Genomic DNA, 72089 nt, shown 5'->3' with positions numbered 1-72089 from the left:
TGGGGTCAGTGATAATATCCCATTTGTCATTTCTAGTTGTGTTTATTTGGACCTTCTCTCTTTTCTTCTTTATTAGTCCAGTTAATGGTCTATCTAGTTTTATTACTTTTTTCAATTAACCAACTCCTAGGTTCATTAATCTTTTGGCTAGTTTTTCGTGTCTCAACCTCCTTCAGTTCAGCTCTGATCTGGGTTATTTCTTGTCTTCTGCTAGCTTTGATGTTGGTTTTCCCTTGGTTCTCTAGCTCTTTTAGTTGTGATGTTAGATTGTTAAATTGAGATCCTTCTAACTTTTTGGTGTGGGCATTTAATGCTATAAATTTCCCTCTTAACACTGCCTTAGCTGTGTCCCAGAGATTCTAGTTCATTTTATCTTTGTTCTCATTAGTTTCAAATAATTTCTTGATTTCCGCCTTAATTTCATTATTTACCCAAAAGTCATTCAGGAGCAGGTTATTCAATTTTCATATTATTGTATGGTTTTCAACAATTTTCTTAGTCTTGATCTCTAAGTTTATTGAACTGCGGTCTGTGAGAGTGATTGTTATGACTTCAGTTCTTTTGTATTTACTGAGGAGTGTATTGTGTGTGATTGTGTGGTTAATTTTAGAATATATGCCATGTGGTGATGAGAAGAATGTATATTCTGTTGTTTTGGAGTGCAGAGTTTTATAGATGTCTTTCAGGTCCATTTGATTCAGTGCTGAGTTCAGGTTCTGAATATCTTTGTTCATTTTCTGCCTCGATGATTTGTCTAATACTGTCAGCGGGGTGTTGAAGTCTCCCACTATTATTGTGTAAAAGTCTAAGTCTCTTTGAAGGTGTCTAAGAACATACTTTATGAATCTGGGTGCTCCTGTGTTAGGTGCATATATATTTAGGATAGTTAGGTCTTCTTATTAAATTGAAACCTTTACAATTATGTAATGCCCTTCTTTGTCTTTTTTGATCTTTGTTGGTTTAAAGTCTGTTTTGTCTAAAATTAGGATTGCAACCCCTGTTTTTTCCTGTGTTCCATTTGCTTGGTAGACTTTTCTCCATCCCTTTATTGTGAGCCTATGGCTGTCATCCAATGTGAGATGGGACTCTAAGACAGCATACTAATGGGTCTCAGTTCTTTATCCAGCTTGCCACTCTGTGCCTTTTAATTGGGGCATTTAGTCTGTTTACATTCAAGGTTAGTATTGATATGTGTGGATTTGATCCTGTCATCATGATGTTAGCTGGTTATTATGTAGACTTGTTTGTGTGGTTGCATTATAGTGTCACTGGTCTGTATACTTAAATGTGTTTTTCTAGAAGTTAGTAACAGTCTTTCCATATTTAGTGCTTCCTTGAGGAGTTCTTGTAAAGCAAGTCTGGTGGTAATGAATTTTCTCAGCATTTGCTTGCCTGAAAAGAATCTTATTTCTCCTTTCCTTATTAGGTTAATTTGGCCAGACATGAAGTTTTGAGTTGGACTTTCTGTTCTTTAAGAATGTTGAGGCTGGGCATGGTGGCTCACACCTCTAATCCCAGCACCTTGGGAGGTCGAGGTGGGCAGATCACTTGAGCTCAGGAGTTCAAGACCAGCCTGGGCAACATGGCAAAACCCTATCTCTACAAAAAGTACAAAAAATTAACTGGGCATGATGGTGTGTGCCTGTAATTCCAGCTACTCAGAAGCCTGAGATGGGAGGATGGCTTGAGCCCAGGAGTTTGAGGCTACAGTGATCCACTGAGACTCTGTTGAAATGAGGAGAAAGAAAGAAAGAAAGAGAGAGAGAGAGAGAGGAAGGAAGGAAGGAAGGAAGGAAGGAAGGAAGGAAGGAAGGAAAAGAGGGAAAGAGAGGAAAAGAAAGAGGGAGAAAGAAGGAACTTCAAAGAAAAGCTGCGGTTGTTTTGGACTGTGCTCTCAGACTCCCCCACTACAGTGACTACCTTTGGGGTATTCATATTCACCCCCATGTGGGGGAAGGGTTCCTAAGAAGGAAAATTTGAAGGTGATTTCCCAGATTCAAGAGCTCAGCTGTTGGAAACTGCTGGGCCTCCTGGACATCTCCTCAGCTGCAGAGGCTCTTGAGTGCCCTGAGGTAGGTGGAGCTGGCTGGGGACTGCACAGAGGACGAGCTCATCTGCCCTCCCGGCCCTGAGCCCCAGGCCCGCAGACCCACTAGCCTTCTGCATCTGGTCTTCTGATTTGTGTCGAAGGGGCCACAGGTCCCAGTCATATTTGGCCTGGGGAGGGCCCAAGTGCAAGCAGGACACTCTCCTTCAAATGTCACCAGGACTCCTTCCCAGGTGTAGTGGGAGAAAAAAGCTTTCCCTTCACTTTTGGAAGGTTCACTAAAAGATCAGCTCACAAAAGGCAGATTAACTGGAGAAAAGACATACAACTTTATTTGATCGTAGTTTTATGTGACACAAGAGCCTTCAGAATGAAGACCCACCCCCACGATGGGGTGCAGAAGCTTATCTACTGCCTTGAGGATGAGGGAAGGCTGGGCTGCATCAATGCAGATTCTCTGCAGATGCAGAGAATCTCCCACCAAAAGACAGCTTTGCAGGGCCACTTCTGTTTCCTGGCCCTCTGACACCCAACTCAAAATATGTCTAAGAAAAAATATCTTGATTTCGTTTCCAGGAGAGGGAGTGGGAAATTAGGGGAGGGCCTGGGCCAAGCTAGAAGGGGAGCTGTTCTTTCCTAGGATGAGGGATAGGGAGAGGAACTTCCCCCAAGGTCCCCTAAATTAGGGGAAGCAAGGGAAGCCTCGTCCCCAACATGGGTGTCCCCAAGTTTCTGCCAGGGGCATATTGCCTCAGCCTTTGCTAGCTCTGAGCCCCATCCTGGCCTGCCCCAGGGCTCAGGGCAAGACCCATGGCAGGTCCAGCGGTGACGGCCACAGGTCTCCCTCCTTGAGGGCCCACTCCAGCTGCTCCTCCCACCAGGCCTGTGTTGCAGGGAGGCCGCTCTGAAATGGTGCTGGGTTCTGAAGTTAATAAATGTTGACATTTAGCAAGTGGGAGCTGTAGGGGTGTTTTATTGGTGTTAATGTGATGTTCGCAGGATTAGCGACTCCCCAAATTGTTATCTGGAATAGAGCAAGTGAAGGAAGAATAGATCTCCTCTCCCCCACCTCTTGACTTAGGATTTGATTAAAAGCTTCTTCCCACTGATAGAGACAGGATTGAATTAGTGGGCTGTTGTCCTATGCCTGAGGTCTAGAGAAGGGAGGCTTCAGGAAGCGGGGTGCTTGTCCTCTCTACCTTGCCTCCTTGGCATCCCTTCCTGGAAGCCAGGGGTGCCCCAGCATGATACTCCAAACTTCTCTCTGCAACCCTCCTCTCCCTCAGACCTGAGTTCCAGAAGCTTCTTCAGAGAGGAAGGGTCTCAGGAGGCCTGGCCAGCTTACATTTATCTGGCCTGACCACAGAAAAAGAACCTGTGGAGACATGCGGGGGCTGCAGGAGCAGCAAGGGGCCTGTGAGGGTTGTCCAGCTCTTGGCAGCTCAAGGTGAGCAACTTGAGGGCTCTAAGCAGGCCCCAGGAAACGCAGCCACTCTCATGGGGCTTGCAGTTGTGGTGATGCTCTCCCTCACATTTAAAGACTTTCCAGCCAGGCCCTTCCCATGCCCCAGCCTATACCTTTCTGGTCAGGACAGCACCTCCTCAGTCCCTGGCTTACCCCTTGGTGCTGCCCTTGTGTCTAGCTGTGTTCTCCCATTTGGGCTCACCAGGTGCCCAGGCTTATCCTTAGGCCCCTAGCCGAGTCTCCTCTGAGCATCACCCTCCTTCGCCTCCATGCTGGGTCCTCTAGGGAGGAACATCCACAGCCTTTCCTGGAGGCCAAGCTCCAGGCCTGCTCGGGTCTGCCATGGGGGCCCCACCCCCACCTCAGAGGGATGTCTGTGTGTGTGCATGTGCATGAATGCAGCCACAGGTGTGTGCACACGCATGATGCATGTACTTCAACACATGTATTAGCTCTCAGTTTTCTAGATACTGGAGACCAGTCCCAAGAGGGTCCAGAACCCAGTCCTGCTGTGCCTCAGTGCAGCCTGTGTCATGCCTGTGATGGCTACCAGGAAGGGAACAGTGACCCTCACCTGGCATTGAGCTCTGGGCTTTACATGCACCATTCTATTTAATGCTTGTAACAAGCTGATATGGTTTGGCTCTGTGTCCCCACCCAAATATCACCCTGAATTGTAGTAATCTCCACCTGTCAAGGGTGGGGCCAGCTGGAGATAATTGAATCATGGGGGTGGTTTCCCCCATACTGTTCTTGTGATAATGGATAAGTGTCATGAGAGCTGATGGTTTTATAAATGGGAGTTCCTCTGCACAAGCTCTGTTGCCTGCCACCATGTAAGATGTGCCTTTGCTTCTTCTTTGCCTTCCGCCATGATTGAGAGGCCTCCCCAGGCCATGCGGAGCCATGTAAACCTCTTTTCTTAATAAATCACCCAGTCTTGGGTATGTCATTATTAGCAGCATGAGAACAGACTAATATACAACCCAATGAGAAAGCTACTGCAAGTACTCCCATTTCACAGCTAAGAAACAGAGGATCCACCCAAGGTAGCAGAAAGCAACTGGCCAGCTTGGGGGTTGCCCTGGGTCTGTCTGACCCTACTGCTCACAGTCAGTCTCCTCCATTGCCTCTGACTGGGTGCAGGCTGGGCTCATGCCTGGGGGCAGTGAACAGTGTCCGTAGATGGCTCCCTATCACTTCCTCCCCCATCAGTTCACAAAGTGTCCCCACGCATGTCATCTTCCAGACCACAGTCCTCACTTCATCCTTAGAGAGACTCCCACTCTCTGGGACTGGTGCCAGGGTGCTGCACATGCTGGGCACCACATACCCCACCACAGAAAACTAGAGAACTTACTTTTGTTTTTTTTTTTAATGGAAAATTTCAGAAACTAGTATAGTAAACTCCCATGTACTCATCACCCAGCTTCAAAAATTATCAACATTTACTAATCTTATTTCATCTATTCTCCCTCATGCACTTTTTTTCTGAAGATTTTAAGCAAATCTCAGACATTCTTTCATTTCACCTGTAAATACTTCAGTGTGCCTAAGGACTTCTTTTCCCTTAACCTAATTACACCATTAACTCACCTAACAAAATGAGCAATGGCTTTTTAATATTATGTAATACTCTACGTTCAAATTTCTCCAGTTGCCTGCTAAATAGCTTTTCACAGTTAATTTGTTCAAATTGGGATCCAGGCCAGGTGTGGTGGTTCATGCCTGTAATCCCAGCACTTTGGGAGTGTGAGGCGAGCAGATCACTTGAGGTCAGGAATTTGATAACCAGCATGGCCAACATGATGAAACCCCATCTCTACTAAAAATACAAAAATTAGTATGGCGTTGTGGTGGGTGCCTGTAGTCCCAGCTACTCAGGAAGCTGAGGCAGGAGAATTGCTTAAACCTGGGTGGCAGAGGTTGCAGTGAGCTGAGATTGCACCACTGCACTCTGGCCTGGGAGACAGAGCGAGATTCTGTCTCAAAAACAAAACAAAACAAGTCAAGATCCAAACGAGGCCTGTCCATTGCTGGGGTTGATGTCTCCTGAATCTTTAACTGCCCCGGCCTCTTCACCCCACTCCCTCCTGCCCCCACCACCTTAAATAGGTCATTGTCCTGTGGAATGTCCCACATTCTCAGTGACTTATTGCATTCTCATGATGTTATTTAACATCCCCTTCAGTCTCCCTAAAGATCTTTACAGAAATATAAAATGGTTACATCGTTCCCCTGCTTGAAACCCTTCTACAACTTCCTGTTGCCCTGAAAAGAAAATCCATACCCTTTTCTTGGCCTTTGCAAAGACCTGCCCTTATGATCGGTCAAACCTCACCTCCCACCTCTCCACCCGCTGTCCTCTTCCCTCAGTTTTGCTCCAGTCCCCTCTGTCTCCTTTTCCTACTTTGGAACTGTAACTGGTGGAGGGTTTTGACTATGAGTTGTCCAGGTACTTGGCATTTTGAATAAAGAATTGTAAAAAATGCTGTAACAAAGCAATGGAAGAATAAAGCAATGAAAGCACAGATTTATTGAAACCAAAGTACACTCTGTCACAGAGTGGGAGTAGGCTTGAGCAGGGGGCTCAAAAGCACTGTTACAGAATTTTCTGGGGTTTAAATATCCTCTAGAGGTTTCCCATTGTTTTCTTGGTTTACAGCCTATGTAAATGAAGTAGTGGCCTGCAACCAGTCTGATTGGCTGTGGAAGGTGACCAGTCAGAGGCTGAACTGAAGTTACAAAGTTACACCCCTACGCAAACATCCAACTGGTTGTGGGAGGGGACCAATGAGAGCCTGAAGTGAAATTACAAAATTATACCCCTATGCAAATGAAGACTAGGTCCGTGACCAGTCTGATTGGTTGCAGGAGGCACCAGTCAGAGATACTTTCCATTTCTCACCTGGGACACAAAAGGATGGGGGGTTGCAAAGGGAGTAGTAGCCTTTTGTTACTTTTGTTCTTTTGTTACTTGGGTGTGGAGTGTTGGGGTTTTCCTTTTGACTTAGTTTTAGGAAGTCAGTATAATTGACCTTAGGTTCCCTGCCTCCAGACCCTATTCTGCCTCAAAACCACAGGCTGCTTGCTGCCTCTAGCCTTACAGAGTCTTTCTTCTGCCAGGAACGCCACTCTTTCCCACCTCTGCCAGCAGCCACCAGCCATCCCTTCCTAATAGCCAGCTCTCCATTAAAGTGCCCTCCCCAGGCAGTGGCCTGACCTGGTCACCCTGCTTCAGTAGATCCCCTCCCCGAGTTGCTTCCCAGCTTAATCTCTTTTTTTGTATCCATTATGCTTCTCAAAATTTGTAGTTGTTTTTATCTCTTTGTTTCTTTTTAAAGTGTTTAACTGCCTTCTCCCTGCTCTGCCACCAAGAATGTAAGCTTCATGAGGACAGGGCTGTGTCTGTCTGGTATCTCTGAGACCTACAGCAAGGTTTGGAACATAATATTAATAGATGTCCAAGTATTTGTTGATTGATAGGATAAATGGAAGGGAGGGAGGAAGAAGAAGAGGTTTGTCTTTCCAAGAATTCACAATCTGGTTGGGGGAGCAGGAAAACAAAGAGAATAGAAGACCTTTCAATCAATCGATTAATATCTATTAAACACTAACTAATAACCACCACACTTTTCCAGGCATACAAGGGATATCTTAGGTGTTAATAGCACTATGTTAAAGTATAAACTAGTGCACTCTAAGTGCTCCAGAGCCTGGGCGAGGGGTTTGGTTAGGACAATATTGAAGAGGCCTGAGGGCTCTTTCCTTCCAGGAGGGCTTCAAGGGGGAGGCCATCCTGAACTGAGCCTCTATTCACAAAAAAGCCCTCCCATTTCCATAGTGCCCTAGGATTCCAAAGGATGCCTGTGATGATTTTCACCTTTATAGAGAGAAGGAAGTTGAGACTTGGCCATTTTCCCAGGTCCCACAGCTAGTAGGTGACAGAAGTGGGAGTCAAGCCCAAACTTTGTGGCCCCTGCACCCTCCATGATGGGCAGACAGGCACAGGGAGGAGGAAGGCAGATGGTAGGCAGGCACAGAACAAGCAGGGGCCCAGGAGGGTGCCTCGGGAGGTGAGAACTGTATTTCCAGCCCAAAACTATAGATCCAACCTCTGCCTCCTGGGTTCAAGTGATTCTCCTGCCTCAGCCTCCTGAGTAGCTGGGATTACAGGTGCCCACCACCACACCTGGCTAATGTTTGTATTTTTAGTACAGATGGGGTTTCAACATGTCAGCTAAGCTGGTCTCAAACTCCTGACCTCAGGTGATTCTCCTGCCTCGGCCTCCCAAAATGCTGGGATTACAGGCATGAGCCACCGCGCCCAGACAATCTCTACTGTTTTATTAAGTCACCCTTTAGCTTAAAAAATGTTTTTGGTCTTATTTACTTTTCTGCTTGTTTATCTTTTGCTTTTACATGCAAGTAGGAAGACAGCAGAATCACAGAGGAGGTTCCCGGGCTAATGAGGCTGGATCTTGAGGCCAGGGACCCCAGGGCATGAGCTTTGGCCCCAGAATGGTCCTCCAGGAAAGGCTACCATTCCCACTTTAAAATGACTCATTTCAGCCACGCAGAGATTCACAGGGCAAATGACTCTCACAGAGAAGATAAGATTAGCCCCTCCACAGCCCAGAGGGCTTACTGGAACAGGGCTTTTAACTTATTTCTGGGAGAGTAAGTGACATCTTGATGAAACCATTTTGACATGAAGACACTTGATGTGGCCTCTAAAGCAGCCATTAAACTTAGAGTTTGCTCTTACTGCCAAGTTACAGCAAAGTAGACTCCTCATCCCATCCCCAAAACCCACGCTAGGGGCACAGGAAGAGGCAAGCATCTCTATAGCAAACATTTCTGGATAATAAGCCACCATCGAAATGTCTCCTGTGTTAAACTTGAGCGGTCAAAACATTCTTTTATTCTAATGTTTGGGGTTTTGGTTATTTAGACATATGGCTGCCCTTTAAAAGCACCGTGCTGTTTGTGTTTCTGAAATTTAAGCAAATGAATTCATGCTATCAATTCCATTCTGTGCCTTACATTTCTTCCTTCTGGTTTGCCTGGGAGATCTTCCCAGTTGCTCAATGAAGACCCAGTTCATTACTTCTGACGGCTGCGTGGTATTCCACCCTGCACAAACATGTTTTATTTACCCATCCCCTAGTGAAGGACACCAGGCTGACACAGATCCAGACCAGCATGACTGTCTCATCCTTGTACACGTCTCTCGTGGGCCTCTGTGCCCCTCTCTGAAGCTGTATGCCAAGGGTAAGTACCAGTGATGGGGAAGGTTCACGCTTAACTTTTTTTTTTTTTTTTGAGACCAGGTCTTGCTCTGTCACCCAGGCTGGAGTGCAGTGGCATGATCTCCGCTCACTGCAATCTCCACCTCCCAATGCAAAGCTATTAATAATACAGGTTTCTCTGCAACCTGGCTGTCCTGGTTCACATTTCCTAACAAGAGGGACTGAAAGGTTTTCCCTTTCCCACTTCCTCACTAGTACTCAATATGATTACAATTTTCTATTTTTTGCCAGTCTGAGGGGTTAAAATGGTACCTTCTTATTTTAATTTGAATTAAAGAGATTAGGCAACTCTTTTTACAGTTATTAGTTATTCAAATGTCCACTTCAGTGAATGGCCGATTTAAATACTCTTCCTTTTTTCCCGCCGTTGGAGTCATGTGTTTTTCTTATGGATTTTGCTCTTATTTATAGAAGCTGGAGAGTAAACCTTTGCCAGTTTTAGACTTTTAAAAATATCCACTTTCAACGGGGTGCGGTGGCTCATGCCTGTAATCTCAGCACTTTGGGAGGCCGAGGTGGGTGGATCACTTGAGGTCAGGAGTTCGAGACCAGCCTGGCCAATATGGTGAAACTCCTTCTCTACTAAAAAATACGAAAAAAAATCAGCCAGGTGTGGTGGCAAGCGCCTGTAGTCCCAGCTACTTGGGAGGCTGAGGCACGAGACTCGCTTGAACCCAGGAGGCGGAGGTTGCAGTGAGCTGAGATCACACTACTGCACTCTAGCCTGGGTGACAGAGCAAGACTGTCTTAAAAAAAAAAAAAATCTGCTTTCACTCTGTCATCCCACTGTTAACTTTGTTTATACTGGTTGTCGTTTGTCTTTTTTTTTTTTTTTTTTAACAGAAATCTCTAATGTTGATGTAATCAAATCCATTTAATTTTGTGTCTAATGGTTTATGTAATTTTTTATTTTTAATCTTTTCAAATAAAGACTAACTTGAATCTTGACTGATAAAGAAAAAAAGAATAAAAAAATATTAACTCTGAGGTTCAGAGTTATTTTTATTTTTAGTTATTTATCTATTTATTTTTTGAGACAGGGTCTTGCTCTGTTGCCCTGTCTGGACTCCAGTAGCGCAGTCTCGGCTCACTGCAGCCTTGACCTCCTAAGTTCAACCAATCCTCCTACCTCAGCCTCCCAAGTAGCTGGGACTGCAGGTGTGCCACCACACCTGGCTAATTTCTTTTATTTTTGGTTGAGATGGCATGTCATCATGTTGTCCAGGCTGGTCCTGAACTCTGGGCTCAAGAGATCCACCTGCCTTAGCCTCCCAAAGTACTGGGATTACAAGCCTGAGCCACCGTACCTGGCCAGTTTTTTTTTAATACATTTTCTTTTATTAATATTATTGTTTATAATTTTACTTTTCACATTTAGGTCTTTCTCCAGTTGGATTTTTTTTTTTTTAATGTTGTATCAAGTAGGAGCCCAACTTAACTTCTTTCCAAAGCAGTGAACCACTCTTCCTGATACTCTGTACTAAGCAACTCATCCTTCCCTCACTGATTTGTGATGTGTCCTCTATCATATGCTGCATTCCCTTGTAGTTTTTAAATTTAGACTTGTTTTTATTTAGTAAATGTATGTAGGTATGTCTACATCTGTCCCTAGTCTCTTACTCTGTGTCTTCAGCCTGTCTGTCCTTATGCCAATAACACACTGCTTTTACTATTATGACCTTGTCATCATAGTTTGATTATCAGCAGAACAAATGTTGCCTGTTTTTCTTTTAAAATTGGATTTGCTATTCTTCTCTACAAATTTTATAATCAAGTTGTTTTATTCTCCAAAAATCCTCCTGGAATTTAATTAAATGTAGAAATTCATTTGGGGCTAGTAGGCATCTTTCCAAGATTAAATTATCTCAAACATGGATATAGTACTTCTATTTATTTAGGTCTTTTATGTAATGGCCTTTAGTAAAGTTCACTTTTTTTTTTTTTTTTTTTTTCCTTTATGCTCTTGGGCCTTCTTTGTTATCTTAATTCTTAGGAACTTTGTGATCTTCATCGCCATTATCAGAGGCAAGTTTACTTTCCAGGATCCTGGGAGGGGGCCAGAAAAGTGCCTCTATCATTGTAAACATTTAAAAGTAGAGTATTTTAACCACAATTGGTTAAGGCTGCTGTCTCTTTCCATCCCAAGTTTCCCTCCATCACATCTCCCCTAACATTGGCACTGGAGTGATCACAAGTGCTTTGGAGCTCCAGCTGAGAGGAATTTGAGATGGGGATACACTAACTTGAGGTTGATGGGATGTATTTATGTGTCTCAGGATCACATCCAGGTCTAGTTAAGTCATGGCTAGATGTCTTGGTGTCAGAGTGACTTTCAGAAATTCCTGGAATTCATTCCAGCCACTCTCCTGACTCACTGGATATCTGAACATAAAAGTGCAAAGACAGCAGTTAATTTTTTTAATGTTGTTTTTCTGTTGTCATGCTCATTACATTTTTCAGTTTTTAAAAATTGTAATTAGTTGTGATTTCTATCTCTAAATAAACATTTATTTTATACCTAATTTTGAATCTGTAGTTTTATTTTATTTTTCTGAAAGAGAGTTACCCAAATTGCACAAACTTCCACTCCTTAAAACTCGGATTTGAGCCAGGCCCGGTGGCTCACACCCATAATTCCAACACTTTGGGAGGCTGAGGCAGGCAGATCTTTTGAGGTGAAGAGTTTGAGGCCACCCTGGACAACATAGTGAGATCCTGTCTCTATTAAAAAAAAAAAAAAAAGACACCTGGATTTGTCCATGGATATTATCAATGGTATTGATGTTTTGTGTATTCAAATTTCTATTTTGATCTAGAATCCAGCAACCTTACTAAACTCTCTTACTAGTCCTAAAAGTTCGTCTGTTGACTCGTTTGGGTTTTCTCATCAAATTATCATATCATCTGCAAAGAGTGACTATTTTATCTCTTTCTTTCTAATAATATATATATATAAATATGGGGTTTTGCTCTGCCACCCAGGCTGGAGTACAGTGGCACCACCTCGGCTCACTGCAACCTCCACCTTCCAGGCTCAAGTGATCTTCCCACCTCAACCTCCCAAGTAGCTGGGATTACAGACTACAGGCACATACCACCATGCCCAGCTAATTTTGGCTTTTTTTTTTTTTTTTTTGCAGAGATGGGGTTTTGCCATATTGCCCAGACTGGTCTCCAACTCCTGGGCTCAAGCAATTTGCCCACCTCAGCCTCCCAAAATGCTGGTATTACAGGCATGAGCTACCACACCTGGCCCCAATATTATATTTTTCATTTCTTTTTCTTGATGTATTGCATGGGTCATGACCTTCATTATTCTGTTGAACAGCATAGCAGTGACAGGGGATGTTATTTTCTTGTTCCCACCTTAATAAGAATTCATAAAAAGTGTCTTCTTTAAGCATGAGTTTGCTGCAGGGTTTTGTTAGCTAATTTTTATGAAGTTAAGAAAGCTCCTAGTTTCCTTAGAGTTTTTTTAAAAACTCAACTTTTGGTGTTGAATTTTATCAGAAGTTTTTTGCATCCACCCAGAAGACCCTATAATTTTTCTCTTTTATTCCTTTAAATCGGGGTTGACAAAATGTAGGCTGTAGACCAAGTTGGGTTGCTGCCTGTTTTTCACAACGCTTAATTGGAACAGAGCCACACCCATTATTTACATATTGTTTATGACTGCTTTCACACTACAATGGAAGAGTTGCATAAGGAGATAGACACCAGCTAGCCCACAAAGCCTAAATGATTTATTACCTGGTCTTCAACAAGAAAAAGTTGTCTAACTTCTGCTTTAAAGTGATGGATTACATTGATATACTGTACTTTCTAATACTGAACTACTTTCGCATTACTGAAATAAATCCTTTCCATTCAGTCTGTTTTTTTTCATTGTAGCATAACCTACTTCAGGAAATTACACAAATCTTAGATATACACTGAACCACAATGCAAACTATGGATTTTTGATGATAGTTGTGTGTTGTAAAAACTATACCACTCTAGTGCTGGGATGCTGATAGTGGCACCAAGTGAGGAGGGCAGGGGGTATATGGGAACTCTGCTCATTTTTGCCATGAACCTAAAATTGCTCCAAAAAAAAAAAATCTATTAACAATTTTTGAGAAGTTCACTCTAATGTGTCTATATATAAGGTTTTTTCCTTTTCTATCTGGTTCAGTACTCCTTTAACCCCTTCTGTCTGAGCGCTCATGTGTTTCTTTAGTTCTGAAAAATGTGAAGTCACTTTCTTAAAATACTTTCTCCTTTTTGTGTACTCTTTCTTCTGCTTCAGAAACTCATTGTAGAAACATGTAAGTATTTATTAGCCCTCTCCTTCCTAGCCTCCGCATCTCTTAATTTTTCAATATTCTTTCTCTCTATCCCTGGGATCTTTTATTTTATTTTATTTTATTTCATTTTAGAGATGAGGCCTCACTCTGTCACCTAGGCTGGAGTGCAGTGGCACAACCACAGCTTACTGCAGCCTCGACCTCCCAGGCTCAAGTGATCCTTCTGTCTCAGCCTCCAGAGTAGCTGGGATCACAGGTGATCGCCTCCACGTTTTTTTTTTTTTTTTTTTTTTTTTTTTTTTTTTTTTTTTTTGAGACAGAGTTTTGCTCTGTCATCCACACTAAAGTGCAGTGGTGCAATCTCAGCTCACTGCAGCCTCCGCCTCCTGGGTTCAAGCGATTCTCCTGCCTCAGCCTCCTGAGTAGTTGGGATTACACTGTGTGCCACCACACCTGGCTAATTTTTGTATTTTTAGTAGAAACGGGGTTCCACCATGTTCGCCAGGGTGGTCTCAAACTCCTCAACTTAAGTGATCTGCCAGCCTTGGCCTCCCAGTGTGCTAGGATTATAAGCCTGAGCCACTGGGCTCAGCCTCTGCAAGTTTTTAAATTGTTTTGTAGAGATGGGGTCTCACTATGTTGCCCAGGTTGGCCTCAAACTCTTGGGCTGAAATGAGTCTTGGCCTCCCAAAGTGCTAGGATGATAGGCATGAGCCACCACACCTGGCCAGGAGAGCTTCTTGACTCTAATTTAACCTCTTATATCCACATAATTAGATTTAGTTGAAATGAACATTCCCCAGATCTGAGTCCCCAACCCCGCTGGTCTCTGTGCCACAACTGACAAAGTCAAGAGGGCTAGGAAAAGGTTATTTCCAGGACCTGAGCTCCAGGTACCATTCCCCCATTCCCTCATTCCCTCATTGCCTCATTCAAGAACATTGATTCCTTTTCTTCCCTGTGCCAGGCCCTGTCCTGGGTCCTGGAGGCACTTGGTCCCTGAATAAGTCTCTGGCACTCTCATCACTCTCCTCATCTGTGATACCCCAGCCATGCTGGCCCTCTCCCAGCACCTTGAAGATGCTGAGCTTCCTCCCCTCACAGGGCTCTTCCACTTGCTGTTCCTGGCGCCTGAAGTGACCTCCTACCACTCCACCCTTCCAATCTCTGCCAATTTTTGTATTGCCGACAAAAATCGAGGCTCAGTTCAAATGTTACCTCCTCACAGGGCCCATCCCTGACCACTTTGTCTACAGCAGTCAACCCTCTGCTCACTCAGCATTACCATCTTTGCCTTCTTTACACATAGCATTTACCACTGTGGGAAACTAGTGAGGGGAGGCCGCCCTAAGCTGTAGTTACAGACAGGAGGGAATGCAAGGTAATGGGAGAGCCACCATTCATGTCCATTCGGAGTCATCACAAGCTGGGACCTCTGTGAGCATCTTACAAGCACCACCTTATTTCATTTACACAACTCTGTATAATGTAGACATTATGGTTATACTCATGTCACAGATGAGATGAGCAGCTTGAGACTTAGGGAGCTGAAGTGGCAGGGCTAGAGCGTACTGGAGTCCAGATTGGACCTGAGTCGGTGTGACTCCAGAGTCTATGTTTGTAACAAATACGAAGTGACAGGAAGGAAGAGGTACCCATCTCTCTGCTTCTCTTGCACGTGGTACATCTGGACATTTGTCTCTGGAGCTGGGAGGGCTCCATGACATCACCTCAGAGTGCCAGCGCCCGGCATACCCACTGAAAGGGCAGAGACACTAAGTCTTCCTCTCCATCCTTCCCCATTTCTCTCCTTCTTACAGCACTGAGTGGTCAGGATGGGACTCCAAAAGGCCTCCTTTCATTAGGAAGCTGGAGACAAAGCTTCAGCCCACCCCTACTCACGGACCCCCCTTTGCCACAATGAGGGTTCATCCCACCCCTCGCCCCAATTCCACATGCTCAAGACACACAAAGGCAAATCAGCTCCTGAGCCCACCAGCTCCATGGCCAAAAGCCCCATATCCAGAGGGATACCTGGTTCCCGGGCCCTCTGCAGTGGAGAGGCTGTGATCAGAGCAGATCACAGCCCTCATAGTCTGTCCTAGTCTCTGGGTGGGGAGCTTCTGGGTCCTCTGGTCTTTCCTGCTCTTGTCCCTCATGTCCTTTCAGACAGAGAAGGCCAGCACTGCACCCCTGAACAGCCATGGCTGTGTGGGCTGGGGTGCTGGACTCTGTAGGTTAGGGTTGCTGGGCTGTGTGGGTTGTGGGTGCTGGGCTGTGTGGGTTTTGAATGATAGGCTTTGTGGGTTACTGGGGCTGAGCTGGAGAAGCACAGTGGCTACCTCAGAGCCCCTTTCCCATCCCCCATGGCTCTGACAAGGGCAAGGGAGGAGACAGCAAGGATTCCCAGGCCTCTTCCTCCTCCCCACCTGGTGGAGGTTGTTGGAGGCGGCACAGGGAGCTGCCACCAGTGCCCTGGCCCCTGGTCAGGATAGGCCTGGGGAGAACCACAATAGAGCCCTCAGTGGGCCTTAGGGCTGCAGCAGATCTACTGTCTGCAGAAAGCCTTCCCATCTTTCTTCTGTTTCATTTTCCTGGCAGCTCTTTGAAGTAAGCAAGGAAGGGAGTGTGAACCCCCTGAGGAGAAGGAGACACCGAGGCTCAGCAAGTTGAACTATGCAGAAGGCTACACTGCAGCCTTGAATGAGTGCTCCAGCCAGGACTCCCTCTGCTCGCTCACATTAATGCATGTGTGCTTACATGGGGGCCTTGGTCTGCTAGGGCTGTCATAGCACAATATCATAGCTTACACAATATCATTGGCTTACCCAACAGAAATGGACTTTCTTACTCTCTGGAGACTGGAAGTCTAGATCAGAGTGCCAGCATGGCTGTGTTCTGGTGAGGGCCCTCTTCCTGGCTTGCAGACACCACCTTCCTGTTATGTGCTCAAATGGCCTTTCCTCAGTGCATGTGCAGGATGAGAAAGAAAGAGAGGGAGCTCTCTGTGTCTCTTCTTATAAGGGCCCTAATCCCATTGTTGCTGAATGCCAGGGGTTTGACCTAGGTTCAGTTGCTCGCTGCACAGAAAGCCAATCACTGACACAACAAGTATTGCTGAGGAAGAACACTTTAATGCAGGTGACATCAGCAGGGAGATGGGAGACCGGTCTCAAATCTGTCTTCCTAACTGACTAAAGTTAGGGGCTAAGATAACGGAGACTTAGGGAGTGGTAAGGAAGAGGAGTTGGTCAACAGGCAGCAGGTGTGTCTAATTGGATGTGGTGATCTGGGAAGTTTGTTCGGGTTTTTTTTGTTTGTTTGTTTTGTTTTGTTTTTGTTTTTGTTTTTGTTTTTTTGAGACAGGGTCTTGCTCTTTCACCCAAGCTGGAGTACAGTGGTGCAATCATAGCTCACTGCAGCCTCAACCTCCCAGGCCCAGGTAGGTGATCCTCCCACATCAGCCTCCTGCGTATCTGGGACTGCAGGTATATGCCACCACACCCAGCTAATTTTCTTTTTTTGAGACAAGGTCTCACTATTGTTGCCCAGGCTGGTCTTGAACTCTGAGCTAAAGCAATCCTCCTGCCTCAGCCCCTGAAAGTGCTGAGATTATAGGTGTCAGCCACTATGCCAAGCCTATTCTATTTTCTTGATAGTATCTTAGAGGACTAACAGTTTCCTGAGAAAGGAACTCAAATAAAACAAATGTAAGTTTCTCAAGCTTTAGTTTTATGGGGAAATTGGACTGGTTTCACCATCATGAGTACCCTACACTCATCTAACCCTAGTCACCTCCCAAAAGCCCTATCTCCAAATGCCATCACATTTTGGGTGAGAGCTTCAACACAGGAATTTGTGGGGCGGGGGGGATTAACATTCAGTCATAACACCAGGTCTATGTTTTAAACCATTTGCATTGCTATAAAGGAATACCTGAGACTGGGTAACTTATAAGGAAAAGACATTTCTTTGGTTCGTGGTTCTGCAGGCTGTACAAGAAGCATGGCACCAAAGCATCTGCTTCTGGTAAGGGATTTGGGAAGTTTCCACTCATGGCAGAAGACAAACAGAGACACATGTGTAGGTCACATGGTAAGAGAGAGAGGGGAGAGGGTGCCAGGCTCTTTCCAACAATCCTGTGGGAACTAAGAGTGGAAACTCATTCACTCCCATGAGAATGGTGCTGAAGGTTCCAACCCTACAACCCAAACACCTCTCACAAGGCCCTACCTCCAATATTGGGGATTAGATTTCAACATAAGATTTAGAGAGCTCATATAATCAAACCATGGCTGGGTGCAGTGGGTCATGCCTATAATCCCAACACTTTGACAGGTCAAGGTGAGAGGATCACTTGAGTCCAGGAGTTTGAGAGCAGCCTGAGCAATGTAGCAAGACCCTGTCTCTACAAAATAAAAATAAAACAATTATCTGGGCATAGTGGTGCATGCCCATAGTTCCAGCTACTCAGGAGGCTGAAGTAGGAGGATTCCTTGAGCCCAGGAGAGAGAGGCTGCAGTGAGCCATGGTTGCACTACTGCACTCCAGCCTGGTCAACACAGTGAGACCCTACCTCAAAAATAAACAAACAAATATAGCACCATAGCAGTGTGCATGCACAGATGTTTGTGCACGTATGGGCGTGCATAAGTGTGTAAATAGGCATTGTGCATGCCTTCCTGTGCACAAGAAGTGAGTGTGAGAGCCACATGCAAGAGGATCTGTTTCCCTAGCCTGGCCTCTGTGGCTCTGCTCTGTTGCCGCCCCCATCTCTTGCCCAACCTCCCACTTCAGTAGAGATTCCTCCTCGACTGAGATCTCTTACAAGCTTTGTTTGTGCTGCCAGGGAGGTCTGTGGGCACAGTCTGGCTGTGCAGGCTCACTGTGACCAGCTCACTCACCACTCCTATGTGCTGAGTCTCTGCCTTATGCTCCACCCTTTCTCACTTCCCTCAGCACAAATAGTAGAAAGTCCACCTTGGACCTGCTCTGCATCTCTACCAAGAAAGCAAGTTCCCTTCTCCATCAAAAGTCAGCTAGAACCGTCCTCTGAGCTCTTATCTCCTGCTAGCCCAGGGTGGGCTTTCCCTCCCTCCTTACGGAGAACAAGGTTCATTCCCCCTGCACCTACAGATCGTGTTTTGGGGAAGCTGCGCATGCCTCTCACCTCCCTCTATTTGAACAGAGCCATAATCCACAGGCCACAGCAGTGGAGAGGCTGGGGCCTCCTTCATTGCTGTCAATTTTCCAGCAGAGCTTATCTGTGCCTTCACACAGGGCTCTCTTGTCAAAGAAGCCAGGGGCGGTGTGTGACAACCAGGTTAAATAAACGCTGCCTCCCTTCCCTGTCCTGTTACTGAGGACAGCCAAGTGTCTCCTTGGCTTCCACAGATGTTGGTGTATTGTCACCTGTCCTTATTTGATTAGTGTCTTACTCAGAGTGCCTGGAGCCACCTCTTCACAGAAAGAGAGCAAGAAAAAGGACATGTCTTCGCTGTTTCCTCTTTGCTGCCTGGGCTGCTGGCCCCAGAACGGCGGGGGAGGTGGGACTACAGGGATCAGGGTTGGGGAATGAAGCTGCTCTCAAGGGCAGGGGGGCCAGGGGTTTTAAGGACTGCAAGCCTGGGATCAAGGTCCGTGCATTGTTGATTCAGAAACCCTTTCCGGACGTCTTCACATCCACCCTCCACCGGCTGTCCTGACCCATGGTGGCCTCTCCAAGCTCCTGCAGTACAAGATGAGAGGGGCTTCGTGTTTTCCCTCATTCGGGAGAACACATGCATCCCGGTGAGCCCTAGTGGTGAACGCTGGTGCTACTGCAATGACGTCCTGGATTCTGACCCTCTGTGCCCATGAACACGGATGGAACACACCAGGACCAACAGCCACCAAATAGAGGACCCGGAAGGGAGGGTGGCCCTTTCCACGTGAGCCCCTCTCCATGGCTGAAAGAACAGCTCAGAATTCACAGCCTTCTCACATGGGGTCAGTGGCTCCATCCTCATGTCTTATTTAATTGTCTCAGCAGTTCTGTGAGATAGTCAGTAATATTTTCATCTTCCAGATAAGAAGCTAAGGCTCAGGAGGCCAAATGACCTCCTTAAGGTAACGTAATCAGCAAGTGGTAGAGCCAAGACTCAAAATTATGACAACTCCATAATTCAAGCTAATCCTGACATTAGCCTGAAGGGCTGGCCAACGCCAGGTGTGCGCAGCCTAATTTGCAAGGTCCATTAAGGATAAAACAGGTCAGGCACAGTGGCTCTCACCTGTAATCTCAGCACTTTGGGAGGCCAAAGCAGGAGGATTGCTTGAAGCCAAGAGTTCAAAACCAGCCTGGCAACGTAATGAGACCCAGTCTCTGGAAAAAAAAAATTAACCAGGTGCAATGGTGTGCTCCTGTAGTCCCAGTTATGCAGGAGGCTGAGGTGAGAGGACTGCTTGGGCCTGCGAGTCCAAGGCTGTAATGAGCTATGATCACACCGTTGCACAGAGCAAGACTGTCCACCAGGATATGGTTTGAATTTGTGTCTTTGCCCGAATCCCATGTCAAATTGTAATCCCGTGTTCAAAGAGGAGCCTGTGGGAGGGGATTGGATCACGGACGTGGATTTCCCCCTTGCCATTCTTGTAATAGTGAGTTTCCACGAGATCTGATTGTTTGAAAATGTGTGGCACCTCCCCCTTCTCTCTCTTCTCCTGCTCTGGCCATGTAAGACGTGCCTGCTTCCACTTCCACCATGATTGAAAGTTTCCAGAGGCTTCCCCACCCAGGCTCCTGTACAGCCTGCAGAACCGTGAGCCAATTAAACCTCTTTTTTTAAAAAAAAAATTACTCAATATCAAGTCGTTCTTCATAACAGTGTGAGGAACAGACTAATACAGAGACTCTGTCTCTAAAATAAGAAAAAAAATTAAAGAACAAAACAATTGGGGATGAGAAGATCAATGCAGCCCTCTCCAACAGGTGTTTTCTGGTTCACGTGTTTTCACCATTGGGTAGTCATGAACTGGGCTGGCTAATGTTAGACATAAGTCCCTAGTGAACAATAACTATAGCAGACACATTCTCACGTACGCTCACCGAAGTGTGACACACACATCCCTATGCCCAGGCATGCAGGCATCACCTTCTCATCCCTGCCCACCTGTATCCCCTGGGAATCCACTTACATCCACTCAACAGAGCGGGGAGGAGAAGGAGATAAACCTATATCAACACTGTATTTCTATTCCTCTCTCTCCTTGTGAAAACAAAAGAGGAACAAGGCAAAGCCTCATCCAACATTCATTGGGAATCATCTCGACATGATCCCAGGAAAACAGGTCCTTTTCAAGTCCATGGTTCAGATGCAGCCTTTCCCATGACTGGGAGTGGGGACAACAGGCTGCTCGCAGGGCTCCATGGCTGAGACAGGAACTTTGGGGTAAGGCTTAATTATGATGCGCAGAGCTGCATTGTGGAGAGGGTTTAGAGCCACTTAATTAGTGTAGGAATATCCAGTCATAATTATCCTGAAATATGGCCTAATTAACCTACGGAAAAGCCAGGACCACTGCTCGGGGATGCCAGAGACATTAGTAGTCTATTAGTATACTCAGTCTGGACGGGATGCGGTGGCTCACGCCTGTAATCCCAACACTTTGGGAGGCCGAGGTGGGCAGATCACTAGGTTAGGATTTCAAGACCAGCCTGGCCAACATAGTGAAACCCTGTCTCTACTAAAAATACAAAAATCAGCCGGGTGTGGTGGCACATGCCTGTAGTCTCAGCTACTCGGGGGGCTGAGGCAGGAGAATTGTTTGAACCCAGGAAGCAGAGGTTGCAGTGACCCAAAACCACGCCGTTGTGCTCCAGGCTGGGTGACAGAACAAGACTCCAACCCCCCCCCCCAAAATGTGTATATATATATATACACATACACACACACACACATAGCTATCCAGTCTGCTATCTGGCACAGCCTTCGGGGGGACTCGGGGCTGGGGCAGACAGAAGAGAATAGGGTTTGCCTGGGAATATTAAATGTTTAAGAGGAAAGTGTGACATGGGCAGGGAAAGGAGAAGGGAGTGATATTTATTGAGGACCCATAAGGTCCAAGCAATGTTCTAGTCCATTTCTTACTTAATCCTCAAAACAGTCCTTTAAGATTGATATTAAAGTTCAGGGAGGTTCATTCATTAACCCAAGGTTACACGGCCAGGAAGCATTCAAACTGGAATTCCCCTCTAGTCTACGGCTGCAAAGGCCATGCTTTTCTCTCTCTTCCACACTGCCTTGGGCAGGCACAACAGGCGAAGGAAACGGACTAAACAGAGGAGAGCCCCTTTCAACTCCAAAGAGGTGGCTCTTCTGCCATTTTAGAAAAGTGGAGTCATTCAAGCAGTTCAACCTGTCAGTTGTGTTGTGCAGGCTGGACACTGCACATCCCTAGGAGTCCCATTCCCACAAGCTACAGGGAGAATAATGTCCCTAGAGGGCACGGTGTATGACCTGCACAGCCATTCACCGAAACCCTGGGAGACTGCCCTACATGACCCTTTAATTTTCCTTCCTACCCAAGAGAACACCTCCAACTCTGGCTCTGAACCCAGATATTGGCCCAAAGCTAGAGAAGCTACATCTGGGATAATTCTTCATGAAGCAGAATTTGAACCCAGTCCTCTCCTGGGGAGACTCCAGCACCCAGGGACACTCAGATGCCAGGACACAAGTTCAAAGCCCCCTAGGGGGAGCCCGAGAGCCGGGCGTGTGCCGCAGAGCCTGTCTGGCCAGCAGGTTGAGGAATATTCCAACAACGTCCTCATTCTTCCCTGATCAAAGGAGCCGGGATTGAACCTGCTGTAATCATCCGTCGGGGAGTTTGCTTAAAATTCCCCTAATTATGGGAGAGCAGAAAATTGCTACGCCTCAGACTGAATAGAGAAATCGAAGGCGCCCTGCTCCCAGCTGCCTGGGGGGGAGACACGCCAGCATGGGAAGGGAAGGCGGGGGTGGGGAGGCGAGGGGCGACTGAGGATGGGCGATGGGAGGAGAATGGTGTTCCAGTCCATGCCAGGGAGCGGGAGAGGAAGGGAAGGAGCCAGCTGCACTGGAGCTGTGGTGACTGGCTCAGGTGAGGCATACCGCCTCCCCTGCAGACAGAAGGGTGAGGGATGAGGAAAGCAGGCCTGTGGGGAAGAAACAGCCAACAATGCCCCCTCCCATGGCTGGAGCTGGCTTTCTGGAGAGGCTGGGGATCCCCAACTCTGGCTTAGTTTGGAATGCAGGCTCTGGAGCATCCTCCCTGCCAGGAGAGGGGATGGGAAAGGTCAGGAGGAAAGGTCAGGGCGCAGGCAGGCAGGGCAGGGCTCATCCAGGCACCGCGCTCTGGGCTCAGCCCTGTTCCAGGCACACTGAGTGGTCTAGAAGGAAAAGAGGACCAGATTTCTGCCCTCAGAGGGTCTCCTTCTGAAAGAGGAGACTGGGTGAGCATCTTCACTGAAAGTAAGATTCAAAGGCACCGTACACACCAGTGCCTGTCCCTCAGTTTCCTGAGCTGTAGGAAGCGGGTGGGAGTGCACTGAACTGCATGGATCAGAAGGGGAGGCTTGCTGGGCAGGCAAGTGCCAAGCAGAAGGAAGGGGCAAAGGAGGAAGGGAGCGGAGAAGGGAGGGCAGAATTCAAAGGAACCTTGCATAATAGAAGGGGATTGTGGGGGCCATGTTTTGGATGAGGGGGCCAAGGCCCAGGGAGGTGGGGTTACTTGCCCAAACTCACACAGTCCATCAGTGGCTTAACTGGGGCTCAAACTCGGATTTCAGACTCCTAGTCTGGTGCGTTACATGGCCACGGAGGCAGAGGTTGGGAGTGGGGGTCTGGCCAGAAGGTGGGATGCTGGAAAGAGTGTGGGGACTCGGGCTTAAAGATCCTGCTGTATCAGCAGTCTGTTTACTGACAAGTTGATATTGATCCTACGGGACAAGCAGTGCTCTAAAATGTCTCTCCTTTGCTAGACCTGCCCCATTCATGAGCTCCCCGGGGTCCCCACCCCAACAGCTGCCCTACAGAGAAGAGATACACCTGGTGCCCCTCCATTCTCTCACCCGTTTCCAAGGGCCTTCTCAGTTCCTCCTGTAAGTCCCCAGCAAGTGCCCAGCTTTGGTCCTCTTGGGGCCCCAGCTACACTATGTTTTTATCACAGTGTGGCGAGGGGTTGAAATTCTGGGGTTGCAAGTTACAGAAACCCACTCAAACTAGCATTTAAGTTCAAAGAGGCAATTTACTGAAAGAACTTAGGAGTGTCTTGTAGAACCTAAAGGCAGGAGTGTGGTGGAGCCTCAGCAAAGAAGGGTCTCAAGGCCAGCAAAGCCAGTGAATTCCAGGTCACCGTCTCTCCCGCACACCTGCCTCATTTTCTTTCTGTGGGCAGACCTCACGACCCAAAGTGGCCACCCACAGCTCCCAAATATATGTGGAATAGACAGAGAACTCTCTGAAGAGACTGTCCCCGCGCCCTGACTCTGGTACCCCAAAGACTGAATTCTCATGGGTCCAACTTGGCTCAGGTGCCTTTTCTAATCCAGCCAGTGTCAATTCAGGGGGTTGGGTCACATTGAACAAATGGCTTTGATGTGCTCACTGCTGTGTGTGAGCAGGATGGATCAGAGTTCGTGGATAGTTGGAGAGTTAACTCCAACAGCTGTCCATCATGGTAGTGAAAACAGGGCTGGGTGGTGGGTGTGCAGTGGACAAGGCCTTGGGCCTGGACACGGGGGTGTTACCTGTTGCAGCAGGTGTTCTCCAGGTGGTTAAGGCCTTTGCATGTACCTGAAAGGTGAGTTATTCAGTGTGTCAGATGCTGCAGCTCCAGTGGCCAGCTGTGGTGAGGCAAATCCTCACATGGAAAACTAGAACTGAAAGATGGGGACTTCGTCCTGGCCCCCAGACCTGCAGGTGCCAAGATCCTGATGGACAGCACCAGGCTAGTCTGGGAAGGTGGGAGCATTGGCACAGGGCCTGCTGGGAGGGCAGACCAGCCCCCGGGGCTCCAGGGTGGTTGTCTGAGCCTGGAAAACCAGTACTTTAAAAACTTGACTATTTTCATGCTGTTTGTATTTTCTGTAATTACTTCCCTTTTGTTCTCCCTTAGTATTTATGGAAGTTCTTTGTAAGAATGCCAGCGGATCCCAGCAGTGCTGAGAGAAACTAGCAAAGGGCTCTCTGTCTGCTCCTGGGCTCATGGTGAGAGAGACAAATCCCCCACAAGCCTGGGAGTGGAGGTGGCCAGAACATGGCTGGACATGGCGGGTACTGGAGGTGGGGGGACCAGGATTGCAGCCAGGAGGGCTCCTGCTCCCCTGAAGGGCCGCTCTTTGAGCTCTCTTTTGAACCTGGGGTGTCTCCCTGGGCTCCCTGGAAACAAAGTCTGTTGTCCTGGACTGGACTGGGCTGGCTGTTAGAACTGCCCACATACTTTTGGCCTCATCCTGGGGGTGGGGGGCAGGCAGCCTAAGCAAGCCACTCTCAGGCCAGGCCTGGGTGTGGACTCCTGAGGAAGCTGCTCCCTGTGACCCTGGGTGCCCCTGGGTGCTGAGGCTGGGAGGAGGGGCAGCAGTGTAACCGTAAGAGGTTTGTTGCCCATTGTGCATGACAAGTCAATGTGCTGAAACACCAGGTTACATCAGAGAAAGAGGTTTATTTGTAGGGCCACCAAACCAGGAGACAGAATGAAACCTCATATCTGTCTCCCCAAGGAGTCTGGAGCTAGGGTTTTTAATGGTTTTGGAGTGGGCCGGAGTGTGGAGATTGTCGATTGATTCGAGTGCAGGGTGAAGTTATGGGACAGGAAGATGAAGAAACTGTGTTCACACCCTGACTCGGTTCCTCTTTGGGGGTCTTCAAACTGGTTGGTGTCAGCTATTTCACTGGAATTCAGGATCTGCTTAAGTAATTCTTAAACAAAAGTCTTGTTTCTAACATCAGAACTCTTATCTATAGGAATAATTGGGATGCAAATGACCAGTGTCAAGTGCTACGTGACTGTCGTTTACAAAGAAGTGGGTCAAAGTGCAGCCTGATTAATGCCTATCACCATATTTCTGTCCAGAATTCTTGTTCACCCTGTGAGGACGGCTTCAGCAGGGGCTTGACTGGATTAGCAGAGATTCTGCCCACGGTAGGGGGCTCTGCGCTGGGGCCCAGAGAATGGGAACTCAGACTCCTGGGATAAGTTCTCCCTTGATCCTGGTTTCTGGGGGTTCCAAGTCTTCCTTCAAGTTCCCCTTCCCCAGCTCTGGCTCTTTACTGGGCCCCATCTTAAACACTCAACAAGGGCATCAAAGCCAAGTCAGGCGGGGGAACGGCAGTTCTTCACTGGGTTTGGGGCCAGCTCAGCAGGAGATGGGGAAGGTCTTGGTGGGGAGAGAAGTGGTACCTCTGTGATTTCAAGGAGGAGATAGGGTGGAGGTTCATAGTGGCAGAAAGAGCCAGGGATAGAGTCCTGAAGTATTTTGCCCTCTGATATTAAATTATTTGTAAGCAAGTTGTCACCAATGCATCCCTAGAAGATCCTGGCACTGCTCCATGCCGTGGCCATTCCTGGCCAGATGGAGCTACCCTGCGTGGCTGAGCAGCTCCGAGGAGGAGTGAGGTGTCTGCAGACAGAGAACCAGCAATGACATGGAACATTAGGTGCTGATGGCTTTGCTGAGCAAGAGAATTGCAATTAAGGACATGATGAGTCCCTCTGGGGGCTGTCAGACAAGGGTCCAGAGCAGGGGTCAGGAAGCTGGGGTTTAGAAACAGCAGCTGGAGGAGGGGGTGATGAGAGGGGAGCCAGGACAAGGTATCGGGGCGCAGCTACCGTCCTCTCAGCAAGTCTGCCAAGAACAACGAGGTGACATAATCATAACAGCACCTGCCTTTACGCAGTGCTTAACATGCCCACACTGAGAGGTAGGCAGTATCATTATCTCCATTTTACAGATAAGGACGCTGCAGACTGGAGGTTAAGTAACTCACCTCAAGCACTTAGTGGTGGCCCAGCACCACAGGGCACCAAAATCAGGCCTCACAGCCACCCCACTGTGGTGCCCTCTTTCCAGATTTTCCCCAGGCTGGCTCAGTTGATGCCCAGGGCCACAGGCCAGCACTGCCCCAGCTTGGATCTTGAGATTTCAGGTGGGAATTCCTGAGGGGTTGAGAGCTCACCCAGACTTTCTGTCTGCTACCCCGTGGACCCCACCTCTCCGCCTTGCTGTGGGAGACGGAAGGGAGGGACATCTGCTTGGATGACAGGCAGAAGCCATTCCAGGGAAGATGGCAGACCCAGGGAGGTGGGAGGGGAGGAGGGGTGCATGCATCACCACAGAGCTGGTGTCTGAGTCCCCATCTTGCTCAAACCTCCCACCACAGGGAACCCCCACTCCTGATCCTCCCTCCTTGGACTTTGTCCAGTGACATCATTGTCAATAACAAGCTCATCCTTATCCAGAACAAGCATACCTGAAGGATGGGCACCCACTGCTCAGCCTCCCTCCAGCCCTGCTCATTTGCACACGCCCACCACACCCCGAGGCACCCTGAAGGTCAGCTGATATGTGGGAAGCAACCGATGAACAACTCTGCCCTTTTCAGGAATTGTTCATATTTTGCACTCAAAACGCAAAACGGGGAGAGAAGGAAAGGGATGAGATGAAATGCGAGGGGGATGAGAAATGAGAGGCTCAGATGCTTGGGACCAGGCTTCATGGCAGTGCCAGTAGGCAGCAGACAAAGGTGCTGAAAGAAGGGGAAATAAGAGGTGAGGGAGTTCAAGATGAAGCCCAGTTTGGCCAGAATACCCGTCCCTTCATTCCCAGCAGCCCAAATCTTATTCATCCTTCAAAATCCAGCACAGATGCCACCTCTTCCATGAAGCCTTCTCTGACCTCCACAGGAAGCTTTCTTTCTCCCTAAGTACCTGTCCACATTGATCTCATGAACCTTGTCACGTTCTGCCTTGTGTTGTGCAAACCTGGCTAGACTCGGAGCTCCACAGGGCAGAGGCCGGCCCTTGCTCATCATCCCCTTACAAGACCCCCATGACTAACTGTGGGATCCAGCGGGACTGAAGGAGAGGAGAGGTTCATGATGATGCTGGACAGGAGGTGGAGTGCACTCAGCTCAGAGGACAAGGGGGTGGCTCAGGAAATATCAGCTGAAAGGTGACTGAGGAGAGCCACTGCTTGCAACCTGAAATCTAGATTATATTTGAGGGCCAAATAGAAAAGAAGCCTGTTTCTGCAGAGTCCGGCAGCGCTGGGAAAGTGAATGCAGCCAGCTCGTGCCATCTCAGGGTGGGGGAGGGGCAAGCACAGCTGCAGGGAGAATAAGCTTTTTGGAGAGACATGCCTCTCACATCCCATGTGGGGTTTTTTGTTGTTATTGTTGTTTTGGAACAACAGTGAGTGACTCTGTCACCTAGGCTGTACTGCAACTGGCACAATTATGGCTCACTGCGGCCTCAATCTCCCGGGCTCAGGTGATTCTCCCACCTCAGCCTCCCAAATAGCTGGGACTACAGACATAAGCCACCATGCTCAGCTAAATTTTTTTTTTTTTTTTCTGTAGAGACAGGGTTTTGCCACATTGCCCAGGCTGGTCTCGAATTCCTGGGCTCAATCAATCTGCCCACCTCGGCCTCCCAAAATGCTGGGACTACAGGCGTGAGCCACTGCGTCGCTCTCCCCCACCCCCAACCTGTATGGTTTTGATAGGAGCAACAGCAGAAATAAAGTCATTTATTTGTTCAACAGTATTTTTATTTCAGATATTCTATTTTCATCTTTATAAATTGCATTTGTTTTTCTTAAATCTTCCATCTCTCTTCTCATCATGTTCATGTTTTCCTCTGCATTTCTGAGCATATGGAACATAATCTATAATCACTGCTTTCGTATCCTTTCTGCTAATTTCATCGTTTTTCTGTTTCTGTTGATTTTTGGATCTGTTTCTGTTGATTTTTTTTTTCTGGTTATAAGCCATATTTTCCTGCTTCTTTGCATGATTTAATTTTTTTATTAGATGATGGATATTGTGAATTTTACGTTGCTGAGTTCTGGATCTTATTCTATTCTTTTAAAGAGTGTTGGACTTTGTTCTGGCTCAGTTATTTGGAATTGCTTTGATCCTTTTAATGCTTGTTTTCAAGCTCTGTTAGAATGAGTTCAGGACAGACGTCAGGGCTACGGTAGCATCTTTCTGAGGCCTCTATCCAGTGCACCATGTACTGCAAGGACTCTCCACTCACTGGTGGGAATCTGAGCCACAGCCCCATGTAAGCTCCAGGAATTAATTGCTCAGCCTACTGCTTTCTGTCAGATCAGTGTTCAGCCAAAGTTTTGAGGACCTTTCTACAGGCTTCCCGAACTCTGCCTGCAGCTCCCTTCTCCCCAGGACTCTTCCTCACAGATTCTAGCCTCCTTCAGCCCAATCTCCGTCTCACCACTCAACCACCTGGCTCTGCCAACTTTCTCCAGGCAGTAAGCTGCTGCACTGTGTGTTGGGGTGGGGGCACCTAATTTGTTTCCCTTCTCTTGGGGCCCATCACCCTATGCCACCTGATGCCCTCTGTCTGAAAGCAGTCATTTCCTATGTTTCTCTTTTTTTTGAGACAGAGTCTCACTCTGTCACCCAGACTGGAGTGCAGTGGCAGGATCTCAGCTCACTGCAACCTCTGCCTTCCAGGTTCAAGCAATTCTGTCTCAGCCTCCCAAGTAGCTGGGACTACAGGCGCCCACCACCATGCCCGGCTAATTTTTGTATTTTCAGTAGAGATAGGGTTTCACCGTATTGATCAGGCTGGTCTCGAACTCCTGACCTCAGGTGATCCGCCCGCCTCAGCCTCCCAAAGTGCTGGGATTACAGGCATGAGCCACCGCACCTAGCCCTGTATTTCATCCAGTGTTCAGTTGTTTGCATTAGAAGAATAGTTTCTTTTTCGTTTTTCCTTTTTTTTTTTTTTTAGCCAGAATCTCACTCTTGTCTCCCAGGCTGGAGTACAATGCAATGGCTCAATCTCAGCTCACTGCAACATCCACCTCCCAGGTTCACGCCATCCTCCTGCCTCAGCCTCCCGAGTAGCTGGGATTACAGGCTCGAGCTACCACACCTGGCTAATTTTTGTATTTTTAGTAGAGATGGGGTTTTACCATATTGGCCGGACTGATCTTGAACTCCTGACCTCAAGTGATCGCTCATGTTGGCCTCCCAAAGTGCTGGGTAGATGAGCAATTTCTATAGTGGTTAACCCTTCATGGTCAAAAGGGGATGCCTCCTGTGGAATAAATATTGATTGTGGAAATCTCCCACAGGATTTCCACATGTACCAGGCCCTGCTGTAGGTACTGACGATGCAGCACTGAACTCAATGGACAGAATCTCTGCCCTCAGAGAGCTAATATTCCAGTGGGTGGAGGTGGACAGTATACAATACCAACAAACAAAATAACTGTGTAGCATGGGAGAGGGCAAAAAGCGCTATGTGGGAAAAAATAGAGCAGGGTGACAGACAGCCAGGGAACGGGATGGTCATTTTAAATCAGGTGCTTAGAGAAGACCTCACTGAGAAGGCAAATCTAGGCAAGTGCTCGGGAGGGAGGAAGGGAGTACCGTGCAAAGGCCCCGAGATGGCAGCAGGCCTGGCTTGCTCAAGGAGCCCAGTGTGGCTGCAGGGGTGTGCGTGAGAAAGAGGCGAGGCAGGGAGACAAATGGGGAGGCCAACTGCAAAGAGTCTCTTAGGCCATGGAGAATGTGGGCTGTGACTCTTAGATGGGAACAGACAGGACATGCTCTGCCCTGATAAAAGCCTCACTCTGACCACTGTGTGAATAGGCAGGGGAGGGTCAGGAGGCAAGCAGACAGCTTCTGTTGCAACCAAACGAGAGAAGATGTGGGCTTGGGCCCAGCTGGAGCCACAGAGGTGGTGGGAGCGGTGGGGTTCTGACTATTATGCTGAAGGGCTGAAGGAGCAAGGAGGCAGGGGTGACTCCTAAGTTGTTTGCCCTGTTAAATACAATTTATAGGCGGCCAATGGCTTGGTCTAAACTCCTGCACTGGGCCTAACAGACCAAACCAAAGTAGAGTCATTCATACTCAAGTTCCATGCCACCAAGCCAAAACTAAGATCTTTATCTGACCTTGGGAGGGATCAGGAGAGAGAGGGATAAATACTAGCCAAGTCTCCAAACTGGCCAAATTTCATCGGCAAGAAAGGAAGTCCCCTCTGCTTTAACCTTTACAAGAAAAAGGAACTTTGAAATGACGAATTCACTTTTCATTCCCTGTTTCTGCTCAACCTTTTCCTGTCCATAAAACCCACCTCCTCTGCTCAGCTCTTCGGAACACTCATTCCGTTTTATAAAACAAGGTGTCCCCTGATTCTAGAACCACAAATAAAAGCCATTTAAGATCTTTAGATTTTGACAGTCCCGAGGAGCTGGAAGGATGGAGTTGCACTGGCTTGGTCTAGAGAAGGTTGCAGCCAGACAGGCTTGTGCGTGGGTCAGCATGGCTGTGGACATGCTGGGTTTGAGATGCCCACTGGACCTCCCAGTGGACATATCCCACGAGCAGCTGGACACACAAGTTAGGAACTCAGTGGGGAGATCCCAGAGAGTGTGGAGAGAAGGTAGCTGGGGAAGGAGACCACTGGTGAAGGTCTTGCCTAGTGATGCCCAAACATCACCAGAGAGCTCCTTGTGTTTCCCACTCCATGGAACAGCCTTCAGCCTCCATGAAGTGGCAGGAGCTGGAAAACCAAGCTGGCCCCTTTGGAGTCTGGACCATTCCTCCTCTAATTCCAAGAAAGTGGGTCCAAGCTACCTAAGGCTGCTGGCCAGGCCTTTTTTTAAATGGACTGCATCCCTACCCAAGAACCACACTCCAGGACCTCCAAGAAGCTGCGCAGGCAGCTGTCCTCCAGGGGCCCATATTCTGCTCTTCACAGAACCCTCTGGTTCCCATTCATGACTCTGGACAACAAGATTTGTCCCCTTAGCCCATGGGATGTCTCACCTGGACATCTTGCATTTGACAGGGAGTCTCCCCTGACTCTGCCTTGCCCCTGCTGGCCGGGACGCTTGTTGGCTGTTTCCCAAGCAATCTTGGCACAGTTCTGATCTTAGCTCCTCTCTACTGTGCCTCACCACTGGTGCATGGCTTGGGTGAATATTTCCCCCATGCCCTATAGAGAGAAGGTCCAATAGCCCTGAGATCTGGACGTCCTTCCAGATATCTAACCTCCATCCCCGCTGCTTTTCCCCTGTCCTTTCATTCTCAGCCCTCCAACTGGAACTCTCACCCTTTTGCTTTCTCCTCGCCTGTGGCTTCTGTCTGTCCCTGTTTCTTGCCCCTTCCCTATGTCCTTCGGTCTCTTTCATGCCTCTCCACCCCTCCGCATGCCCTCTCCTCCGCTCCCTCACCTCAATCATTTGTCTCGACCATGAGTTGAGGGGAGTGGAGGCGGAGCTCTTGCTGACTCTGGTGAAGGTCCTCTTTCTTCTCTCTTTCACCCTGGGGAGGCCAGAAATTACCTTGGTGGCTCCAGAGTCTGCCCCACTCCAGGATGCTCCCTTGTCCTCAGACACCCTCACCTCCTCCCCACACTTGTCTGCAGCTGTGCCCTGCTGTTCTCACGCTGTCCCGGCCTGGCAGGAGGTAGAGCTGGTCCCTCAGGAGCACCTACACCTCCACAGCGACCACAGCTCCTGCTCACTGGCCCTTACATACACACACACACACACATACACACACACGCTCACGCACGCTGCTCCTTAAGTGATGGTAAGGGCAGTGACCAGGTGATCCATCGCTCCCTTTTCTTCTCTTGGTGTGGTAAAATATGGACAGCAGGAACCTCGGGAGAAATGAGGCATGAAAATTAATCTGCTTTACAATCCTCATGAATATTTAAAAGCTGATGAATATGTAACTACATGTCTTTTCTCCTCCATTAGTGTCTGCTTTTGAGTTACTCTATAGCTCCCTCTGGTTCCTTTGGGGGCTGGTTGGCTAGACTGATTTTCAAATTGGGTTTACAGGTGCCTATAGCTCCTGGGTTCCCTCCACCCCCAGCCTCGGGAAGAGAATTTGTCCCTTTAAAATTCCCCAGGAAGGCCTGGCAGAGGGAGACAGAAGAAACCTTGTCCTACCTCACAATGTGGGGACCCAGACGGGTTAGGGAAGGGGCTTCAGAGTGTCACTCACAGAGCACACCCTTTTAAGGATAAACCACCTTTTTCTGCCCTGGACCTTGGTTCCCCTTTATGACAATAGCAGGACCTTCCTGCTCAACCATCATGAGTACTTCAGGGCCTTAGTCGGGGGTGGCCTTGAAAAGCCAAGAAATTAGGCAGCAAAATGTCACTTTCCTCCTACTTAGAAGAACCCAGTATTGGCCGGGTGTGGTAGCTCATGCCTGTAATCTCAGCACTTTGGGAGGCCAAGGCAGGCGGATCACTTGGGGTCAGAAGTTTAAGACCAGCCTGACCAACATGATGCAACCTCATCTCTATTAAAAATACAAAAATTAGCTGGGGGTGGTAGCACATGCCTGTAATCCCAGTTACTCGGGAGGCTGAGGCAGGAGAATCACTTGAACCCAGGAGGCAGAGGTGGCAGTGAGCCGAGATCACGCCATTGCACTGCAGTCCAGGCAACAGAGTGAGACTCCACTTCAAAAATAAATAAACAAATAAAATAAAAATAAAAATAAACTCAGTATTAAGAGAATGGTATGGTACTCTACAGCCATCCCTGGCCCCTAGAACCAGCCACTACATCTAGAACCACCCTTGGAGCACCTCCCACCTCTGGGCACCTCCCTGGCCCATCCACTCCTCTGGTTACTCCAGGAGTCTGCCTCACTGACTCCAACCATCTGGAGCAGGGAAAGGAAGGCTCTTACCCACCTACCCACAGCCATCAATCACTGCAGAGCAGAGCAGAAGGAGCAGCAGGGCATCTTCCCAGAGCAGCAAGATTTTTCCTGGAGCCTGAGGCAGAATCCAGCATTGAACTGGCATCCTGTCGAGGGAAGGCTGGGGCCTGGCTCGGAGGAGGAAGGCGTCATGGGTCGGGGCAATGGGCTGTGGGAGTCATCCATCCCCACCTTCTAGAACCCAGCCCAATCTGGTGGCAGGATGCACTAGAGGTCCCAAAGCCTGGCAGCCAGCCAAAGAATTCCAGGTTCCACGGTGGCCTGGAATTCTAAGTGAGATGGAACGCTGCTGACCAGAGTGCTCGCCCCATGTCTGTCTTCAGTCCCTCCTTCCCATCCTCACGTCACACTGTTTCGATCATATTTCTTCCCTTGTAATGATCCTCAGGGGCTCCTTAATTTCTAGCATATCAAATTCATACCTGACCTTTTATTTCAACTGCCAGCCACCCCGGGCCCCTCATCCACCCCTGGGTTTACCCAAGCTGAAACATTCACCGTCCTAGACCATTCATCCCTTTGCCCCAGGCCCTCTGTTTCTCATCTGATGTTGCCTGTCCTTTTTTTTCCTTCCAGACTCCGCTCAGAACTGCTCCATAGGGAAGCTTCCCTGGCTCACCCAGCCCCACTGAATGTGCCTGTCATCTCTTCTGGGCTCTTGGTGCTTCCTGGGCAGAATCTGTGGGGTTCATTGGCACCATCTTCACGTGTGCAGAGTGTGGAAAGGGCTGTTTGTCATGTAGTATCTTTTACACCAGACCTGGCACGCAGATGGCAATCAGTGTCAGCAGCCTCCTCCTAGGACACTGTCGTGTCTACACGGAAACACGCACTCATCCACACCTGTGGAGCCGCCTCATTCTGCCTTTCAGGAATGGCCTGTCCTGCTGCCAGAAGCTTCCCAATGCAGGGAGGGTCCCAGGTCCCTTCTCCCTCCAGACCTCTCCTCTCAGCTCCTGCCTGGGGACCTCACACACAGGGCCTGTGGTGTGTCGTGAGGGCTCGGCTGTGTCAGAGAGATTGGCCAACCTAGGGAAGGAGCCCAACCAGCAAGTCAAGAAACCCAGCTCTGTCCGGCGACCTTGGTCAAGCCACCGAAAGTTCTCAGGTCTTGGCTTCTTCATCATTCAAATGGGAGAAAAGATCTGTCCTTTCACGAAAGGGTTATGGGAAGAATCAAACATGAAAATGCTCTGAAAAGTACAGAGCACTGTAAATATTAGGTATCTCTGCTACTATAATAATTGTTAAAACAAGATATTAATATAAGTGTGTAACATCCCCCAGCTCCTCTACACATCCCTGTTTGGGGAGTCCTCAACCTAGCCCCCCTTTTCCTTCCCTCTGGCCTGGGGAGGGGCAGGTGCAACCCCTGGATGAGAGCCCCTGGGGATCAGCAGCCCGTTTTCCATGCCGGGTCCCCAGACAGCACCATCGCCTCCAGCTCCTGGTCTCTCCTCTCAGCTCCCCGGCTGCTTCGGCAACAGGAACAAGAGTGTGCCTTGTCAGACAAGCCCCGTGTCTCCGTAGAACACACTCTCAGCATAATTACTTACTGGAGAGGTGCACAGGCCCCGCCTTTATCACAGAGCTGCTGCCACCACTGTATTGTTGCTGCTGCAGCAGCTGAAGGCTGCACGTCCCCAAACCAAGGAAGCAGGAGCAGTTCTCTAGGTAAGTAGGGCCAGGTAGGGCCATGCTTTGGAGGGGAACCTGTGGGCCCTGGTTGTGAATAACTGGAAGGGAGGGGATTCCACAGCCCAAATAAATGCCAAGCTTGGCTTCTCTCCTTCCTGTCATCACCCACCATGAGCCCCCACCTGCCCATCTCGAAGGAGGTCCCCTGTTCACCCTCCCCAGGCTCCCTGTCCCCTATCTCTGTCTCTGACCTGGCACCTGGGTGGGCCCCTTATTAGCCTCCTCTACTCCCACTACCCCCAAGGCCTGAGGTGTGGCCTGTATCTCAGGCAGGGTACCAGCAGCAACCCAGGCAGGAGGCAGTGCTTGAAGATGCAGACAGGCAGGTAGGGTGGGTCCCATTCCCCAGAGCCAGGTGCAGGGAGCTGCCACCTCCCACACACCACCCCCTCCGTCCACATGCCTGCCCAGGGAAGCCACTTCCAAATAGCCCTTGGGGATGGTGCGTCTTCCCACCTCCCCGACATCTCAGCAGGCTGCTGAGACAATTGACCTTACACCGCAAACATCAGCTCTCCCAGCTCCAGAGAGTTTCCCACAGGGGCCCTGAGTCCAGCAGAGGTCCAAGCCCATGGGTCCAGCAGAGGTCTGCATCCTCTACCTACCTGTTTCTAGACAGTGACTGTTTCCAGAAAAGATGGGAAACTGGGCCCTGGGCCAGGTCTTTGACTCCCCCACCTCATTCCTGGGGTGTCTGGGGTACAGTCCTCTAGCTGGGCCATCGGTGGCAGCAGGGCAGCCTGACACTCTGGGCTATTGGTCCTTCCAGGGGTCTCACACTTGCGGGCGGCAGAGGCTCTGAAGGAGGCAGATCCTGCTTTCCCTCTCACTCTGGAATAACCAAGCCCCTTCCTCCACATGCAGCCCCTCCACTCCACCCTCTGCCAGGCTTCGCCCCAGACCAGGGCTGGCAGCGGTCATGCTGTCCTCCTGAGCCAGGGTGGGTTCTTCCAATCAGTCCTAACCTGTTCTGGGACACCAGTCCCTGCCCTCAGGATATCCTGCCCGGTGCCATCTCAGGGATTCTAGGTGATTAGGTGATTCTTCCCAAAATCTAACTTCAGATTGAGACACATCTGTCCTGGCCTCGAGGATAACCACACCAAGGCTGGGGTGCCCGCCCTGAGCCCTGAATCCTGAGCCGTATCCCAGCCCTCCCCCGCCAGAGCTCAGCCCCTGAGGGAGTGACAGCTGGAGTGGCCAGAATGCATTGAGACAAACGGGCCTGTGATTGGCTGGCCATCAATACCCCTTAAAGGTCCATTCTCTCCAAAGCTGGCAGATCCCTCTCAATTCTACCCCCAGTCCCACCCTACCCTCCTGAACCAGGCAGAGGTCTGGTCCCAGCAGCTCTAGACTCCTCTTTCCCTCCCTCACTCTCTGCCCTGGCCATATCCGCCAGATGGATTAAGTCTTATTTCTCTTGGATTTGGCTGCGGGAGCCAAACAGCATTTAAGGCCATTGATTGTTCAAAAGGCCAAGTGTATAATGTACCAGAAAATTAGTTTGGAGTGCCCAGCAGGGGAACAGCTCAGCTCTGTCCTCAGATTTACTCTGTTCTGGTGGGCTGGGACGGGGATGGGGATGGGGTGGAAGTCAGTGTGCCCTACAGTCTCTTCAGGGGTTTCTGGGAGGCCATCCTCTCCTCGTGGCTGAGCTGGGGCCTCCTTACCGGCCAGTTTACACAGGTGAGCTCTATTACAGCAATACCCTGCCTTCATCTCAGCTGCCACCCACGCGGCCCCTTCCCACCTTCCCTCCTCTCTCTCTCTCCACACACACACACACACACCACACACACACAGACACACAGACACACACACAGACACACACACACAGACACACACACACAGACACACACACACACACACAGACACATACACACAGACACACACACATACACACACACAGACACAGACACACACACACACAGACACACAGACACACACACACAGACAGACACACACACACATACACACAGACACATACACACACATACACACACAGACACAGACACATACACACACAGACACAGACACACACATACACACAGACACACACACATACACACAGACACACACAGACACACACACAGACACACACACACATACACACACACACACACATACATACACACATACACATACACACACACACACACACACAGAGTACACTCCCAGTACACACAGTGTTAGAACATTGTGCCCACAGAGACGCACGTACATGAGACAACCCCATGCTCACCAACACTCTCACCTCTGTGTGAATGAGACTCTGAGAGCCTAGATAAATGCTTTCCTTTTGCCTGAAGAATTCGGTGCAGAGAAGGGTGCTGACACAAAAGAGGTGATCGCTGATGTTTACTGAATCAGTCAAATGGCTTCTTGGCTGAATGGATGCAGAACCATGGACAGCTCCCACCCACTCCTCACCTCTCCCCTCCCCTCCCTCCCAGATGAGTTAGCTCCAGCTCACAGCCAGCTGGAGTCACTAATACACTGGTATCATCATACAGAGTGGCGTTCATTTTGAACACCTGGTATGCATCAGTCACAAGTCAAGCTCTTTGTATGAATCATCTCACTTGGTCTTCACAACCTCTGAAGATAGGTGTCATTATCCCACTCTACAGATGACAAAACTGAAGCTCACAGGGATGGTCACTGCCCAAGTTCCCATTGAGTTTGCCTGAAATAACAGAGACAGGGGCATCTAATTCCAGGGGTCCCTGTTAAATTGTCTATGCTTAATATGACCGTAACTTCACCAGATGGGTTTCCCCTGAAAGCGGAGGAGAGACCAACAGCTCTCAGTCCATAGCAGCAAGTCCTCAACATCATCCCATCACGCACTTCCTGTTCCCACTGTATTCAGCCCCAGTGAGGATTCCTGAAGCCTGAAAATCAAGGTGAAACATGGCTAAAGTCAGAGAGCTCAAAGGGGGACACCTGAGCATCTCAAAAAAGTGTGTCCAAATGAAGTCATGTCAAAAAACAATTGGTTGTTACCCAGGCTCACCAAGTTTAAAGAAAGAGGAGCAAGGACCCAGAAGCCAGAAGTAATTATCCAGCCCTCTTCCTCTTTCCTCTCTGGGACTAATGAAAATATTAAAGAAGGTAAAAGACTCAGTTCATTGGAAGAGATAATTAACAGTGACCATGAGGCCAGGCATGGTGAGACTGGGCACGGTGGCTCACACCTGTAATCCCAGCACTTTGGGAGGCCAAGGCGGGTGGATCACCTGAGGCCGGGAGTTCGAGACCAGCCTGACCAACATGGTGAAACCCCATCGCTACTAAAAATACAAAATTAGCCAAGCATGGTAATTACATGCCTGTAATCCCAACTATTCGGGAGGCTGAGACAGGAGAATCGTTTGAACCCGGGAGGCAGAGGTTGCAGTGAGCCAAGATCGTGCCATTGTACTCCAGCCTGGGCAATAAGAGTGAAACTCCATCTCAAAAAAAAAAAAAAAAATGTGACTATGATGGCTGAAGAGCTCAGGGAATGCAGGAACAGGGAATGGTTTTATAAAAGGCTGAGCTTCACTCTTGTGATGGACAGAGCGTCTCCATTTAGCGTGTTGTCCAGGTAAACCAGACCTGGCAATGCCTGTGGCAGGAAAATGGTGATCAATGACCTTTGATGCCCCAGCTGATCTAGGATCAGGGAGCCAACATCTCTCCTACACCCAAAATAGTGGTGAAAGCATGAGGGGAGAATATGGGTCATTTGGTTTCAAGTATCAGTGCCCACCTTTACCCCACTCCATAATCACCAAATGGTCAGCCAGGCTTTATTTCACATGGCAAGATTCTGAAACACTTGAGAAATCTTTCTTACAACACAGAAGCTGGGACCTGTTTACAGTAAGTATCCACACGTCACTGAGAAATGTTTTAAGAGGTTTTTGACCCAAAGCAAAGTCACGTGTTTTGCTGATTTACCTATTCTCCAGACTTGAATACAAATGCCTTTGGGGGTGTTTCCAAAGATGCAGTTTACCCTAAAAGAATAAACATTTGCCAATATTCAAGACCACATGCCACAGACTTCCAAAGGGGAGTTCCCAAAGTGATTTGACAGCGTGACATGACTGGAATGGGTATTGAGCTTTCCAAGTGAATTACACTGATGGGAATAATGCGACTTGAATGAAAAAGTTCTAACATGTGAGCAAAACCCTTAGTCTAACTTTTTATTGTCACATCAGCAGCTCGCCATTAGCAGCGCATCTCAGAGTGCTTTCTAATGTTTACCGGTCATTATCTGAAGGAGAGAGAAGACAAGGACGGTCTGGGGAGGTGGGCAGGCATTCTACTTGGAGCCAGGAGATCTGGGTTTGACTCTGCCTTTACTTTTTACTATCTGTGTGATCAAGGGCCTAAACTCCTTTAAAGTTGTCTGTTTTTTTCATTGGTAACATGTTAGCGACCAAAATCTCACTTGTTGGGATTATGATTCTGGCTAAATGAGATGGAAAACCTGACCCCGTGCTTGCCACATCGTATGAATTTAATATGTGTTAGTTGATTGCTTGGGGAGAAGGGGTCAGGTAGCCGCAGGTCCTGGATAAAGGCTTGGCCATTGTCAAAGGCCTTGCCTTGAAAGCAAGGGTGAAGTAGCTTTCTTCTCTAAAAAGGGCACAAATACAGGGGGCCATGAACCTAGAAGACAAACTCACCCTAGGGAAGGACATTGTCTAGGGTGGGGTCTTACCACAAGGATACAGGAAGGAGGCAGGGCTTCACCACTCACAAAAATTGACCTAGGAGCTGAATTCAGTAGGAGGAAGAAAGCAAAGTGCTCTTAGAAAGAAAGATATTCTTCAGTGTCAGAGTGAAGGATCCACATGGGGTGATGTTGCAGCAAAACAGGGCAGTTCCACAAGGGGAAGAACTTCCACCTAGGGCCCACTAAGTCTTCAAACAGTCTAGTGAGAGAGGCTCTAGAAGCTGGCAGAGCTAGAAGGAAAAGCATGTGTATGGAGACAGGGGAATGGATGAGATAAACTCATCAGGAACTAGTCCCCCCATCTCTGAAGCTCAGCAAGTCGAGATCTATCTTAAGAGCAGCTTTCCAGCATCGGGAGGAGGCTCTGCGAAGCCCGGGGAAAACGCCAGTGTGGCAATTTAGTGGTGAGCAGCAATGCTAATGAGTGCTAAGAATAACAGTGGCTTCTTAATGGAGCCCTTAATGAAGACTCATTTCGGGTTTTATTAACGCAGAAAAAAAGCACACACTCTTTTTTCCCCCCAGCTCTGAGAGAGCAGGCAGAATAAAGAGAAGCTCCAAACATGGGGCTGAGCCCATTTCCTGGTTCCTGATTGAGGTGCCATAATAGGTTCTGAGAAGTTGGGTAGGAGGGGCGGGACCAGAGCCCTGAAATGCTCCTTTGGCCTTTGTACAATCTCTTTGGACTCAGAGATCCCACGTGGTCTTAGGGGCAGATTTCCAGCTAGGCTTGGTCCTGCAATTTGTGGGCAAGCTGCAAATAAGAACACAAAGGAGACCCATCCCCAAGGCGGTGGCAGTGATTTTAACAGACAGACACTCTCCATTAAATATTTAATTAGAATGCAATCCCACCAGAGCTCTCTCACTATGAGAGACTAAAAAAAAAAGCAGGCCAGGCGTGGTGGCTCACGCCTGTAATCCCAGCACTTTGGGAGGCCAAGGTGGGTTGATCACCTGAGGTCAGGAGTTCAAGACCAGCCTGGCCAACATGGTGAAACCCTATCTGTACTAAAAATACAAAAATTATCTGGATGTGGTGGCACATGCCTGTAGTCCCAGCTACTCAAGAGTCTGAGGCAGAAGAATCACTTGAATCTGGGAGGCAGAGGTTGCAGTGAGCCGAGATCACACCACTGCACTCCAGCCTGGGTGACAGAGTGGGACTCCACCTCAAGAAAATAATAATAAATTTACAAATTAAAATAATAAATAAATAATGCAGCCCTCTATGCTGAGAACTAGGCTTCCTCACCCCTACCCCATGTTGCTCACCTGTTACCAAGTATATAGTTCCCATTGGCTTCAAATGCAGCAAGAGAGATTCAGTTTAGACCCACCAAAGAACCTAAAGTTCTAGAAATACAGTACTTTAGGATTGACAGGTGACCTTGAATGTCATCCAGTGAAATTCCCGATTTTATGAAAAAACTGAGGCCAAGAGAAATTAGAAACTCATTCAAAAATCACACAGCTGACTGTGGCTGAGCCATCGTCCAGGACAACCTGGGCAGTGCTCCCCGACAAAACCACCCTTTGCCCGTTGCTGGACTCCCTCTCCCAGGGCTAAAAAGTTGGCTAATTGACCATGCTTGGATCTGGGCTGGCATGAGCAAGATGGCATCTGGGGACGCCTTGGAGCTAGAATCTTGTGGTATCTCTGATGCCCCAATACCAGCCCAGGATGCAGCTTAGCATTTGCTTTGCACATCCTAGATACTCAATCACTCTTAGTCTTATGAAATAGATCTCCATTTGTGATCGTTGATCCCCTAAACTCAAATGGGAAACCTCAAAAGAGGGATGATAATCATCCCCAAATAGCTCCACTTTATCCCAGTCACACTTGCAAGCCCTCTGCCAATAGTTAATGCACAATTACCAAGTTAATAAGATGAATGGCCTGGGAGCCTAGGAAGTGAGCAGTAGGAGGGGCATGGGTTTTTTCCCCCATTAGCATGAACCCTCCAGAATGGGGACTGTCTTTGTTTGGTGCTTGGGGAGACCCAGGACAAAGAGGAGTCAGTCCTTTCCTGGGAGGACTCAGCCTGATAGGAAGCAGCCTACCCCCCTCAACACACACAGTGCAGTTGCTGAGTGACTGCTGTGTACTCCACACCATGCTATCTACTTAACTCAAGTTATTTCTCACTTAATTCTCACAATTTCATTGTAAGGTAGCCATTATTTTGCCTCTTTTAACAGGAGAATCAGACACAAATAGAGTGAGACACAAGTGGCTTATGTCAATTGCCTAAGGTCACACAGCAAGAAGTTAGCGGAGCCAGGAGATGAAGCGGGTCTGCCTGGTCCGGCTCTACCACCAGCCACACGCAAACACCTGCAAACTGAATACCCCAGTGCCAGGGGACACCAAACGTTGTGACAGTTGTTGCAGGGAGTACACTCTGGTAGGTCTCCCAAATTTCCCTGGGACTTTTGAGAAAGGCGAGGAGGAGCTCCTTAACAGGCGGCAGGCCTGTCAGAGCAGAAGCTGGCATTTAGTGAGCAGCTGCCTGGTGTGCCACTCCATGCCATACACTATACAATCTCATCCAACTCTCATGACCACCTTCTGAAGCAAGACTCAGGTTCAGAGAGGGACAGTGACTTTCCCAGAGTCACACAGCCAGTCAATGCTAGATTCAGATCTGAATCTGTAGGAGAGAACAAGCCACTGACCTGACTGGAGGAGACAGGTGCTGGGAGAGGCTAAAAAGCAGCTCCGAGGGCACTGCTGGAGACACCTCTTTGTTAGCATAGAGGAGCTTAAAATAAGGAGTCTTGGCTCTGAAAAGGCAGGAGACGCGACCAGGTGTGCCTTGTTCCACAGGCATTTTTCACTGCTGGATCCACCCCTCCTCCCCCAGGAGGGCCCTTGAAGTTGGCAGAGGAACACACTGAATAGATTCCATGAGCATGCAAGGGGACCGCAGAGCTTTTAAGCACCACCACGGCCACTTTAATCTGTTTTCCCAGAGAGGTTTATGCCCCATCTGCTCGCAGGGGCCCCAGCACAGCACTGCTCACCAGCCACTGCTGTCAGCATCCTCGCGAGCAACATGGCTCTCAGCCTGCCAGCAGCAGCCGGGGCTTTCAAAGGCAGACAGAATGAAGGGCAAGTCCTGCTTTCCCCAGCTTGGAGCCTCAGTTTCCTCAAGTCTTAGGCAGAGCTAATCATGCCTGCCCTGTAGGATTGTAAAAAGCATTTAAAAGCCTGTCACTGGCCTTCCTTCCAGGCCACCCTTGACTGTTCTCTTCTCTAAGCCAAATCACCACACGGTTCACCAGCCATTTCCCCCTCAGTCGGGGAGGAGTAGAGTCATCTGGGGCTCTGATCTGAGTCCAGAGAGGAGAGAAGCTGGCAAGAACCCCATCTCTGGGAAAGGCCAAGAGGAGATCCTGGGCGAGGGTGGGGAAGGTCAGTAGCTCTTGTGTCTGGGCGACTCAAGAGTGAGCCCAGGAGATCCTGGAGGCACAGAGACACCAGGGCCTGGAAGAGCTAGCAGGCAGTTGCCAGGAGCTAGATCCCCTCTGCATCAGCAGGATCTGGGAAGAGCCTCCAGCTGCACTGGGCCCTTGGTGGGGAAATGGAGGCATTTGGGCAATAGGAGGGTTCTCCTTCTTAAGCATCGACTTCTTAAAAGAAATCGATAACAAAGAATCCAAATGCCCAGGCTCCACCCACGCAAGCTCCCTCTGTGCTGTTAAAAAAAAATAGCACCATGGCAAGGCCACCAAGCCCAGCAACAGCTCTGCCTCCTGCACCCTCTCCATTTTCTCCTGAAAGATAAAGCCCAGCCTCAGGCCCCTCTCCCAGACGCTCCCCTCCCCAGCCTCTCCAGTCCGCTGTGGGCATCTTGGCCTGAGACCTCCTTGCTTCTGTACCTTGCTTGGTGATGCCCTCTCCCTGCCTCAGCACCTGCCCAAGGCTACCCATCCTCAAGGGGCACCTAAACAGCCACCTCCTCCATGAAGCCCGGGTACCCCCAGGGGACGGCTCTTCTTACTCCTCTGACCTCTTGTGGGCCTCTCTGTCTCTCGCGTTTCTGCTCTCAGTACACAGCTTGTACGAAAGTCACTTTCCTCCCCCATCCCCGGGGAGCCCTGGAGGGTGGGGCTGGGGCTGGTTACCCCTGTGTCCCCAGCACTCAGCTCAGAACCTGGCAAACAATAGGTGCCTGGGAAACACTGTGACTAACTCATCGCTGAGGAAATCCTGCTCCTTCTTCTGCTTCCTCCTCCTCCCTTGGCATGGGAGGTTGAGGCTGCAAAAGTTGTAAAACTAGGAGAGATGACTCAGGATCAAAGTCTGAGTGATGCCCTTGGCTGGGAGGCAGGGGATTGGTCCCAGTGACTTTGCTCCTGTGAAGAGGAAGATTTTTGGCCCTTTACCCCTGGATTTTAAAGCTCTTAAAGGCACTTCACTTTCTTATTACCTCACTCCCTTCTTCCTGCCAATTCTAAGGCAAACACCTGCCCCTCGTGGAGCTCCCTCCTCCCAGGCCTGCCCGCCCCTGCCCACCTCCCCACGCACCCTCTCCCACCCAGCCTTGGAGCAGGGAATGTAATTAGGCCTTTCCCCAGGACGGAACCCCCTCTGTACAGTTGCGCTGCCCGTCTAACAGGGAATAATTTATGGAAATGGGTAAAGGTGTTTTAAATTATTCAATTTAAATGTAAATAGGGGAGATGGTTTCTCTGAATAAATTGTCTTATTTATGTTCTGCCCAACTCCCCTCCCAGGGAAATAGGGAGTCCTTTGGAGACCTGAAGAACAGGCCCTCCTTTCTCTTTAAATCATGTGGAACCAGTCGATGCCCCTGTGGGGCGGTTATGTGGAGGCAGAAATGCTCCCACAACTGCTTTCCTAATTGGGGTCACAGGACATGCCACGTGCTTAACAGAGTCTGCTCAACAGAGACCTTGGGCAGAAGGGAAGTTCTGCCTCTCTTCCCTCTGCCCAAAGTCTCTTTCCATCCAAGTCCCGAGGGTGGCCGGCAGCTGGCTTCACATCTCCCTGACCAGTTCCTTCATGCTCTGAGATGCTAACTGGCTGTGGATCACCTATTCTTGGGGCATTTCTATCCTAAACACAGTTCTTTAGACACAGGGCGGCCTTGAAAGGAAAGCCCCTCCCTGATGCATCTCAGACTCACATGGGCTTATAGGAGGGCATTTGAGAACGGGCAGGGGCCATCCTTTATTAACCCCTCAGCATCAGCCAGATACCAGTCTTGCCTTGGGGTTGGGGCCATCACACACATGAGCGACCAGTGGTCCAGGTAGCTGTCGGCGGGTATTCAGAGACAAAACACCAAATATCCAATAACTCAAAGTGGCTCTGATCTTACGGAGTTCTGGAAACCTGCAGGTAGGGCAGAATTCAGGGCTGGTGTGATCTGGAAGCCTGACCCTGTTTCCCTGTGATATGTGTGTGTGTGTGTGTGTGTGTGTGTGTGTGTGTACACTATCCTATGACTAGACCAGAGATAGACTCACCCACAACAACATTAGACCTACCCACAACAACATTCCGGAAAAAAAACTAGAATAGAGCAACCTTCTCAGACTCTTTCAAAAGCATAAAGACGTCTTCCCCCATCCCACCCCCACTCCCCAAAAATCTCTGCTTGGATCTTATTGGCCCACTCTTGACCAATCGCTGGCAAAGAGAGAGGATTACTTTAGACCAATCAGGTGGTTCAGGAGCTGGGCTGAGGCCAACTCCTCCCTGAGACACACACCCTGAGGAGGGGTGTCAGAACAAAAATAGGGCCTGTTAAGGAGGAAATTCGGACTGGACGCTGGATTAAACAACGTCCACTATAGTAACAGTGGTGGAAATGTGTAGAGATTGCTGAAATCAATATATGTTTTAATCATTAGCCATGCATGCTTCAACCTTCCCCGCTTGAGCTGGGTCAATTTCTTTTTGCCCAATTCCAAGAGCCAGGCCTTTGCCCATTCATCAAAGAGTAGAGAATCAGATCAATGACCCAGAGTGCAGACTGGGTGGCAAGACGGGTCCAAATTAAGCTCAAAGAGTTGTCCAGAGGCCTCAAATCTTTCCTGGGATATCTGTAAGTAAAAGGACTGCTTGTCCAAGCTCCATGATCGTCACCACCCTCTCTGCCATTTATTCATTCACTCATTCTACATGTTATTCTGACTATCTACCTTGTGCCAGGCATAGCTGAGTGCCGGAGGGTCACTGGTGAAAAAATAGACACATTTTCTGTTCTGTGGACTTTCCATCCTTGTAATGGACTTTATCCTCTTTGTAGTCAGTTGGCTTGACTGTAAACATCCTTGCTATGTTCAGGAGTTTCCAGTCTTATGAGTCACACCTTCTGAAAGCAGAAAGCAGAAACGGGGTTACCCAACCTCCACTGCAGCTGGAGCACAGCAGGTGACTCTGACTCCACCCATTAGCCAATGGTGGAGCAACTCCTCTAGAAGGGAGGAGTTTGGGGAAGGAGACCGTACCCAGAACCCATCATGCTGACAAGGATGGTAAGAATGCATCCAGCTCTGGGGGGTAGAAACAGTAGCAAGATTAAGTTCCTGGCCTGGAAGTGCAATCAGTGGGGAGTGACAGTGGCAGCTGAAGCTGGTGAGGCAGCAGTAGCTGTGGTTTCCCCATCCATCTAGTTCTGTATGTCGTGGGCATCCTGCCTGGAAGCGTAGCCTTAAGTCCGGTTCACCAGCTCTCCCTAACATTATTGATTACATGAGACACCCCGTATTCTTCTAATAAATTCCTTTTCTGCTTAGCCAGTCTGAATTGGCTTCTATTGCCTAAAGCTATGAACCCTGGATGTCTCAGTTCTTTTGGGCTTCTATAACAAAATACCATAGACTGGGTGGCTTATAAACAACAAAAATTTATTTCTCACAGTCCTGGATGCTAGGAAGGCCAAGACTGGGGTACAGCAGATTCAGTCTCTGGTGAGAGCCCTCTTTCATGTCCATAGACAGCACCGTCTAGCTGTGTCCTCACATTGTAGCGGGACAGAGTCTCTCTAAGGTCTCTTTCAAAAGGCACTAATGCCAATCACAAGGGCTCCACCCTCACGACCTAATCACCCTTCAAATACCATCACTTCCAAATACCATCACTTTGGGGACCAAGATTTCAATGTAAGAATCTTGAGGGGACACAATCAGACCATAGCACTGACTGCTGCAGAAATGTGCCCCACCTTTGATGAGAATGACTCATTCTGAAGACTCAGCCTGGGTGGCACCTTGCCTGAATTCCCTCAAGCCCAGGCATTTTGCTCATTCCTCTTCCCCCTACCCTTCCCAACCCCTTTTTGAGATATGGGGTCTCGTTCTATCACCCAGGCTGGAGTGCAGGGGTGCGATCATAGCTCACTGCAGCCTCAAACTCCTGGGCTCACGCAATCCTCCTGCCTCAGCCTCCTGAGTACCTGGGGCTACAGGCACATGACACCACATCTGGCTTTTTGTGTGTGTAGAGACAGGGTCTCACTATGTTGTCCAGGCTGGTCTCAAACTCAAGCAATCCTCCAGCCTTAGCTTCCCAAAATGCCAGAATGACAGGTGTAAGCCATCATGCCCAGCCTCATGCCTCGATCATGGCAGTGTGAACAGAGGCATAAACCTCTATGTGAGTCTCCACCATCCCTCCACACACGCACACACACACTCGCACACACACACCTCTCTGAGCTCTCTGAGACCTGGGACCATGTCTCTTTCATTGTTACATCCTCAGGTCTAGCTTAGAACCCAGAGTGCTTACTAAGGCGCTCACTAAGTATTTGTTGCTAATGTGATCATTGCCACTGTCATCATTATTTGACATGAAACAGCCTGCTGTGCCTGACTCTGGGTTGAGCAATACACATAGAGAATGGCCTGTACCTCATCCTTACTCTCTCCAGAATCAGCCACGAGCCTTATGTCCATGGGCTTTAGACGCTGCAGACTCCATCAGAGTGTCCCCTAAAATACCACAAGAGTGCCCTCTGGCCCCTGCCCAACTCCTTGATCACCCCTGACAGATGCCTTGCATTTATTTCATCTGGCCAGCTGGTCCCCTCTCAGCCTTTCCACCTGCCACACACTCCCATTCCACCTGCAGCCCGGGACAAGGTCTGCATCCTTGGACATGGAGATGGTGCTCCTAGGGCCCTTGGAGAGATATTCCCATGGGGGTTATGTTGCCAACCCAGGGGTGTCTCTCATCCTGGCCAGCCCTGCCCACATACTCCCCACTCTACCCCTTCTACGGGAAGAGCCAGAGGAAATGGACAGACTTTCTGGAATCAATTTCATGCCCTTGGGCATGATAAATAACCAAGCAGAGAGCAGCCCCCATCTCAGGAGCTAATGGCCTTGGGTAGCTCAGTGATGCGTCACTCCCTGAAAAACAAAGCCTGGTCCAGATGCTCTCTCCACACGAACATTTTCTCCGTACACTGCTCTGCTCAGAGCCGACTCACACAAAGCCCAGCAGCACCTCCCTGGGCATGGACAAGACTACGCATTTCCCCTTCCTCAGGCAGCACACAGCCTTGCATCAGCAGAGGGGCCTAGGCAGGCCCAAAACAGAAAGCACCTGCCCCATGACCTTAGCTATGAGTGCTATACCCAGATGGAGCCAGATCACCTGGAGTCAAAGCCCAGCTCCTCTTCTCACTCTGTGACCTTGGCAAGTTAGGTAAATACTACCTACCTCACAGGTCCTTCTGAGGATTAACTGGGATACTGTTTGCAAAGGGTTTAGCACAGTGCCTGGCACATAGGAAGTCCTCAGTCACGTTAACTATTCTTTCTAAATTTTTTTTTATTTTTTAGAAATAGAGATGGGAGCCTTGCTATGTTGGCCAGGTTGGTCTTGAACTCCTGGCCTCAAGCAACACTCCTGCCTTGGCCTTTCAAAGTGCTGGGATTATAGGCATGAGCCACTGCGCCTGGCCTCATGTTAACTATTCTTATTATTATGACTCACCATGGTCAGGAAGTTCCTGGTTCATCTCATCTGAGTCCTACCCACGGCCTATTAAGGCCCGGTGGGCATGGGGCTTAGCAGTCCCCAGTGCAATGTGGCATGAAGAGTAATGGTGCTAGAAAACAAAGAGCTATGCTCAACTCCCATCTCAGGTCTATTAGCCATGATTCTCTTTAAATCCAGTTGGCACAAGACAGATTCCAAGTACATGATCACTAGCTGTGTGGATATGCAGACATCATTCTACTTCTCCAGTCACAGGCTACGGTATGGCTGTTTGTACAGTAGGAAAAAAACACCTTCCCCAAAAAGTCATGGTGAGGATTAAGTTGGTTCAATATCCTCTAAGCAAATGCGTGGGATGTGGCAGGCAGGGATGTTAGTTGAATCTGGATCTGCTCGAACACTCTGAGAGTGAGACTTAGTCCCTTGAGCCTCCTCTACCTGAGGATAAACCATGACCCTGTTTCCACAGCCTTCTTCACCTCAACCCTAGCTCAGCAAATTCCTCAATGCTGCTTCAGCCTGGGGAGCACTTATTTAATGGTGTGAAACCAACATCAGATATGAGCAGAAGTGAATAAAACCCATGAGCCCCCAAGACTAGAGACTAGCCCTCCACCATATAAACTGGAGGGGTTTAGTGACTCTAGCAATGAACTTGCGCACCACACTTTACAACTTTACAGGTAGCAAATGCAATGGTGTAATCATGACTCACTGAAGCCTCGACCTCCCAGGCTCAAGAGATCCTCCCACTTCAGCCTCCCAAGCAGTTGGGACTACAGGCAGGTGCCACCACACCTGGCTAACTTTAAAATTTTTTTGTAGAGGTGGAGTCTTGCCTTGTTGCTCAAGCTGGCTGTCTCACTATCTTGCCAGATGCTTTCACAGCCCACTTGTGCCAAAGCAGAAATGAGCCCAGGCTGGGGAATTGACTTGCCCAAAGTGGTGGAGAAGGACGTGACCTTACGTTAGAACCAGCTGCTCCTTCCTGTCCACCCCATCATGGGCTCTGCAGTCCTCTTCTGTCTCCCTGGAAGGCCCTTAGAGCTCTTCCAGCCCATTCCCTGCCATAATGCCTATCCCCAGCACAGAGTAGGTCCCCAGCAATTCACCAGCTAATCTAATCATCAGGTCTAATCCAACTATTTCATTTCCCCAATGAGGAAACTGAGACAGAAAAAGAAGTAGTGAGTATCCCAAGGTCACACAGCTGGAAAATGAGGTGACAGACCTGCTGACAGAAGATCACGCGCTCATCCCAAAATGTCAGAAGTGGAAGAATCCTAGGAGGTCATGTGGTCAAACCCTGCCAATCCTTCCCTGGCCATCCAAGCCAAGTCCTCCCACTCAGACCTTGGAGGAGCAGAGACAGAGGCTGCAGAGACTGGACATAGTAGATTGAGTGTAAAAACGTCCTCAAATTCTCCCCTCTGTACATCCATGTCCCTTTGCAGCATAGTTTTGCAGCTCTTCCCAATAAGAAGTGGAGTCTATTCCCCCACCTATTGAATCTGAGCTGCCTTGTGACTCACTGTGACCAACAGAACTTACCAGAAGCGACTGTGAGCCAATTCCAAGTTTCGACCTCAAGAGACTCTGCAGCCTTCCGTTCTCTCTTAGAGCCCTGCAGTACCCCATGAACTACCATGGGCCGGCCACCTGGAGGATGACAGACCCAGTGGAGAAAGGCCCAGTTGTCTCAGCGGAGGCCTCCTATATTAGTCCATTTTGCATTGCTATAAAGGAATAATACCTGAGGAAGAGTAATTTATTTTAAAAAGAGGTTTAATTGGCTCGTGGTTCTGCAGGCTGTACTAGCATGGCACCAGCATCTGCTCAGCTTCTGGTGCGCCTCAGGAAGCTTTTACTCATGGCAGAAATTGAATGGGGAGCAGACATGTCACATGGTGAGAACAGGAGCAAGAGAGGAGAGAGGAAAGCCCCAGTCTCTTTTTTTGTTTGTTTGTTTTAAATTGCTTAATGCCTATTTGTTGTACATTTACACCTAAAGGGTAAGCAAGAAAATTAAACGTATGTACAGAATTAGCACACCATTGTCAAATATGCCAAATTCATATTTTTATCACATCCAAAATGTTTCCTGCAAATATTACAAAACAAATAAGTTTAAAGTGGAATTTTTTCAGCAATTAATTTTTAAAATACACATATCCTCCCCATCCCTATCAACACACACACACTGGTGCAGAGAGTATTAGGAGTACTCAGATTAAAAGAGAAGCAAGGTAATAGAGGGAAAGGGGGATCTGAGAGATATGGATAAGGAGAAAAAGACCTTACAATTTGACCTTTGACACACTCTACCCTCTTTTTTTTTTTTTTTTTTTTTTTAACCAAAAAAAGTCCAGGACCAGATAGATTCACAGCTGAATTCTACCAGAGGTACAAGGAGGAGCTGGTACCATTCCTTCTGAAACTATTCCAGTCCCAGTCTCTTTTTAACAGTCAGATCTCACGTAAACTTGTTACCATGGAGAGGCACAAAGCCATTCATGAGAGATCCACCCGCATGACACAAACACCTCCCACGAGGCTCCACTTCCAACATACGGGATCACACTGCAACATGAGATTCTGAGAGGACGACACCCAAACTTTATCCCCTCTCTAGACCTGCTGACGGTCAGCTGACCCCCAAACATAGGAACCCCTCCTAGGTCAACACAAGCATCTCCTCAACCCACAGCCAAACTCAGATACACAAGTGATCCCAACCAAGAACTGAAGAATAAACCAGCTCACCCCTAGACTCATGAGAAGTCACACAGATCGTTTTAAGTCACTGAGTTTCTCCAAGTACTAGCTAATAATAGTAGTAAAGGAAAGACCCCCAAGCCATAGCCTTTGAGGAGCTGAGGCCTGTGGCCACCCAGAGCCTTGAAGAAGCAGGAGGACCCTTTTCGGTGAAGAGCCTGATTGAGTGTCCACCTCCTCTGTCCAGCTGTGAGGCTCTGACCCACACAAGGCAGTGACATCAGCTCTAGATTCAGCCCCACCGTTTCCACCTGCCTGCAGGCCCCACCCCTCGGCAGTATCAGGAGAGGTGAAGACCCCTTGCTGCACACAGGGACAGCTGCAAAGTGAGTGGAGGCTGTCCCCAGCCCAGGAAGAGCTCACCTCGGAGACAAAGTCCTGGGGTGGCATCTCCGCAGTGGCAAAGCATCCAGGGCCAGACGTCCCCCCAACGCACCCCCCTCAAGGAGAAGCAATCAGCCCCAGGAGCGCAGCATGGCCGCTTGACATTTGATGGGAGTCATTATCAGACACTTATTCCCAATCAGGCCTCAAGTGTCTCTGAGGGCCCCTCTGGTGCCTTCTTATTCCCGGGAGCACTAATAGGAGAAGGGGAGGCGGGAAACCCACCGGGTCTGGGCAGAGGTCCTCACAGCCCACTCCTCTGACTCCAGCACCCTCTTTTCCTTCTGAGGCCCCGAGGGGTTGAACTCCCACAAGTCAAAGCACAGAGCGCAGGGTGGGTGGGGTGGGGTGGGGACTCCAGAGCTGGGAGGCTCAACGCCCTGGTCTTCAGTAAGATCCGGTACAGGGAAGCCCAACGGGTTGCCTGTGAGGAGCCTGGGTCCGAATGCAAATTCCTACTGGACTCAAGAAGGGCTTTATCTCCCAGCTCATGCCTTGGCAGTCCTGAGCCCCCTGAGCAGCACCCTCTGCCCTCAGCCAGGATCCTCCCCGGCACATACACCAGGACTCCCCATGCGCAGCAGCAGCCCTGAGGCTGTCTTGGAGAGAGCCGTGGCTCCGGCGTCTGAAGGTCCGGCTCTCCCTGTTCCACCCAGGAACCTTGAGCGAGCCACCTAATCTCTCCTGCTCTGAAAGGAGACAATGATCCAACCGCCCTCCCGGCCCTGCCTCTCTCTGCAGGAGGCTATTGAGAGAATCATGTTCTTTAATGTATGGGAAAGCACTTGATAAACTGGAAAATAAGCACTGGGTACAATTTTCCCCACTGGATAACCACAATAGAAGCAAGCTCAGGTGAGCCAGGCGCAGGCGTGATGGTAGGGGTGGGTGTGTGTGTGCGTGCACATGTGTGCGCGTCTGCACCGGCGTCTCACTTCGTGCCTCAGCACTCCAATACCCATATTTCATGGTTTGGGATTGTCTGTGCGTTTTCACCCTCTATGCCTCTGTTCGGGCAGTGAATCAACCATATTGATGAGATACACTGAATGCAGAGGCTGAGTTCTGAGCTGACAAAACAAAGGGAATAAAAAAGCCCTGGCCTGGGATGTGACAATCTAGAGAATGTGAGGATGTGCACACACACACCTCTGTGCTCTCTCAGGGAACTTAAGGACTCAAAACAACTGAATGGGAAATGTAGGCAAAGAGGGAGTGGAAGGCCATGGAACAACGGGGCCTGAGAGAGGTCAATCCAGGTTTTCTGGCGGAGGAGGTAAGGTCTGGGTTGGATATTTTTTGCTTGTTTTTGTTTTGAGATGGGGTCTCTGTCACCCAGGCTGGAGTGCCGTTGCACAATCACAGCTCACGGCAGCCTCAACCTCCTGGGCCCAAAGGATCCTCCTGTCTCAGCCTCCCAAGTAGCTGGGACTACAGGCACACACCACCACACCCAGCTGATTTTTTAATTTTTTTTTTTTTTTTTTTTGGTAGAGACAGGGTCTCGCTTTGTTGCCCAGGCTGGTCTCGAACTCCTGGGTACAAGCAATCCTCACACCTTGGCCTCCCAAAGCACTGGGATTACAGGCATGAGCCACTGCACCCAGCATGAGCTGGATTTTGATAGGAAGGCTGGGCATGCAGAGAGCAGGAAAAATGACTGTGGAGGGTTGGACAGACATGGGTCAGTTTTAAGTATATTCTGTTATCAAATAATACCAATTAAACTTCACCCTTGTAGAGCAAATTGGGATTTACAAAGCTTTTTCACATGTATTTTCTCCTTTGAATCTCATTACTGTCCCTTGAACTAGACGAATTGGTTTTATTATCCCCATTCTATAGGTGAGGAAACTGAGGCTCAGAAAGGCGGCTTTCCCAGTGTCTCCAAGCTCACAGGCCATGGAGCTGGTAGGAAGGCTCAGGGTTCCGACTCTGACCCCACCTGGTGCCCTTTCCACAGGTCTCTCTATAATTCTGCTCCACCACTGTGTCTGGTTATCTCTGCTTACTCCTGGGAGGCAGGTACCATGTTTGGGTAATGAGCTCTGGGTAGTGCTTGGGAAGTTAGTCAGTGGAGTGGTGGCTTTAGAATAAGAGAGAATATAGGTCAAACCCCAGCTCTGCCATCTTCCTTAATTTTAACTTGCTAGGTCCTCTCCGTATTAGTCTGTTTTCACAAGACTGATAAAGACATACCTGAGATTGGGTAATTTACAAAAGAAAGAGGTTTATTGCACTTACAGTTGCATGTGGCTGGGGAGGCCTCACAATCATGGTGGAAGGCAAGGAGGAGCAAGTCACATCTTAAGTGGATGGCAGCGGGCAAAAAGAGCTTGTGCAGGGCAACTCCGGTTTTTAAAACCGTCAGATCTTGTGAGAACTATTCACTTAAATGAGAACAGCATGAGAAGGACCCGCCCCCATAATTCAATCACCTTCCACTGGGTCCAGCCCACAACACGTGGCAATTATGGGCGCTACAAGATAAGGTTTAGGTGGGGACACAGGGCCAAACCATATCAGTCTCTGAGCCTCAGTTTCCCCCCATGTAGAATAGATTATTGTGAAAATGAGAAAAAAGAATGTCTTTTTTTTTTTCTTTTTAGAGACTGGGTCTCACTCTCTCACCCAGGCTGGATGATGGTGGTGGTGATGATCACAGCTCACTGCAGCCTCAAGTGAGCCAGGCTCAAGTGATCCTCCCACCTCAGTCTCCTGAGTAGGTGGGACTACAGGTGCACACCACCATGCCTGCCTAGAATGTCTCTGAAGCACTTAACACTGCCTGACACACAGTATTTGCTCAATTAATGGTAGCTGCTATCATTAACATCATAGTTATTAGTTATTATTACTAATCAGGAAGACTGTCCTGATGGCCACTTTTCACTGGTTTCTTCCTTCCAGGATCAATGGGTCATTAGATACCACACTGTGACCTTCTGTTACTATTACAACAGGTGATTCCCAGTGAGCACAAGGTGATATACTTCCTCCATCCGCGTGGGCCCAGGTAACCAGTCCAGACCCCACACCTGAGGGGCCTTAGGAACATTCTTCCACCAATTGGTGTTGAGCCTGACCCCCCAGTGACCTGTTGAAATCCATTTCAGTCGCCAGAGTTCTCATTTCTATTAAAACTCCATTTGCCAAGAAAGCAGAAAGGTAATTATGAATCCTAGTCTTAAATCACTCCGCCGCTGAATTATTAAAGGGAAGAATTAAAAATAATCAGGCTTTTTCATTACACTTCATAGCAGGGAAATTAAAGGTGTAAGAATGTATTTTTTTCCTCGAATTTAAGTATTCATTTTGGAGATTTATAGGGGAGTTGAAATGATTCCCTGCGTGCCCAGTTCTCCCTTTTATGAAAGGGGGAGAGAGAAAAAACCTTGTAAAATTAAAAGGGAGATAGAGCGAAGAAGGGATTTAACATAAAGAAGTACAACTGAGTGTTTTGCATTTTAATACATTTTTTTCTGCACAATTACACCATTGAGTGATATGGCAGAGAGAGATTAGGCGGCTGCTAATTTCAGATACTCGGTGGTAAAATGACAAGGGGGTCTCCCCAGCAGTTGGGCCGGAAAAGCATGCTGGGGCATCAGAGTTGCCCTCAGACCCCAAAGCCTGTGAATGGCAAGGGCCAGTTCCGGTGCCAAGGCCCACACACCCTCTTTTCTTCAGGGGAGAACAGGATAAGGGATCTGGTTCATTTCACAGAGCAGAAAACCCAAGGCTGGGGAAAGCAGCGGCCTCAGATGCAGACGGGGAACAGGGACACAGAGAGGAACTTTCCAGTGAGTTGTCAAATATGGAAGGTGGAACAGAGAGAAGGTGGGATGCCTTTCCCTCAACACTCATTTCCTGTACCCACCCCCCACCCCCCATCATGGTTGAGTGCTGGAAACAGAACTCTCCACAATTTGGGGAGAGACAGGAAGGTTCTGGAAGGCATTGGTCTTCAGAACCAAATTCCCAGACCAATGAGATGAAAGATTCAGTGCAGTCTCTGCCTTCCCCAGGCCCATCCAGTCAGGAGAATGCAAACTAGACTTCCCTGATTCAAGTGAGAAACAGGTGTGAACTCTTCATCGCGCTGAGATTAGGTACAGAAGGGTAGGAAGTGACAGCCTGGGCTGACCTGGATGGGATCCATCCAGTGCCACTTCTGGGAGCAAGGGAGCAAGAGAGTGAGCTTAGTTTGCCGCAAAGAGGTGGTGGGTCCTGAGCACCTCAATTCTTCCTGCATTCCAGCAGCGGGGGAGCGCTGTGTGCCTCTCTTCATTCTGAGGACAGTGAGGACTAAACAAGAATAGAGAGTGCCATTAACACATGAACATCACTAGCAACAGCAGGGTAGTCCCAAATCGGACCCAGGGGAGGGTGCTGAGAGTGACTGGTCCCATCCAGATGTGCTTCAGCAGCTAGCCTGCCTCTCTATGGGGAAGCCAAGCAGGAACACCTCTGTCCTGCGTCCCTTCCACCCATACAGCAAAGGCTGAACCAGGAAAGGGGTGGGGAGAGGGGCAGCCCCTCCCCCAAGGAGCTGGGCCCCAGAGCCGCTCTGCCACCTGCCCCTCCCCAGTGGTAATGAATTGCAGGCAAACGCTGCTGAGAGGTGTCAGAACAATTTCTATTAAACATAATTTCCTAATGAAAAGGTTACGAGGGAGCCCGGTGGAGCTAATCAGGATTGAATGCTCACTCCAGCCGCTCCGAGGGAGGGGGCTCAAGGCCGGTCCTTGGTTCCACCAGGTCTGGGCTGGAGGGAGGAGGCCCTGGGGCTGGGGCCCTAAGCAGCTTTGGATGCCTCCCACCCCAGGTCTGCACATGCTGTTATTGAGAGCGGACCAGTGCCAGGCACTGTGCTCAGTGCTATCCATACGTCATCTCATATCAGCCCTGCAAAATTGATACAATTGTTCCCATTTTAAGGATGAGCAAACTGAGGCTCTGAAAGGCCACATAACTTGCCCAAGGTTGCATCCTTATAAACTAGGAGGCAAAGGCAGGGCTGGGCCCAGGTCTGTCTGAGGGAAGCCGGGTTGCATTGCCATCCTCCCTTCTTACCTCCCAGGGTCCTGCCCACCCTGTGGCTGCAAAGGCCTCTGAAGAGCAAGCGCAGCCCTGGTCATGGGGCAGGGCTGGGCAGCTCTGGAGCAGCAAAGTCTGTGTGGTTCCTGCCCAGGTATCCCTCTGTGCACACCCCGCTGTCTGTAAGGAAACTATGGTCACCGACTCTAATGGTTCTGTGACTCCTCCGAGGCTGGCCTGAATCCCTGCTGAGCCCAGAAGGGACATGTTTGTCAATACAGCCAACTTGGGTGCTGAGAGCCCTTTGAGGCTGTAAACAGGGGACACTCAGCCTGTGCACACCCCCTTTCCGGTCCCAGAAAGTGTCCCCCAGCCAACCCTACCTCTGAGCAGTGTCTCCCCCACTCCCCCATTGCCATAGATCTGGAATGCTGAATTCCTATATGAGGGCTGTACCGCAGGTGGGGCCCAAAACTAAGACAAAGGAGGACGCTTTTTTAGAATGTTCAGAGATTCTTCCCAAGCCCTGGATTATAAGGTCTTTAGAAATGGCCTTGGCCCCTGCTGGTGGGAGGTCGGGGATGGGGGATGGAACAGGAAGAGCGAACAGGGTGCATATCGGAGGCCGAATGGTAATGAGCCCTATTCTCATGCAGTTCAGAGGCTCCAGATACCACCAGGGTCCAGCGGGGACAGTTTCAGAACAGTGGGGCTTTTGCCCTGCTGGAGTTTCTGCTGATGTTGAGATACCTCTTTGAGGGAAAGGATATTCCAGATGTGACCTTGGGGATGGATACAGGCCCTTAGAGACTGCATCTGAAAACCCTCCAGGAATCTCATCACCACCCATATATGCTGGGGCGATGGGGATGAGTCTAGAGGAAGGGCCCACACTACAGATTCTACCTCCGCCCCCACTTCCCATCTATACCTACCACCACCTCCCTTGCCCCTCCCTGGCCATCCTTCCACCCCTCTGACGAGCGCCTCACCCCAAGCAGGGCGCTTCTCCCCATCCCTCATTACGATGAAGCTGTCACCGACTGCCACAGGCCCTCCCTGGACCTTCAAAGCTGGAAACAGTATGAAATATGCACTGCCTTCCCAGCTCCCACTCCCCCCACCCTTGGCTCCCTCCCTTGAATTGCTCCACGCAGATGAAACTCAGATCTCACAGCTCTGACTGAGGACATTCAACGCCGCTTCTGCCTCTAGGCAAGAGGCGCTCACTTCCTGGTGTCTGGGGTGCCCCGGCCCCAGGCCCCTCCACACACACCCTCCCCATGAGGCCATCTCATCCCAGCCCACTTAGAAGACTTCCTGGCAGGGCCATCCAGGTTTTCGCTGAGAATAACAGTGGTTCTCAAAGTGTGGTTTCTGGACCAGCAGCATCAGCATCACCTGAGAACTTGTCAGAAATGCACATCCTCGGCTCTACCCAGACTTCTACCAGAAACTGGGGAGGGAATCAGCAATTTGGAGTTTAATGAGCTCACCAGGTAATTCTGATACATGCTTCAGCTTGAGAACCGTTGATCTAAAGCTGGGTTCAGTCAACATCGAGTCAACTAGATGGAGCTCCCCTGTGAGCCCAGGAATGTGCTAAGACTGGCAGCGAAGAAAGGCACCACCTTCCCTGCAGGGGGCTGGCAGGCTGTGGCTAATCGGGGGCCTGAACAGTGGCAGGCAGCGGGCTCAGCCAGAGAACGCTGGAGGACACAAAGGGTGCGAGCTGCACACCCCGCAGCAGGGAACGGAAACTCCAGGAGGAGCGGAATAAAACTAAATGTAAATAATGGGGCCAAAATGTAGGCAGGAATGGGGGCCAGTAACTCCAGCAGGCCTCGTTATGCAGTGTGGTTACTTACCAAGTGCTGCCATAGTCTGCGTCTCGTTGGGAGAGGAGTGGAGCAGGAGGGATTATCCCCATTTTACAGGGGAGGCAGTAGAGAGCAGAGGCGCCCTATCCCAGGCTTCAGGGCAGTCAGTAAGGAACTGGGCTCGGTTCCTCTGACTCCCATTCGAGCGCCCTTTCCAGGCCAGGAAGCTGCGGCAGGGCCTGAGCCTAGCAGTTGGCAGGATCTGGAGGAGCTGAGGGAGGTGTTGGGAAGCCCTGGGGGGTCGGCTGGAGAGGAGACAGGAGTCGGGGGCATCCTGGCATCAGGCCTGCTGCCCTCATCATCATCCACAGCACTGTCTTCAGCATCAGTGTCCCAACTCGGACAAGTTTGCCCCAGCTACAAGTGACAGAAAGCCAAGGAGGAGAGGTGAGTGGAATGTGGTAGGAAACAGGGAGCAGCCCAGCTTCTTGGGGAAGAGGGTCCTCATGAGGGCCTCAGGCAGGTCCCTCTGGCTGTGGGCAGAGGACTCAAAGGATGGAGAAGGGAGGCAAGGGAGGCTGCAGCCAGTGGCCAGGCATGGCCTGGACTAGAATGGTGGCTGTGGGGAAAGAAGAAGAGGGTGCAGGAGGAGTGGAGGGCCAGTAGACAGACACATGGGCTGCACCACTGACCCTGGGGAATGTCGCATGTCTTCTCCTGGCCGCCATTCTCCCCATTCCCCTTCTTCATGTCATCCCACAAGAGCAGGCCCCTCAGGAGGAACCCGCCATTGGAGAGAAGGATATGGCTCCACTTTGCAAGTTCTCTTCTCTCCCTGAGCTTTCCCCAGTGCCTGGCCTTGGGCACAGGGAAAGTCCAGACCAGCCCATGGGGCCATCCCCATCCCATCTGCATCTCCCAGCCTTGGTCAACATCTCTTCCTCACCTCTCACCTCAACCCCCACTCATCCCTCCTGACGCTGCACCCCACACTGCCTGTGTCCCCACTGCCTGCACCTCACCTCCCCTCACCATCCCCAGCCTCCAGGACTCCACAGCCAGAGGACTTGTATTTCATTCCCAGCTCTTCCACCTGTTATCACTGTAATGGATATAAAGGCCCTTCGGCTTCCTCAGCCCCGCTCAGTGAGTGTCGTGAAGGTCAGTGAGGGGCCTGGTAATGGTAGGTACTCAGGGTCTGGTACTTCCTGTGCTACCTGGGCCTCCCCAGCATCTACCTACAACTATGTGGACCATATTCCACAGAGACAGGTGGGCCTTGCCTCTATGAAAGTTTCCTCCATTCTTCACTCCCCACCCACACTAGCGTGCAGCGTGGACCAAAGGCGCAAGAGGCAGGAGCCAGAGGCTCTTGGCAGGTGGTGCACAGTCGGCAGAATTCAGAGCTCTCCATGACCCACCTCTATGTTTTGCCTTGTAAATGATGGTGACATCTTCTCTAAAGACTTTCCCTCTTAGGAGAATACTGTCAATGCTGACACTGACATGAATTTGTCTGACGGTGAGGGCAGTAGGGGCACACAGCCAAGTTCCTGGAGAGCAGGGGCAGCACAGGACACGTCTCTCTACCCGCGGTGCTCACCACAGAGGCTCAGCCACATTCACAAGGAGGGAGAGAAGAGGGGAGGGGCCAATCCTTTGCCCAAGATCAAGTCTTTCGGGCTCAGGTTCATTCTGAGGTTAGGGTAAGAGATGAACTTCAGATCAGTACTCCATTGGAGACTGGAAAAGAGAATAGGGTTTAAGATTCACATTAAGGAAGCGATGACAATTCGAGCTGTACTTCAGATTGGTATGGATTCAAGTCTGGATTCTGGTGAGAGTTCTGGTTAAGGTAGACTCTAGGGACTAGGTTATTGTTAGCCCTAAGGCTCGAGCTAAAATGCATCTTAGCATTAGGTGTGTCTGAAAATCCTGGGGTTTGCAGCAAGGTTCAGTGCTGTGGACTTGGGCAGAAGCTCTGCAGGTGACAGGCCTGGCAGACAGCCAACTGGAGAGGTAGGTGTGGCCAGGCAGCCAGGGCCAGATAGGCTTTGAGGCCAGCACCGAGGACAGCTCCAAGGGAAGCACCTTAGTAAGCCAAGAAGCCACTGAGATGTTCCCAGCTGCCAACACTGACCCCGGGAAGACCAAGATGGCACCATATCCTCTGGGGAGTTGGGGATCTCTCATCTTTGGGTCTTTGTGTTAACCGCAGAATCGTTCTCCTCTTAGACCCTATATCCCCTGGGCCTAAAATCGGATTCTGGTTGAGAAAGCCCTGGTTTGGGCCTTTACAAGATGATCATTTTCCTAAAAATCAAAGTTCTTCAAATTCGACTCTTAACTCCCAGATTCACTCCAGTTTGCATGGCATAACATTTCTCTGATTTTTCTTTCTCGTGGAGAAATCAGGGAGCTCCCCAAACGTATGACTCTCCTCTCCCTCCTCTCATCTTCCCCTCATCTCTGGAGGCCTCAGGGGTAGAGTGGGACACAGTTGAGGGGCACTTGGGCAAGCAGTGCACAGAGTCTGGTTTCCTCCCAGCCCTGGCCAGACAATCTCCTCTTTTCCTTCAATAGTGCCAGATGACATGTCACAAGAAGAGGCGCTACAGAGCAGCGACAGGTGAAGGACACCAGATACTGCCCACACTCAGCCCCATGTCCTGCAGGTCATAGATGGGCAGGACTTCTAAAGCATACCAACCCAGCCCCACAGAATAGGGGACAAGGTCACCAATGTGAATAAACCACCTACTTTGTGCCAGACCTACTCAACATTATCTCATTGCATCATAAAACCAGCCAAAGTGTAGTAGGTGAGATTACCCCCTTTTAACTGATGAACAGACTGAGGCTCAGAGAAGTTAATAACCTGTCCAGGGCACCTCATTAGCAAACAGAAGACCTGGGATTTGAGCCCAGGTCTGCCTGACCCTAAGCCTGTTGACACAAAGCCTATACTTTTTCCACCATACCATGAACTCCAGTTGCTAGAAAGGCCTTAAAATCCACTTGGCAAGAACCCTCTGCCTTCGTACCAGATGACATCATCTATCACTAATTCTGGCCTGGGTCTCCACAGGTAGAACTGTGTCTCTTGGATGCCCTGAGGGCTGGGAAGAGGGGCTCTGTCATCCACCCAGGGTGGTCCTCCCTCTAGGGCTTGGAAACTCAAGTGAGCAACCCCCTGGTGGGCAGGTGAACCTTGTGGTTCAGGGGGTGGCCAAGCAGTTCAGCAGTGTGGCTTCCTCTGAGCCACGTCCCCCAACAGGGCACCTTCGCAGGACAAATCTGCATGTGCCAGGGGCACTGCCTGAAATCACCCCCTAGGGAGGGAAAGTGGGAATGGTCCCTGAACCCCTGTCTCTAGCTCTGGGGAATCTATCTAGCCCACCCCTGGGAGGTCACCTGGGTTGGGAGCAAAGGTGAGGCAGCCACAGCGAACCGGAAGGCACCAGGCTGCGGAGGCTCTGGGGGAGCAGCGAGCTGGAGCCTGGCGCTCCTCCTGTCCCTCTGTAGTAATTAACAGGCCTTTGTTCCTGTCCCTGATCTCGTCTGGCAGAGCCTTAATCATCCTCTTGCCTGCAATGAGCAGCCTTCTCATTAGGGCCTTAAGAACCTCTATTATAAACATGTAAATGGAACTCAACGAGGAGGGAAATATTTGACTGCTCCAATTTCCTTTGTGCCGCTGCCAGCTCTGGGCTGCGCACGCCTGTGATTTCATTGCTCAGCAGCCAGGCGCCAGCCGCTGCCCCCACCGCCCCGTCACACAGCTCCATCTTCTCCGATTGGAATTTAATTACCTTCGCCGGCGAATGTTTGGAGAACCTCTCTCCATCAATTGATTCTGAAGTCAGATTTTTATTCTGAGATACTTAATGGCACTTGGGCTGATGGAAGCCTGGGAGCAGGTGGACCTGAGCCACAAGGAGCCCTTTAACAACAGGGTTAGGAAGGGTCATTGCAGATATTCCCCTGCCTCTGAGCAGGTCAATATTTCAGCCACCCCAGACAGTTGGAAGAATCGCATTCCTGAGCCTCCTGCTGGTCTGGACTGGAAGTTTTTTCTGATGTCTACTTGATGCTGGGTGAGCCTCTTTTTTTTTTTTTTTCAGAATTGCAGTTTAGCCCTTGATGAAAAGGAGGAGCCCCTTCGCTGCCTGAGAAAGAAGCTGGTGATAGGATCAGCCTCTCCTAGGGGCATGATAGCTCTTGCCTGTCACGGACGAAATGGACGTGTGCTCCCTGCGGGCCCGTGCAGCTGGGGCCTGTGGCACCCCCAGCGTGGTGAGCCCTTCTTGTGAGAAAGTCTCCCTGTGCCGAGTCCTCCTTCGCACCACAGATACCAGACATTCCTGCCCCCGTGCCTTTCCTTTCCTTTTCCAAATCAGAATCTCTACTCTGCTCATTCTTCAACGCCCAGATCACTTCCCTCCTCCAGGAGGCTGCTCCCTACCATCAGGCCACAGTGATCTCTCCCACCACTAGCTTCAGAGCACGCTGTCTGCCCACCGTTTGTCCATTGAATGGATGTCACCTGCGTAAAACAGGGCCTTGTCGGCCCACAGTAAGTCATAGGCATAGGTTACATATGTCGCCCAATTTGAATAAATGAATGTCTCTCCTTCAGGGTGCAGACTTCCCTTTCACTGCCGTATTCCTCACTGCCCTCAGCACAGTGCCTGGAACTTTCAAGAAAACTGGTTTGCTGGCTAGCAGGTAGGTGGGTAGACAGGTATTCTGGTCAGAGGACTGCAATTGGTGGGGTGGTGAAATGGCAGAAGGGTAGGCTTGTTAGCTGATTGGTTGGTTGGTGGATGAATGGCATATTAGTTAGTGGGTTGCAGGGTTGGTGGGGAAGCAAGAGAACAGGTGTGCCAGTTATTACCGAATTGTGTCTCAGCTTCAGATCTACTCTCCAGGGCCTGGTCTGTGATCGTGGAGCTAGACCCTGTCAATATTTCTCTTTAACCAGCTGGCTGTATGTTCGGCTTTCCCAGGAGACGGTGCTGGAGGAACAGCACAGAAGGAGGAAGGGCTTCTCTTGCAGGCTCCGGCAGTGAGGTGTCCCGCAGCATCCAGCCTCCTGCAGCAGCCCAGAGAGTGGCCTGCCAGAGAGTTCCACCGGCACCAGCACTTCAGCAAACTTTCCTGCTGCCAGGGCGCCTCAGCTGTACCTTCTCTAACAAGGTTTGGGTCTCAGTCCTGGATGTTGGGGTTGCGGGAAGACGCTTCCAGGTTTCTTACGGCCTTCGATGCTTGGCCTCAGCCCTAGAGATAGAAGTGTTGCTTAGGTAGGTGATCTCCGTCACGGTTAGTGGGTGATCTCCGTCACGGTTAGTGGGTGATCTCCGTCACGGTTACCGGGTGATCTGTCGCGGTTAGTGGGTGATCTCCGTCACGGTTAGTGGGTGATCTCCCGTCACGGTTAGTGGGTGATCTCCGTCACGGTTACCGGGTGATCTGTCGCGGTTAGTGGGTGATCTCCGTCACGGTTAGTGGGTGATCTCCGTCACGGTTACTGGGTGATCTCCGTCACGGTTACTGGGTGACCTCCGTCACGGTTACTGGGTGACCTCCATCACGGTTAGTGGGTGATCTCCCATCACGGTTAGTGGGTGATCTCCCGTCACGGTTACCGGGTGATCTCCTGTCACGGTTAGTGGGTGATCTCCGTCACGGTTAGTGGGTGATCTCCGTCACGGTTACTGGGTGATCTCCGTCACGGTTACTGGGTGATCTCCCGTCGCGGTTAGTGGGTGATCTCCGTCACGGTTAGTGGGTGATCTCCGTCACGGTTAGTGGGTGATCTCCGTCACGGTTACTGGGTGATCTCCCGTCGCGGTTAGTGGGTGATCTCCGTCACGGTTAGTGGGTGATCTCCGTCACGGTTAGTGGGTGATCTCGTCACGGTTACTGGGTGATCTCCGTCACGGTTAGTGGGTGATCTCCGTCACGGTTAGTGGGTGATCTCCCATCACGGTTAGTGGGTGATCTCCCGTCACGGTTAGTGGGTGATCTCCCGTCACGGTTACCGGGTGATCTCCTGTCACGGTTAGTGGGTGATCTCCTGTCATGGTTACTGGGTGATCTGTCGCGGTTAGTGGGTGATCTCCTGTCATGGTTAGTGGGTGATCTCTGTCACGGTTAGTGGGTGATCTCTGTCACGGTTAGTGGGTGATCTCCTGTCACGGTTACTGGGTGATCTCCTGTCGTGGTTACTGGGTGATCTCCTGTCGTGGTTAGTGGGTGATTTCCTGTCGTGGTTAGTGGGTGATCTCTGTCATGGTTAGTGGGTGATCTCCTGTCACGGTTAGTGGATGATCTCCTGTCATGGTTACTGGGTGATCTCCTGTCATGGTTACTGGGTGAACTCCTGTCACGGTTACTGGGTGATCTCTTGTCACGGTTAGTGGGTGATTTCCTGTTATAGTTAATAATTCTTTATATTAAACCTTTCTGTTCATAGCACTGTGTAGCTTCTATCACCTGATTGGACAGTGTGGTAATGAGTTGGTTGGTGAGTTAGCTGATAGGCTAGTTAGTGGGGTGGTTAGATGGTGGAAGAATAGGCTGGTTGGTATATTATCTGGTTGGTGCATTGGTATGTTTCTTAGAAACTTGCTGAGTTGGTGGCATGGCAGGGTGTAGGGTAACAGGTAGAGTGGTGGCCGGTGGATTGGTGAGTGGGGTGTGGCTTGGCTCGTTGGCTGGTGGACTTGGCTGGTTGATAGGTTAGTTGAAGGATGGGGTGATGAGCTGATGCTTCAGGACATGGAGTTAGCATCATGTCAGAGGGAAGGACAAGTCCCAGGGAGGCCCCTAAAGTGCTGGTGGCTCTCATTTCTGCCTTCTCCTAGGGCCAATGCTGCGCCCCAAGCTGGGACCCTCAGAGCCACACCATGGCGGCTTGGAAGGTGGCAGGGCTGCAAAAGAGGCTGTGGAGGAACTTGGAGCATGATTCCAAAGGACGACAAGCAGAGGAACCCTGGGCTTATCAAGGCTCCCCTGTGCCCCTTTACCACCCCATGCCAGGGCCCTGCTTCTCTTGCAGGCTCTGAATAAGCCTCCAAGTTTCCACCAGATTGCCCAGCACCCAGATGACTTTCCAGCAAAGAAACTTGAGGATGCATAGTCCTTCAGGATGGATTTGTGCCTTTGCCCCTTGAAATGTCCTGAGATACAGACCCCAGAGCATGGACCTCTCTTAGGTACTGGGCCACCCTCCTACCCCAGGCAGGCTTGGAATTCTCCCCAGTGTATCTGCCCCACCACCCTGGTCTATCAGGACCCCCAGATCCTCTTCCTCTCTCGAGTCAGACTCTGCCACCTCACTCTTCAGCTGTCCTGTGTGCCTTGACAGTCCTTCTTACCACAGCTCCCCCTGGATGACCTGTCCTTGAGGCTTGGGCTGAAACCATCAGCAAGAACTTGTGTCCCCTTCCTCCACTGGCCTTCCCTGCTCCCCACCCCTAGGTCCCCACTCCATGCCTTATGGGTGGTCTGGCCCACACTCCAGCCAGAGCCACCAGGACGTTTCCAAATTACATCTTTCAAGAATCAGGAAAAGAGACTTCAGAAGGAAATTGCTTTCTCCCCTTCTCAGTCCAAATGAGGCTATTTTTTACTTGTCTTGCCCCTCCCCAACCTCTCGCCCTTGCAATTTCAGTAAAAACTAGAATAGTCTAAAGCGGACCCCCTCATTGGTCAGCCTTTCTTCCTCCTGAGTTCTGCAGAGGCCTGAAGGCATCAGCTGGGCTAGGGCAGCACCGGGCTTCATTCCTCCAGACAGGCTCTACTCCAGGGCTCCGTAAGCCCAGAGGCCAAGTCCAGGATGATGCAGGAGAGGGCAGACTTGGTGGAACAGGGGGAGCCTGTGGCTAGAGAGAGTCAGGCAAACCTGTGAAGTAGGAGTCTCACTTTGTCTCCTGATGCCCCTCTTCCTCCAGGAATGTTCTCCATTGCCTCCAGGTCCCTACAGGTCTCAGGTCAGAGACAGGACATCCAGGACATCTACTGCTCCCTTTATGCCACCTGTGCCAGGCCTCTGAAGGTCACCCCTTTAAGAAAGCACTAGCCTGAGCCAGGGGGCCCGAGCTCCGGCCCTGCTCAGAATGCCACTGCTCTATCTGCTTCAGTCTTCTCAGCCGGAAGTGAGGCCACCTCCAGAGTTGGGGCCAGGATCAGATGGGATGATGCAGGTGCAGGTGCCTTGTAAAGAATGCAGCTGCTGTTTGCGGACCACTCATGCCGTGCCATGCCCTATGCTGAGTGCTTAAGTGCGTAATTTCATTTTGTCTTCACAAGAATCTTCCAGGAGGATCTATTTTCATTTCATCTAAAAAGAAGGGATCAAAGCTCAGAGAGGCCATGAAACTGCCTAAAGGCACACAGCTGCCGAGATCTCAAGTCCCTGTTCTTAACCCTGTTCACACTGTGTTGTCAGGTACTAGTCTGAGTTTTGTTCAAGGTGCCTTTGAAGAACTATTGATATGGTTAGGCTTTGTGTCCCCACCCAAATCTCATCTTGAATTGTAATCCCCATAATCCCCACATGTCAAGATGACAGGTGGAGGTAACTGAATAATGGGGCCAGTCTCCCCCATGCTGTTATCACGATAGTGAGTTCTTATGAGATCTGATGGTTGTATAAGGGGCTCTTCCCCCTTGTGAAGAAGGTGCTTGACTCCCCTTCGCCTTCCAACATGATTGTAAGTTTCCTGAGGCCTCCACAGCCATGAGGAACTGTGAGTCAATTAAACCTCTTTCCTTTACAAATTACCTAGTCTTGGACAGTTCTTTATAGCAGTATGAAAACAGACTAATACAATTATCATTCCAAGAGATAAGTGCAGGAGGAATTTCAGGCTATGCATGTCTGGCGGAGATACAGGGTTGAGGAGAACTTCTAGAATTCCTCAAATGACAATAATAGTGGCCAATCTGTGCAGGCTGTGTGCTAACCTGCATACAGTTAGCCTGCACAGATTAGCCACTATTATTGTCATTTGCTAGCCACTCTTATGCAGTGGCTAACTGTGTGCAGGTACTCTGCTAAATTCTTTCTCTTGTTGACTCATTTAATTCTTACAATCCTCTAAGACAGGTACTATTATCTCCAGTGTGCAGATGGAAAAGCTGAGGCACAGAGAGCTTGCTTAAGGCATTCAAAGGCATGTGACTAGTTAGCCTCTGCCCCTTACAGCCTCAGCCATGACACCGAGGAAGCTGCTTCTCCTCCCGATGACTCCTCTTCCTGAACCAGAATGTACGTTGTGGGAGTTGGGGGACAAGGAATAAAAGAGGGGCTAAGTGTCAGAGTGAGAACCCCAGACCCAGGACCCACAGGGAGGCTGGGGGTGCCTCTGCCCTGACATTCAGGTCAAAATCACCTTTTCTGTCTATCATACCCCTCTCCCCCAACACCAGGCTGCAGTGCTGAAGGAGTGGGTGTGGAGTGGGTACCCTCGGACACATGGCTGCTTGGTCTTAGTCTCCCTGGTTCCTTCCACCCCATCCCAGAGCCTCCCAATCTCCCTTTTGGGTATCCCCCATCTCTGGCTCTCTGTGCCAGTTGCCCCTGTTTCCCTTACCCCATCCATCCCTTTTCCTGGCACCAAGCTTCAGATGGCAGGGTCACCCCTGCCACTGGTCACAGGGAGCCAAGGACAAAAGGACCAGTGACATCACTTGGGAATGCGACCAGGACATTCAAGCCTGGCTGACGGGTCAGGGATGGGAGAGCTAACCAGGAGATGACAGGTTGGTGACAAAAGTATATCCAGACCCAGCAATGCTAGGCTGTGGCTGAGCAAGTCACATGGACTGTTAACTAAGGGGTCTCCCAGGGGCAGCAGCAGCAAGGGACCTCCCCTGTAATGCAAGACATCTGTCACCTCAAGCTTCCTCTCCAGGGAATCTTCCATCTGTACTGGGAGGGGGACTTCTCCAGTGAGAGCCAGCACCACCCCCTCCCCAAACACACACATGCACGTGCATTCAACTATAAGCAGTCATTTATGCATATTTTGCTGCCAAAAGATTTTGAAATCATGTAACAGAATGCATATAATACTATACGATTAAACACATAAATGGATGATTTCATCAAAGCAAGAGTGGTGGGGCCTCATCTTCAGCAAGTGAGAGGGAAAGCAGGTCCAGGAGGGAGGAAAGGAGGAGGCAGGTGGCAAAGACCCAGAGACAGAGGTGAGGGGCAGAGGTAGCAACCGAGAGGTTCCAGAGAGAAACAAGAACACCTCAACTCGGCAGCTCCCCAGGCCTGCACTGGGCCACCAAGCGCTCCACATGCTTGTCATGAATTTCCCTTTTCTGTCAAAAACAACCAAGACACAGGGAGAAGCAGCATAGGATAATGAGGTGAGATCAGAGGGGATGTTTTTGTACTCAGAACATTTCAGAAAATTGGCTCTGGGCATGGGGGCAGTCATCACAGAAAGGAAAACAGTGACAAGGTCCTCAGGATCCAAGAGACAAACGCTCCCTGGGAGAAAGGAGTGGTGTTTACTTGCATGTTCGTTACCATCTAGCTGCAGCGAGGTCAGTGCCCAGCACACAGTAGGTGCACGGTAAGTATATTGAATCATTGATGAATGAACACCAGCTTTTCAACACAGCTAAGGTTTTATTAGCCCTTAAGCCTGAGGAAAAAAATACATCCCCCATGGGTAGTTCCAAACAGGCCACTGAGGAATGGGATGGGCAGTTCATCCATTCATTTATTCATCCACCCATTCATTCACCCTCCAACATGTGTTGAGCCCCTCCCAGTGCACACTGCTCTAGGATGAATCAGTGAACAAAACATAAAAATTCCTGCCCTCAGGGAGCTTTTGTTGTGTTGGCAGAAGACAGTGCAATAACACAGACGAGCGATGGACTGGGGTGTGAGAAGGTCATGCGTGCCACGGAGGGAAATAAAGGGTACAGGGTCAGGCAGCAGACTTGCAGGAGGTGAGGGAGGGAGCCAGGCAGCCATGTGGGGAGCCAGAAATGCAGAGGCCCCTGGGGGAGCCTGCGGGAATGTGGGTGTGTGAGTGTGTGGGTGTGCGGGTGTGCAGGCGTGTGCGGTAGGGGTGGCTGGCATGCCTGAGCGAGGTGCAGGCGGTGGGGAGGCCTGCAGGGCAGCAGCCTGGGCTCCAGGCGGTTGAGAGCCTGGCTTTCCTAGGAGCAGAGGCAGGGCAGAGCCGCTGTGCTAAGCAGGGACTGCAGGGGCCATGGAGGGACCCGAGGCAGGGCGGGTTTGGTTGGGTTCTGGGTGTAGTTGGAGGGTTGGCAGCAGGAATTCCTGGCCGATTGGGAATAGGGTGTGAGGAAAAGCGGCGAGTGCAGCGCTTCGTGGTGCCCTCATGAAGCTTCCACACTAAGCTCAAAGGGCAGTTTGCTGCGGCTGCCTCCCCACACCCCTACCCCCGTCCCCACTCCTGCCCAGTACAGCCCGGGCCAGAGCAGTTCCCCAGGTTTCATCTCAGCCCAGCTGGCACCCCCTGACCACAGGCCTCCCGTGGAGATGAGGGCACTGCCAGCCTGGGAAGGGAGGCCCAACCTGTCCCCAGCGCCTGGGTGTCACTGCCTCATTAGCTCTGCGCTGGGCTCCTCCAGCACAGGACAGCAATGCGTGTCTGTGACCCCAGTGCCACCACACAACACACACACATGCTCACACGTGCACACACCTCATACACATGCACTCACACACAGCCGCTCACACGCCCTTGCACACTCAAAATGCTCACACACATGATTTTGCATGCTCACATTCACATTCATACATTTACACGTGCTTTCATACTCACATACACACAGTCACACCCACACACAGGGTGTGTATTTGTACCCCCATAACGCCCATATTGCCAAGCACACTTACTCCTTGGGGCTCCCTGGGTGAGTAACCCCATTAATTCTCTTCCTTCCATGTTAAAAAGAGGAGGCTGGACCTGCCTAGAATCATGTGGCTTAGGACCTTTTATGGCTCATAGACCCTGCTGAGAACTCAGTGAAAGCCAGGGACCCTCACCCCCATTCTCTCTCACACTCACTCTTGCACACATGCACACACATCACATTTGGTTTTGTGTTTCCAGGGCTCATGACCCTCCAGAAGGCCCTCCACAGACCTGGGTTACGAGCACTGGCCAAGACACTGTGGTGGAAAGGGGAAGGACTCTGTGCCAGGACCTGTGCCTGGCATTGCGCAGCCCTCAGCTCTGATCCTGACAACCCAGCAACACCAAGGCAGGACTGGGCCAGCCAGCCCCGGCCTCCCCAAGACCAGATCCCCTGCACCCCTCAGATTCCTGGGACCCCTTCCTCCATGTCCGACCACTCTGCCTTGCTTCCCCAGCTTGCTGATTCAGAAAGGCTTCTGGTGCGTGGAAGGCAGTCGAGAGGCCCAAGAAGCCCTCCTGGCATCCAGGCTGAGCCAGGCATGGCCAGTGTGCCCCAGGTCCTAGCACCTTGTGGGTCCTAGAGCCACAGGAGGTGGGAGGGAGGGAGCAGGAAGCTGGCATGCGAAGCAAGGATGAAATATTGATGCCCAAGTCCTAGTAAAGCAGAGAGCACTGCTTGTCCATGAATAAAAGATGGGTCGGAGGAGCAGGCTGGGCAGCAGATTAATTAATCTAAGTGAGCGCCTGCTCTGCTTTGTGCCATGAGGGAGGGTGCAGTGGAGCAAACAGGCTCGTGTCCCAGCCACAGACCAAGCAGTGGTCCTCTGTGCCAGGCAGGCAGCTGGGCCACACCAGGACATGGGCAGAGCTGAGCACCAAGTCCAGACGGGCAGGAAGGGCAGAGGCAGCAGACCCTCTAGGACCAGCCTGAGCCTCTCTGCCCAGTGCCGGCCGGGCCACCCAAGATGACAGCTTCCCTGGCAAGGAGACCCAGAGACAGCTGCTCAGAGGGGCAAGCATTGGCAGGGCAGGATCTCTGGTGATGAGAAGCATCCCAGGCTCCTGGGTCCTTCCCAGCTGTCTCAATCTCCCCCTCGGGGAAACTGACAGGACCAAGGTAAAAGAGGGGGGAAGGTGGGAAGAAGGGTGGAGGCAGCAGGTCTAAGATTTGGCACGGGAAGTTGGCCACAGGCTGGGCACTGCACTGATGTTGGCAGGGATGGTGGCCACAGGTCTGTGAAGGCAAACGGTTGGAAGGGGTTGGAGCCATTCCACCCACCCCAAGACTCACCCCATGCTAACCCAAGATCCTGACGGCTTCCTGCTTGGGCATAACTTGGAAAATGCATGGGAGGAAAGTGGGCCACAGGATGACTGGACGTGGTGCTAGAAGTCCCACCAGGAGACTGTGCCCGCGACCTCTGCATTTTTTCTCATCCCCTAAATGCAGCGGCTTTCACAGGCTCTTGGCAGTTTTGTTTCCCAGAAGTTACACTAGGACTTTGCGGGCAGAGTGGTGATGTCCGTCATCACGCTCCCCATCTTCAGAGTCCAGCAGAAGTGTCCTAACTGACCCCTGTTCCCAGAGGAGGACCTCCCATCCTGGTGGTACGAGCTCCTCCATCCCCACACCCCAACCAATGCTCAGTAGG

This window comes from Trachypithecus francoisi, unplaced genomic scaffold (assembly GCF_009764315.1).
Source record: "Trachypithecus francoisi isolate TF-2019V2 unplaced genomic scaffold, Tfra_2.0 Lachesis_group8, whole genome shotgun sequence".
In the NCBI taxonomy this organism is placed as follows: Eukaryota; Metazoa; Chordata; class Mammalia; order Primates; family Cercopithecidae; genus Trachypithecus; species Trachypithecus francoisi.
Note: the sequence above shows the minus strand (reverse complement) of the source record.